Source organism: Falco punctatus, assembly GCF_963210335.1.
Source record: "Falco punctatus genome assembly, chromosome: Z".
In the NCBI taxonomy this organism is placed as follows: Eukaryota; Metazoa; Chordata; class Aves; order Falconiformes; family Falconidae; genus Falco; species Falco punctatus.
The window spans coordinates 39,682,412-39,746,588 of NC_137586.1; the positions used below are offsets into that span (position 1 = coordinate 39,682,412).

Genomic DNA, 64,177 nt, shown 5'->3' on the forward strand with positions numbered 1-64,177 from the left:
ACGCTGGTAGTAACAAAGTCACAAATTTGTAATGCATACTTACATATGTTAAATATGCATTAACTGTTCCTGGTGATGGCATTTAGACCCTTTTTTTTTGCACAAAAAAGAAACAACAGGCATAAGGGTAATAACTGCTGGGTACTTTGACCCCATGTGGAAACTCACTGACAGAAGTCACAAGTTCTTGTTTCAGCAAACTACTACAGCTGGTTTACCTCTTCCCTTTTATGACAAGACTGTATTTATTCTAGACTTTCATGTAGGTTTCCAAGTGGCAATACAACAGTCACATAATATTGAATTTAGACCAATTACGCAAAGAGGCTTTATTCTAGAGAAACAGGAAGTTGTTATATGTATGCAAGAAATAACTATGCTCAAAGATTCAATTTCTGTATCTTTTCACAAGTAAATCTGCTCAATTAAAAAAAATATTTATTTGTACAATCTATACGCAACATCTATACGCAAGGACCTTAGATGTCAAATCAGGTCTTCCGAACAGTTGTTTACCACTTCTGACTGCGTAGTTTCTCATATAAACTCAACCTTTTAGATCTCTGTCCTTTCAAAATTCATACTTTTAAGTTGTTCTTCAAGCACATCAGAATCCTCATCACTGTCTGTACTACTGAAGTTTGTACCAAAATCCAGCTCATTGTCCAATCCACTGCTCTCCTGGCCACTTTTCATAGTCACACTCTCAGTTCTGTCTTTTCCTTTATCAATCCTGCAGAAAGCAAGAGGATGTTATCATCAACTGCTTCTAGAATTTATTTTTCTTTTAAACAAGAAAGAGATTGAGAGTAGAATATTCTATTAAGGATATATAAGAAAGATATAAAAGACAGTAAAGGAAAGAGTCTGTGAAGAAAAAGAAACATATATGACAGTTTGGCCAATGACACAACTGCTGGCCAGTTGTCATGAACTAGTAAATTAATACAGAATACCCAATAAAGAGAGAACTTTATTAAAATAATTAAAAAACCAAAAGCCTGCTAAATAGACAATGGCAACTGTGCTCAGTGTATCAGCCCTTTTTTTAGTTTTTCTGTTCATTAGTAACTGAATCATCAAATGACAGGCAAAATGCAAACAGTAACTTGGCTTATGCATATTTTATGGTGTTCTATGCTGAAAACTATTTTGAAGTGCTTTGTTCCTAAGGAAAATAGGCAATTTACCATTTAGTATTAAAATAAAGTGTCTTACACAAGTAAGACTTATTTTGGCCCAGCCCCAATAACATCAATAGGTATTTCACTCCCAGTTTTCAGCAGAAGAAAGTGAGGGTAATGACTCCAGCTGATTTCTATCAGGATTATTCAGAATATGGGATGAAGTATCACAGCCTCTTGGCAGTTTCCAAACAAGCTTTAATAAAGGGGAAGTGCAGTACTGAAACTATGTAACCTATGAGTTACTTACGGAATTACTATTTCTTCTTCTTTTCCACATTTAGCACAAATTTCTAGTTTACTCGCACACGGTCGACAAATAATATGGTAAGGATCTTTTACAGTCTTCTGGAGGCACTTCACACTGTGAACAAAAACAAAACATGATTAAAAAAGTATTTGTGGAAACTTATTAAACATTCTGTGTTCAAAGACAACAGACATACTCTTCAAAAGAGGAACAACATGTTATGGGCCAGTCTCACATGAAACAATCTGTGTTTTAACAAGCAGCACTATCAAAATCATTGCCTGCCTTCCCTCCCCTTTAACTTTTGAAGAATTATTAAAACAAGAACTTAAGAAGAAATATAAAATCAAGAATTCTTCTATTCACAGTGACAAAAGAAACCCTTCCACCCATTTCAGTAGGTAGTTTTAGTTTAAAAGCTACATAACTTCTTCTGGTTTAAGAATAAAAGAAAATAAGAATATAGTATAAAAAGGCACATGCATTTTACAAATTAAAAGCTTTCAATTCAAACACTATGTCGTCTTCCTCTAGAACTTCTCATGACTACAAACAGAGCCTTTGCTTTCTATGAACATAAGCCTGCATAGAAATGTATTCTGAACAAACCCAAGCTAATTACATAGAGGTTTTTGCCTGTTCTTTTTCAAAATATGACAAAACTCTGTAGATTAAGTCATTTCTAAAATGCTATGGCTTAACATTCAACTGACATTCTAAAGCCTTGTATTTTTGGAGAACAGAACCTGGAACTATATATCCCATGTAATGCAGCTGCCCTAAAAGTCACTCTTTCTCGGTTCCTCAGGCCCTAGAAGTCCTTGTCAGGAAAGATTTAGCATACAGTTCTGAGCGGTGGATTTGCAGACATGGCTAAAACAGGCTGAAGAAAATTATCCAGGTGATTTTGCATGCCTTATAAGGACAGATGCACTAACTAGCATCTAGTGAAACAGAATTTTTACTTGCTTTCTCAAATCCCGTTCCTAAGCACTAATGCCTTCTCCTTATTATCTTCATCTAGACTCTGCTGAGCTTTCATTAAGATGTGATTTTACAGCCCCTTAAGGAATCAGATAGGTACAAAAACTGCTGTAGGACACATTTGACAAAAGCAAAGTCTGAACTGCCTAGTGTTTCTGGTCTTCTCCCTCCCCCAGGAAAACCTACAGGTATATGTCAATGGAAATAGTTTGGGGTTTTGATTTTTTTTTTTTTCTTTCTTCTATGCTCAGTCGAATTAATATAAAAAAAAACATCTACAGCTCTTCCTACCAAACAGGGGCACTATCAAGGCAATGTGGATAGACTTTTTTTTAAATAGTTTAATTTTTAATAATTAAATGCTTGAAATAAAAGCAAAGTAAGGATAACTCGTGGTGGTACTTACAATCCTAGTTCTGAAGATGTTAAAAACCTAAAAATAAGCTGAGGTACAGAAAAGTTCTCCATTCTCACTGTCTGTGAAGAATTAATTTTTTTCCATGGAGTCACATTTTTAATGTCTATAATGTGTTTACTTCACCTAGAAGCTTCACCCACTGAAAATCTTTATAGTCCTGTCCTTTTAGAACAGCAGCCCACTCGGCCATTGTACTTCTGTAGGCTGAACTAGAAACCACCACTTGTAGAGCTACAATGGTCTGCAGCCCAATTTACTTGTTCAAAAATATGACAGAAAACATCACCTATTCTGTCATAAGCAGCTGCCCTACAATGCCACTTTCCCTATTTCCAGTGCTCCTCTGATTTACATGCTTTTTTCCTTTCAGATTAAGCAGAGAAGAGGCAAAAGAACCTGATCCACTACCACACGATTTGTTACAGATCATTACTTTTAAACAGGATGCTCACAGTCATTTGAAAAGAAGTTAAAAAAGACAAATCCCAACTTTATCTGTGGTGAACAGAACCCAGAATGTTTACGCGCAGAACCAGTAAGACTTATATGTAATCAAAAAAAAATTTTTTACATGAAAGGGTCAAGTTGTTTACTCAAACCAAAATACTTGTTGCGTATCATTTTACCTATGAAAAAGTAAAACTTCTCACAAGTAGGGGATAATATCAAGAAATATTCCTTCCCTTTTAACCTACTGAAAATCAAAATATAATACACTATCATTCAGGGAACTGCACACATACAACCTCTTCAAGCAGTTTGTAGAGTATTTCAGAAGTATCTAAGTGAGAAGACACAAACACAGAGCAAACTACTCTGACAAAGCTGGCTGAATTATACACAGCAGCCCAGTTACAGTTTCAAAGTTTCACTGTTGAAACACTGGCTGCCTCTGCTGCCACAGAGGTAAGGAACTCCACAGCTGAGCAAGTAAGGAGGAAGTAAGACAGTATCCACTTCAAAACATTAACCCATCACAAACCTATATATTATTTTAAGATATTTATCACCTTTGTTATGTACTTATCAAAAAATACCTAATACAGAACTGTATGCAAATAATGCTAAACATTTAATACTCAGGATTACAGTTTAATACACAAAATGAGAGAACATGCCAAGAGGTAATGAAATGCATGTACTGTAAACTTTTTTTATTAATTGAACCCTCAGTAATGCTGAGAACAGTGTTGCTGATGAATTTTGATATGACACAAAACTAAAGCCTTCCTCTCCTCATTTCTCTACTAGATAGCCTTTGTGAACTACAAAAGTTAAGAAATGTGCACATTCCTCTAATATTGACTTGCAACAAGGCCTTAGAAAATAGTGTCACAACTGGTTTGGGTTTGACTTTTTGTTCAGGAGAACACACTGCTGGTTTGGAAACAGATGTCCACAGTTCAAGCATTTTAACAGCAAAGAGGGAAGCAGTTGCTTTTCCATTGTATTTTTTTTTTAAAGTTTAAAAGACTAATGAATTAGAAAAATAACACTACAAATATATTGTCATTGCCAACTCCAAATTTTAAAATGTCATATACTAGCAGCTACCGCTCATGAATTTCCAAAACTAAAATATTTTCCAAAGTTCACAAATGACACTATCAGTGATTAAGACAAAATACCTTGACTCACCATTTTTTAGGCTTTGACAGTAATTTGTACTTGCTGAATTTTACTCGCCACTCCAAGACACCTTTGCAATGCTGGCACACTCCATCATGAAGCTTAGCATTTATTTTCTGAATAAATAAATAAAAAAATAAAATAAGAATACTTTAATGATTTCCTACTTTTATGAGTATTACCTTGGTAGAAAGCATTTCCACCCATCATGTGATTAATACAGTATTTAGCACGATGTTTGTTTGATAGAACATTAGCATTTCATATACATTTATTAACGATTTTCTTCAGCGGAAATAGTGCTGAGGTAGTCTTCTGCCTCAAGGTGGTCTTCATGATTACTATTATTATCATAATCATCATAATTTAACATTGTTAATAGTACTACTTATTTACGTTATTATATTGTTGATAATAGATTATATACTATAGACATTTCATTATTATTTTTTCATCTCTAGAGATTTTACAAAACAGATTTAAGTAGAAATAAGCCCTGAAATACGCAGTTTTCATCGAAAGAAGACATTGCAAAACAACATTTAACTCATTATTGCTCAGGCTACTATTACACTACATACTTTAAGTAGTCTCAGGATTTTTTCTCAGGTCACAAAGAAGTAGAATCCACACATTATTTGCAGTCACATCATTCAATGTCTCTTTTATCATAAACTTCCTTTATGAAAAAGTAACACATTTCTGCTCTCAATTATCTAAGATAAAATCCTTAAAATAGTCTTTGAAACTATAGTATATTTTCAAGAAATGCAAAGTTTCCCTTACGATCTTCTACAACATTTTGTGTTTAGTTTGCTTAGAAATACAAAATCTCAACAGGCCAGTACTATCTGCACAAGAGAAGTTATTCTGAGATGGGAAGCAGTAACAAACCACACTGTTGCCTAAAATAATCAACAACATATACTTGTACATTCAGCTTACTTCTCTTTTCTTCTCTTTATAAAAAACGCCAGCAGTAACTTTATCAATCACACAATTGTGCATATTCATCCGGAACGTCAAAAACAGAAATTTCATTATTAAAGAAAATACATACAGCCAAAAAAATTCTATTGTGCCTTTTTTTAAAGACAGCTTAAAAATGGCTCCTGTACCAAAAGACACATATATTTCCTAGAATACCTACAAGTTCATTGGAATAGGTTCTGCATTAATTGGAATTAGAGTTTATGTTATTTTTTTACAAATAAACTGAAAAGTTATTCTATGCATGCAGGAGCTTCTGAGACAATTTCCTGTTTGTATAACCCAGAAGAGCTTCTTACTACTCCACAAAGTTTTACTTCAATACATTAGATAAAAGAACAAGCCTAGCTTTAAAAATGCATTATCTTACTCTGTTTATTTATTCTGAAAAATGTATGCGGCAGAGCAAATGCTGCTTATAAGTTACACTATATTATAGGACTTGGTTTCCATTGTTTTCATTTCTACTGAACTTCAACCATTCAGTATTTTTCCCATGATGAGGTTAACTGAAGGTGTGGTGCAATAAGACAGTAAACTTCTTTCCAAACGAAACAAGGTTTTGCAGAATGCTTGAATACTGAAAGCTGTGGTTCTGATGTCAGCCATGCATTATGAATTAAATTTTCCAGGAAACACAGACATTTGGCTAATGTGGAAACTTTCTGAGAGAAGAAAACAATTGGTAAGTTCTCAGCAGGTATCTGCTAAAGGGCTGGTAATTCAAACTACTGGCAGCACTGACTGTTCATTCTTTCAAAATTCATGCTATTTGAAGATAAGCCTGCTTTTCAGTGCTTGACTAGCACAAAGTAAGGCTCCAAGCATATAGTCTGAATAGGCTTCTAATCACCAGCAGATTAGCCTAAACTTCCCAGTTCTTCCTCTCACTCTCCTGATGTACATTAATTAGTAATGCAGGAGGGGAGAAAGACACAAACACTGTAATTTGTATTCCCGGGTATTCTTTCCTGTTATCAACCATTTCTAGTACCCCTAAGGTAGAACCCAATAAATGTCAAAAGACTGCAACAGTTCAAGCTGAAAACAGCTGGTTTTCTTTCTAAAGGGAGTCAGCTTGCTTGCTGAAAACTACCTTGTTCCCCATAATATGTCCTGACATGATAGCTGGGGACAGGCTCAGCAATGCGTAATGCACTTGGAATGCAAGAGGCCACATTCAGGGCTGCATGTGGCATAAACAGTGCAGAAGAACAAAATAGGAACTACATTCGCCCCTCACCTGAGGGAAATCCAGAGTTTGTCAAACAGGCAGCCTATTACAAATTCTGCTAAATATTTGCCATGGAACAAGGAAATATGCATAATCATTATTAATGGAGCTTCTTCCCCATCCCAATATGCTTATCACCTGGCTCCAGAATAGACAACAATCATATGGTGATGAATTTCTTTTTTTATTTATTTCTGTCAGACAAACTAAAATGAAGGCCATTCCAAATGCCAAAGATGCCTTTTCATGTTACTCATAGTATAGGTCTTTGCATGAAAACAATCTCACAGCAAGGCCAAGGGACTAGTCATGTGGCATAAATTACTGGGACTTCCTTCACCTCTGCTTCAAATAACAAAGCCCTGCCATCTTATCTGATGCCCTCAACCTAAAGATTAGTCCTCCTCGATACTAAAACATTGTTTCACCACTGAACAAGGTCTTTAGAAGACAAGTAACACCCAAGAATCTCTAAAGTAAGGGAAAAGAAAGTTACTGTAATTCAGTTGTGTAGCAACAATCACATTATCCACATAAAGGTAACAAATCTCTATTAGAGCTCGTCTTTGTATTTGATTACTTCTTGAACTGTTCTGTTTTCTTGGTATGATCAGCAACACTTCAAATATCCAGTGCAAAGATAGAGAACATCAACCAAAATGCCGCCTAAGAGTCTTTTCACACCAAATTACATTGTAGCTATTAACATCACATTTACACCTAACTGAAGTTACTGATCCAGGCATAAAGAAGCCTGGACTTTTCAACTTTGTCACCTGCAGGACAACAAATCTTACCCAGCAACTCAAAGAAACCTCATGGTATCTGCTCAGAAGGTAACAACTGGAAGAGGACAGCTTTTAAGATCTAATTTTCTCCTTCTAACAGGCACACATACAGCACAGTCTCTTCCTCCCCTTCAGCAATTTCCTGATGTTGGCACTTCAGGTATGGGGTGGTGTAGTTAATCATTGGCTCAGCACACTGAATATGAGACAGACTATGACTCTACAATCCATTTACCAGGCTGTTGATTTAGAACATCAATAGAGAATGATGGATTGATGTAAAGCAGGCAAGCAGGGAGATTTACAAGTTTAACCTTGCCTTGTGTTCGCCTTCTAAGTTTATCCTGCTCAAAAAAAGAAATGCCTGCTATTTAAATGTTTCTATTACTAAACCAAGTTGATAATTTACTGTGGTTTTCTACACTGATTTCAACATTTCCTCTGTCAAAAAAAAGTTTCATATCATTCTCAAAAGCAGCGCACACTTGAAGAAGCAAAGAAAGCTGTCCCTAATTAAAGATCTGGATAAGCTTTTTTATTATTATTATTATTATTTTATTATTATTATTTTTGAAATCACCAAAGAACACAAGAGAGTAAGTTGTCCTAACAGACTGGAAGAGAAGAAACTTTCCCAGTGTTCCTATTCCCAGTCAGAATGGGGAAGTTACTAGTTAAATCAAAGAAATCACTCTGTTGCTTACTTTTCCAATTAATATTCACTTCTTTGTAAGTTTTGTATATTGTTTAAACTCTCATATATTTCTATTTTCTTCCTTTTGCCCATTTAATAGCTTGTTTTCCTTTAAGGGTACACAAAAACTCCAACAACCCCCACAAAGACAAGAACAAAGCTTGTCAACTTCATTATTCCTTTCCAACTTTTCTACCCAGTTTTTACGCAGTTAGTTAGCTCTCATATGCAAAGAGGTAACAGTGCTTACGGTTTGAAATGGATTTCTTGGTGCAAGAAGTACTACAGCCTGTTCCTGTCACAGCAGTTTTCTCTGTGTTTTTTTTTTTTTTAAGCATACTTCCCTGTTTCAGTCAATAGCTCTTTCCTCTTTTCTTTTGCCATACTTCCCTCTAAGAATAAGTGCAACTCATTCTTACAGTATGTCTATATATTCTCCAGAGAAATTGCAGTTATGCAATACAGACATACACAGTCTTAAAGTATACAGTCAGGAAATATTCCATGTGCATATTATATACACACTGTCAGGTCAACTGCATTAATGAAACAGCATTTGCTGTATGCTCACATAACCCAATATTTAATCATTTAACAACCCGCCAAAAACAGTTCAGAACGTATTAAAGTAAACAAATGCACCTACACCTACTAGCTTGGCACACAGAATAATCCCTGGCTTAAGTTAGTATTAAAGCACTCACAAGCAAGATGTAATGATGGGGTTTCAAAGAAGCTTCACTGTTTGGAAGTTTCTAATTATGTGTGAACCTATGGGCATTTTGATTTACTCTATTGAAATCAGACTCCTACTACTGAGCACACATCAGCAGTCTGTTCTGCTGTAAACGAATGCAATGTCAATGCCATCCATGAACTTCCTTGTTAGAAGCACAGTTGGTACTGCTTCAGTCAACAAGGCTGAATGCAGCATTTCTGAGTAACTACATTTCATAGCCTTAAATCAAAGAGCTAAACTTGCTCACATATTATTAGCAGTATCACTTTAAGTTCCATTTCCTACACAGATATTTTCTCATCTCTTTTTAGAAACAAGTACATTTAACATTTTAATCAAAGCCTTGAAGTCATCCTTTCATCCATACCAGTCACTTAAGGCCCTTTCATGTTTTATTGCTGTGGACTTTAAAACACATGAAATCTAAAGTTTTCTCTAAGCCAAATTCCAAATGGCCATCTTGGAGATTAAGATGTTTGGCCTTTTTCAGATCAGTCACATGGATCTGAAAACATGCAAGTAACCAGCAAGAGAATGTACACACTTGGAAGAACCAACAGCCAACTCCCATCTGCTTCCCCACAAAGAACTGAAAACACACATACACCCTCGGTCTCCCTCCCCACCACCCTGTCCCCGCCAAGCTAGGTTAGAGTCCAGAACGTGGACTTATGCCTGCTCTTCTCCATACATGAAGGGCTACAGCCCAGACCTGAATGCACATCTGAACCCAGAGTAAGAAGTGTGGCTGGAGAATGGAGTTAAGCCTACCAAGGTACTCTCAGCAAGGACAGAAACCAAACTCCACTACTGTTATCTGTTTTATTCCCCTCTGAGCTTCAAATCATTATCACAGACTCTTAAACTCTGTATTCACCTGTTCTGTTCCTACTGCCTTCCCATAGTCTTGACCAGCATCTCCACCAAAACAAGTTATTTATCCATACAGCCAGCTGAATAAGTAGCTGACATCAACACTATGGTAAAGCTGAGGTTCAGAGTTAATAACCTCTGAAATTTATGGAAATGTGGATTATCATCTGGGGTGTACTTAATGAGAGGAAAGAAATGGAGAAACAGATCAGTAATTTGGGTGCAAATATGAATCACTCTGTGGTTTACCATCTTATTACAATGAAGTTCTACATGTTCTCACTGAATAGTATTTGCTTTCATCTCTAGAAATACTCCAGCTTCCATGCTGACTTACGTAATGTACTTTACTTAAAATGCATATTCATATAACATAATGTATATTCCTCAGTTCAGTGCTGCAAACAGCTGTTCTGGAATATGCTATGTAAAGCAAGCACTCATAAACAAATTCTAAGATTCAATAACTAACACCACAGCGTGTCTTGCCCTGTCCTGGCTCTTCCTTCTTCCATTCATTCTAGTATGCAAGCTCTTCCAGCACTGTTGTAGGCAGTTACCCAAATACAGAACAGAGGCAGTGTACTCTGCTGAAAGGGTGTTTCGCTTCAACTAGCTTAACCCAGAAAATGTTGTAGTAAAGACCAATCATCTGAGGAAAGACAGATGGATCTTTCAGCATGTTCTGTAAGTAATCAGCTCCATGGTCTTTAAGATTAGAAAATGGATACCAAGGTCACTGTCAGACAGAAAGCATGATACCTTTTAAAAAAATGCAAAAACAACTGGATAATGACTGCGGCAGAGAAAAGTCAAAACACTGTTAGATCAATTTCCTCTGCAGATACTGTTTCACTGAGACAAGCAGAAATAACACTGAAAATAACCACCTCAATGCCAGCCACAGTACAACAGGAAGCTACTGTAGTTAATATTCAGCATTGTTAATTCAGCACACAAATGCAGCAGGATACCAAATTTAAGCTGAAAGGCATTCTGCAGCCTTTCAAGATAGTATTGCATCGGACAGTGTATAACAGTAGTCAAATATAGGCCAAATACCTTACAAAAAAAAAAATTTAGCAGTGATTTCGAGGACATCAACCCCCTTTCAGCAGCTCTGAGCATTCTTCTGGTCTAATGAGCTAGTGAAAGGTGGAAAGAAAGAATGCCCTACTCCCTGTGATCAAATTGCTACTATTTCTTCTTTCCCTCAACACACCTCAAACGTGGTGCGTCTGATCACAAGACAGAGATGCAAAACTGTCAGCATTCAGCATAGTCTGAATCTAAACTATGACATTAATCACCACTTAATCTTTGTTAGTTTAACTTTTCTAAATTTCCCAAATAGCAAAATTAGGCCTAGTCATCATTATAAAGACCCCTGTGTATCCCTTAGCACTTGAATTCATACATGATGGCACACCAAAATAAAAATGCATCCTTTCCCTTTACCACACACTGTCTAACCCCGTAGTAAGAAGCACCTTCTTCAAGAACCTTTTAACTTGTGTTCAGCCATCTCCATGAACTGGCAGGCACAGAGAGAAGAGAAAACAGAAAGAAAAATGACACAGTCCCATATCTCAGCTAATACCCACAGTGAATCCTGGCAACATTCAAAAGCTTTTAAAAAAATATTTGAGTGTATCATACTGTTTAGCCAGTTCTATATGATATAAAATATTAAAAAGGGAAGAAAAACAGACGTGGGTATTAAAGTGATTACTTCAGTTACAAAACTGATGTCAGAATTCAGTTTCTCTTTGAAGACTTTTCAGATAGATCAACTCTCTAGGATATTTTTGTGTATATATGTGTGTAGAAGTCAGACAGGAAAATACTCTCCTATCAGTGATCATGCAGTGACTCACACAATAACAGTGGCATGGCTTAGAGCCCTGGGAAAGCAGCCTATTCAACTTGCAGAACCAGTCCTACATCATCTTAAAAAAAAGGAAACAAGCAAACAAACAAAAACACACAACATCCCCCCAGTTCTCCCCCTCCTCTCAGTTCCTTCTGACAACACAGTCAGGTTCAATTAAAGGGAAACTGACACAACAGCAATAGCACCAGACAAGCCTCTTCTGGAACGCCTACCTTGTGTTTTGTTTTATTCACCTCTCTCAGTTTAGCTTGTAAGAGAAAACATCCCACTTCCGTGTTGTTACTGCTGAGGCACACTGCTTGGTCTTCATCCTCTTCTGCACTGCTATTATGTTTTCTGCACTGCTATTATGTTATCACAACTACAAGCATAGAGCATCTTCCAAGAATATGTTGTAAACCATTTCCTTCTTGCTTAGAAACAAAAGAACCCCACCCCAAAAATGGTCTTTTGTAACAATACTGCAAAAATATGATAATGTGTGTAGCAAAAGCACTGATAAAATGGGTGAAGACACTGTTCTGTGCAACTACTCAGAAATGCCTGTATGATCTCTTCAAAGCCTTAAAGCAAACATCTCTTTTTAAAGTTGTCTCAAAAGCTGCAAAGTGAAATTTGCTATTTCCATAGATGATGGGGGGAGTTGTTCAAATTAAATTCTCAGAACGTTAAGGTGCCTGAAGCAAGGCCACGCAGTCACCGACTTTGAGAAGACCCAATGCCTCCCAGCAAGTCGCATGGGCAACACCGCAGGGAACGTTTATTTATTGCACTAACTCCACAAAAGTGAATGCTTTGTTTCAGTCTTCCTCTTAATAATTCTCTGGCTTAACAAGGGCCTTTCACACTATAGATGATTCAAGTATCACACAACATATTTCCTCACACAACAGCCTCGGACGCGGGGCCAGGTGACTACTGCCTGAAACGGCGAATCACGCCCTTAATACCCCAGTGCACCCTTTGGACAGAGCTGGGCCAAAGGCTTCTCCGCCGCCAAAATGAAGTTCTCCCGGCTTCCACTGCGGAATGACTCCGTTCGCGGTCCCCAAGCTCTTCCAGACCTTCTAGCTGACGGCTGCGCAGGGACAGCCCATCGCTTCAGCAGCACCCGCGCAGCCAGCAGAGGCACCTGTCTACACGCTCGGCACCCGTGGGCGCCAAAGGCCTTCGGCCGCCTCACGGGGGCTCGCCCCTGCCGCCGCCACTCGCCAGGCGGGCCAGGCCCGGCGCTCTGCCGGCGGCGGGGGGGAGGGGGCGGGGCCGCCCCACCGCCTACCTTGCGTCGCGCGCTCTTGTCGTACTTGTCGTTCCTGAAGGCGCGCGCGTTCTGGTAGCGCTGGGGCCGCGTGCGCGACACGTTCCCCCTCTCCGAGCTCATCCCGCGGGAGGCCGCCGCCGCCGGCGACACCTGCCCCGGAACCGCTCCGCGCCCTTCCGCGGCCCCGCCGCCGGCCCCGGGCCAATGACGAGCGGCGGGGTAACGTCCCCGCCCGTGGCGGTTCGCTGCCTCTCCGCTGCCTCCCGCCCACCCGCCTCCAGGCGGAGCCTCAATGGTCGGAGCCGCGCCGCGGGGTGCGCCCCCATTGGCGCTCTGCGGCCGGCGGCCGGTCCCGCCCCGCCCGCCGCCCCCTCGGCCGCCGAGGCAGCCGCTGGCTCCGATGCAGTCGCTCAGCGAGGTGAGGCTGGCGCCGCACCCCTAGGCCGCGCGGGGAGCCGCTCTGCGGGGGCCGTGCGTTCTCCGCCGCGGAGCGCGGCTGCGGAGCTGCGGCCGCCGGCCGGGGCGCTGACGGCCGCCCGCCGCCGCGCCGTTACTCAGCACAACCGGCACCCCTCCCCCCCGCCGGCCCGGCGTCCGGGCGGCGGCGGTCAGGAGAGCGGGGGCCGCCGCCGCCGAGCGGGGTGCCGGGTGCAGGTACGGGCGCTCCTTGCCCTGGCAGCGGGGGGGCCGGGCCGGACGGGTCGCGACGAGGGGGCGGGGTGCAGCCGGCGCGGCACCGGCTCGGCGCTGGCGGCGGGGCTGCGGCTCGAGGATCCGCTTCCGAGGTGTGGCGGCGCGCTGGCCCCTCCGCGGGTCCGGCCGCCCCGCTGCCCCCCTCACCTGCCCGCGGTCCTGCTCCTCCGGCCGGGGCGCGGGTGTGGCGGCCCCTCTGCCGCGGCTGTGCCGCGGGGCAGGAGGAAGGGCCGCGGCGGGCACCGGCTTTTTCTCGGTGAGGGAGGCGGCGGTTCGGCTCTTCGACCCGAGCCGGGCAGGGGGATGTCGGCCTCGGCGACCCCCCTCCCCGCCCGCGTCCCGGCCGTGGGCTCGGGGCCTCTGCCCTGCCGCCCCCGGCGCCCCCGGGTGCCCGCCTGCCTGAGAGGCGCGGGGTGCTGGCGGCGGTCTGTCCCGGGGCTCCATCTCCGGGGCCTCGCGGCGGACGGCTTTGTTCGGGGAACGGGCACGCTGGCTGTTTAAACGCCTGTGGAGTTCAGGATTTTCGCGGCTCCGAGTAGCGCCGCCGTGTCAGCGGTGCTGGCTTCTGCGAGGTCCTTTTCAGATACAGACGCCTGAAGAGTTCCTGTAGTTGTCCCGAGCCTGGTTTAACGTATTCCTTCAGCTTCTGCTGTTGATGGTGGGACGACGCTGCCCTCGGTTATTATTGATTTGTAAGTTTAAAATATTTGACCAGAAGGTAGCTAGAAAATACATGACTGCAAGAACACAAAACAGTACCATCTTAAAAAAAAGCATAGCTGTTTGTTAGCGATTGACCGGCTGGTGCAGTGAAGCACTAGACGGGTGTGGCAGGAGTGCGATGGGGGCTTCGGCACCTGTCGGCTTGCGGGTGATTTTAACAGAGCAGTTCCCGGGCGCAGTCTTCCTTGGAGTATGCAAAACATTATGTAACCCGACTTAATCCCACAGCTGTCAGGTATACCTGAGATCTGTGGAGGGTTGGTTTGTGCTTTAGGGCAGGAGGAATGGCTAGATTTTTCACCTGGTGTTTCTTGCATTCCCTTTCTTTTTTCAACTGTGTCATTAGGTTTTGAAGTATACAAAGTAACCAGAAGTATGTCTCCATATACCAGTTAAGCTTTACAATATTGCTAGGATTTGTGGGAATAGTAAGGTGTTTGTTTAAAATCAAACCAACCAAATGAAGTTTTGGCCCTGTCCAGCTTTTCTGTTTTTACGTAGGTTGCTTTGCTCTTTGGAAGCTACCTTAGAGTTACTTAACAGTATTTCTTGGTTTGGCTTTTTCATTACAGAACAGACTTCCTCTGGTTTTTTTCTGGACCTACTGTGTATTCTTCTGTAATAATTCTATTAGTTTAATCCTTTTAGATAATACTTAATTGGACACTGAGTATTTTTTTTTAAATATTTTGCTGCTCTAGTTGTTGAAGTACTGGGAGGGTGTCCATACCCTTCTGTTCCATTTTTAATGTAATGCAAATGCTGAAATAAATATGGGTGCTTCAGCAGAGGCTTGAATTCAAGTTTTCATTGCATTGCATTCAATGAAAGGGTGAGGGAAACTACTTCAGTTTCTTATTTCAGCAGTGTGTAAAGAAAAATGATGAGTTAAAACAAACAAAACCACACCCAAACAAACAAAAAACCCAATAATTTTAATACCTTGCCTGTTACAGTTAGAACAGCACTAAAATTTACAAACCAGCAGCTATATTTAAGTTTGACTTTGTTCTTGTGAATAGCTGCTATGAAATGGGTAATTTAACTTAAATATACAATTAGAATAATTTAGTGTAAATAAAAGCTTTCTAGATAAGTGTTTGCAAGGGTTGGGCTTTTGAGGCTAAAATGTAGTGAAGTAATCAAAGATGTGAATAAAGGAGCCACTTTCTTGTTAAGATTTGCAGAGAGAGGAGGACAGGAATAATTGCTTATATGAAAGCACTACTTTTGTGTTATCATAGGAATCACAAGGGAAATAGTTGGGGTGTGCTTTAAGTTTAGATAGACTTCCCCCCCTCCCATGTCAGCCTTAATGAAAATGTTAATTGCCAAAGAATGGATTGAAATTACAACCTGTGGACAGTTTTACATCTGTCATTTTCTGTCACTTTTTTATTCACCAGAAAGTTAGAGATAGATTTGATAAAATGATCTGGCTTTTCTTTTAAAAGCTATCCCAAAAGCGGTAAATGACACCACTTGGGTCTGTTTTTATTTCTTATTCTTTCTTGGTGCAGTAGTAGAAGTTAATCAGTTTTACCCAGGGTTTTTTCCACAGATTTTTCCTACTTAATTTGTATGAAAAATGCAGTATAATTTTAAAGGATATATATATTTCTCTTACTATATTCTTTTTGTTGTTAGTAATTTTACCAGCATTAGGAACTGTGTTTGCAGAACAGCACTGGCTTCTTTATTAATACTGAAATGACAAATAGGTGACATAGTTATGTTATTGGGTTGTGTTGATCTCTGCATCTGATGCTACTGTAATGAGCACAGAGATTTACATCATACATGCTCAGAAGGTGTTAGACTATAGCTTTGTTGTTCACAACATATTTTAGGCAAATGAGTCCTGTTGAAGTTATTAATCTGTACTTGTGGTACTGTATGCTTAAGGTAATTTGTGTTGGTTTTGTTCAGGTTTCAGTAAGACTCCAGATAACGCATACATCAAGCCCATTTGTTATTAGAGTGATAATGCAACTATCCCTTGTGATACCATGGTCACTTTCTGTAAATTGTATTTTAGACTTAACACTGTTAAGAGACCAGTTATTGATCTCCAAAGCTTTTACCAAGTCTGAGTGATGCTAAATGAAGGAGATTTTGTAACTTTTCTTGTAATTTTTACTGTAATAATTTCTGGCCGAAACCATTAGGAAACCAGATGACATGTTTTTGAACGTTAAAAAAAACCACTAGTGTAGGGGGTAACGTTAAGTTTTTCATCATTGAAGTATCTGAGCAGTATACCTTTTGAGGAAAGATAATGCCTGTTTAGCTGAAGTTAAATTATGACATCTGGTGGGTAACTACTAAGCTGAAATGCTGATTCAGTTGAACTTATAAACAGTGATATGAGAATTACTCTATACACCCTGGGGACTCTCTTACATCCTGGTTCCATTCCAGATCCGGAGGTTAAGAACATACTCATGAATACAATGAATGACAAACCGGTTTCAGTATAATGGAAACATTGTTTGCATTTAGTTGAAGGTATCCTCCTGAGGAAGTTCAGTAGGTATTTTGTGTCAGATTTGTTCAGTTAGTGGTGCTGGCGATCTGCTGTTTTTCTTGGGTCTTCTGAGTGAAGAAAGTATCAATTATTTATTTTAAAGAAAACAGTTGTTGCTACCCATGATTTAGATGGAGAACAGCCCTGGAATCAGAATCTTTAGTTTCGGTAGGCAGTGTTTCCATTGGATTAAATGCACATTATATAAAGTCAACATTACAGTGTAGTATAGGGCAGAGATAATACTTTAGCCGTGGTCTTCAGCATAATTTGACATATGTGGCAACAGCCCATTTTTAGCACATTTAAGCTGTCTTGGGGCACAGTACCACCTCAGCTGATTAACTGTGGTTACTGCAGTACTACCCAGTGTGTGAATTCTACAGGCCAGCTTCCAGTCTTCTGGAAAGCTTCTAACTTTGAAAAATAGCAAATATCTTCTGAGTGAGATCATATTATAGTGTTGCTGTGCTGTTTATAGTTATAAATAATGTAAAATCCTGTTTTAATTTTTTCTGACAAGTTGATTGGGAAGCAAGTAAGAAATTCTATAGCTATCATATGCTGGAATAGAGTGCAGTCTGCTGTTCCTGGGCGGAACAGGCTATTTATACCTTGATCTTGGAGGTGTGTATTCTTCTAAATTTTACACATAAAATAGTATTATTTCCACCCCCATCCCTAGAATAAGTTGTAGTATCTAGCTTTGGCTTTCAGCTTCTCTGAAAAGGTGAGAAAACTTACTCAGAACAGATCAGTTTAATAGTTTCTGCTATAAATAGAAGTGCAGTTGAATACTGGGTCATAAGCACTTTTTGCAAAAAAAGGACTATTAAGGCATCACAACAGTTTCTCTGGGCTGTGAACATGAATTTTCTAAGTAGAGGTGAAAGAGGTGGCTCCTTTGACACTCACAGCTATAACAGAAGTAAAGAATAAAAAAAAAAAAGTTTTGAGTCTTTTCTGTGCCTAAGAGATCCCAAGCCTTTTGCCAATCCCTAGAGCTCTTCCACAGAGCTCTTCTACTTCTTCTGGCTTGCAGATTAAAATTAAATTTAATGTCCAGATAATCTTGCCTGACAGGGAATGGATGAGCTATTCCAAATTTGAGTGACTACTTGTGCTGATTACATAAAACATGTCGTTGTTGTTTCTTTAGCTGGCAGACATACTGTTTATTCAGGACCTTCATTTAAGAGACACCCTGCCTTTTTGTGGGAGGTGATCAGTACACCCTTCCTGCCATCTCCTCTAAATTGGTAGTGTTGGTCACCCATATCTAAGACTTACTTCCCTCTGTTTTGAAGAAAACATTGGGCTGTAGCAGCCTTGGCAAAAAATTTTTTGCAGGGCACAAAACCCCTGGAGTAGTATTCTAAGAATGCTCATGCTGTTACCAGACTGTCTTGCTTATGCCTGTGTTTACTAGTCTACAGGTACACTATGTAACATTGTATGCTGTGTCCGTTCAGACTCTACAGGGAAGAGACCATTCACATGTCTGAAATATGGATAGCTGATCTGTGATCTATATTCAGCAGTTCTTACAGCAATGTCCTTGAAGCTTTTCTAGGGAGAAATTTATACAGGCATGAAAACTATACAAGTTAGAGGACACACGTTGAAATATGATCTAAATATTGCCAAGTATTGCAGTTAGCAGTAAGATTTTATTGTTGGATTACCCAAGTATTTCTGAAATGACATGGGACTGTGGTCATCAGAAATCAACTTGTTTTCTTCCCATTTGTAAACTTGGATCTAGCAGTCAAAGCTGGTACATGAAACTGTGGTTCTGTTTGCAGTGACTTGGTAGGAACTGTGCTTGAGACCTGTAGATAGATTTGGGATGGAAAAGTTGTTTAAGTTGACATGAAACATCAGATGCCTTAACACAAGTAAAGTAGTGTAAATGCTTATCTTAGCTGTGCTGGTTTTCAGCATGGCTCTTGGCAGATTTCATCGCTTTTTCTACCTCTGAGAAAAAGTATTGTCACAACAAAGGAATTTTTTTTTCCCCCTCACTTCTCCCAGCTGTAAATTGAGGACACAATGCCTGCTTTTCAGGGCATCTATGTCTTTGCCTAGCTTACTTTGGGTGTATGTGCATTTACTTTTTTCCTGCCCCCATTCTATTAACCAGTGCTTTGAATTGGTGGTTTTGATTATTGATTTGCCAAATACTTGTGATAAAGCATATGGTGTGAGATGGTTTTGTTAAAGCATGGAGTAGAAATAGACATATCATTAATACAAACCCAACTCCTATGTGCAGTGCAGGAAACCTTAGGTAATAATTTCTTTGAAGGGTTTGGAAACATTTGTCAGCCAGTATGTGGAGCAAGAAAGCATTTATGGATGGATTTTAGTGTGCTGAAGGACTATAGTGTTTGCTAAGCTAGCAGAAACATCTTGTTCTGCCTTCTAAGTTTTGTTCTTCAGGAACCTTTCATACTGCTGATACTGCTTGCAGGAACCCATAACTCATGATTGTAATACATATTCTCTGTATTTAGGAAAAATTGTAGTGATTTTTGACTGCAAAGATTTGCATAGCCTTAGTATGCTGCAAACACTTCAATATATTTTAATTGTTCTTTATAACATGTATTTGTCAACAGGTGAACACTTCTCATAATTGCTTAAGATAAGGAAATTCATTTCCTCCAAAGAAACTCCAAAACTCATGCTTGTTCTTTCCCTGGGTAATCATATGTTAGTTTTAATATCTGGCAGGACTATAGAGTTACCACTCATCCTTAATGTGCTTATTATAAAGTAGCTAATAATATAAAGTAAGCTATTATATGGAAATTTACATACATATTTACAACTGTTTTGTTCAATATTTCCACTAACATTATGTATTATTTTCTGGAGAGGATACATTTACATTTTCCAGGAGTTGTATTTTTAATATAGGATTGTAACTAGAAACTGATACCATTTTCTCTTTCTGTTTCAGACTAGAAGATGAATAATCTTTCCTTTAGTGAACTGTGTTGCCTGTTCTGTTGTCCACCATGCCCAGGGAAAATTGCCTCCAAATTGGCATTCTTACCTCCTGATCCCACATATACGCTGATGTGTGATGAGAGTGGTAGTCGCTGGACTTTACATCTCTCAGAGCGAGCAGACTGGCAGTATTCTTCTAGAGAAAAAGATGCCATTGAATGCTTCATGACTAGAACAAGTAAAGGTAACAGGATTGCCTGTATGTTTGTGCGTTGCTCACCTAACGCCAAGTATACTTTGCTCTTCTCACATGGAAATGCCGTTGACCTAGGTCAGATGAGCAGCTTTTACGTAGGGCTGGGTTCACGGATTAATTGCAACATATTCTCATATGATTATTCTGGATATGGTGCAAGTTCTGGGAAGCCAACAGAGAAGAATTTGTATGCTGACATTGATGCTGCTTGGGTGGCTCTTAGGACAAGGTAAGACATTAGCTGCCATTTTTCTTTTACAGTGTGCTTTTCAAATAGTTATAGTTAATTTTTAAACAGAAATGCTGTATTTTAGGATTAATGGATTCATATCCAAGGTGATTGATTGTGTCTTATGCTGAAGGCGTTGTCAGTATTGAGCAGAATCGGTATATAGTACTGATATACTAGAGAAATTGAAATGGGACGAAATATAAGGTATGATTCAGTCTTGAATGATTAGAACATAATCCTTATTGTCACAGTTTGGGATCTCAGCTGGAAATCTCAGAAGGTAGGAAAAGCCTATAATAATTGATTGTCCAGTAACAGAGTGACTGGTGTGATGTGGGTGAGAGAAAATGTGGGTTGTTTTTTCAGGTAATTCCATTACCTGCTTTTTTAGTAGGGAGGGGCAGTGGAAAAGCTGTTACAAGAGAACCTGGTGAGACTGTTTGGATTTCTGTATGGTGTTCAGACCACCTTTGTTTTGGAGTTCAGACTAGCAGCTACAGCATTTCCAAAGATACCTTTCTGTATAAAGAAAAAAAGATGATTTTATATCTTGGGAAAATAATATATGTCAGAGAGGTTATAATTGATCTGTGTAAATGTATCATGGTGGGAATAAAAAACAGGAATTTGAGTCAGTGGTGTTAGCTCAAGTAGATTAAAACTGGACAAGGAAAAATGCAAATTGGAAAGATGTTTCAGTAGTTTCTGTGTTCTAAACCTCTGATTTTAGGAAAATAAAATAGTGAAATGAAAGACTTTGCAAGCATTTTATGATACATGCAAGAATCCTAGGCACCAAATAAATGCAGCATTGAATACCCACTTCTTAAGTCTGAGAGCATTTTTCACCATGATTTCTTCCATTTAAAGCAATATTCTTTTTGTGTTGCAAGTATTCAAACTACAAAAAGATTATGTTTTAAAATATTATGTGATCATAAGAATAGACATTCACCAAAAAAACTCCCATCATATTATGTATTTAGCACCAAAAACTGTGAAAAACTGAATTTAATCTAGAGCAGCATGTTACAATTTGATCATTGCAATTTGGGCATCCTGTTTAATAATATATCAGGGATGTGACTTAGTGTAAGAGTATGTGTAAAGACTTTTAAAATCCTGGAGCCTTGTAGCAGTGACAGTAAATTTAGAACTTGATCAATGTAATATTAATTATCTTCCTGTTACTTTGGAGCAGATTATCCCTTTTCAGTTTTGTAAGTACAAATATTGTCTTGCATTTCTTTTACCTTATAACAGAGGTGTGATACTTCTTTTGAAAAGAAGCCTATTTTATTTGTATATTGAAGTGGGGGGAACACTTATTATCATAAACCTCTTACAACCACAGGGGACAGGTATTCAGCTTCATATATTTAACAACAGGCACACTGTGTTGTTAGATTAGGTTTTGTCATTTCTTTTGATTACAGTGGAAAGTTGAGATATAACCAGATCTGTTCTGTAAAGCCAAGAGCTGCAACAGGTACACTGGTGACTATGGTTTGTAGTTAAATGCTCTGGAATATAGCCACTTGGTAAAATACCCAGTAACATTGATAAAAAACATAATATGGTTTGTGAACTATGTGGAAAACTGTCTGAATTGTTTCAGTGCACCAGAAAATGGAAGAGAACTAGATGGTGAAACCTTAAATTGTTTGTTTGTGTCAGTTTACAGGCTCTGGTTTATGAACTAATTTGTAATCACTATCTATTCCTCCTCTTGAAGAATTTCTGATTGAAAACCTAGAAGAAAATGTAATTGCAACTTGAATTCTCACCTCCATTCTTGGATGTCACATAGCATACCTTTCCTAATCAAATAAGAATGTTCATTATACTATCCCATCTGAACATGCCATTTGTTGAACAGACATTCTCAGGGGGAACTCTGAATACACACTACATCAATGTGTTTTTCCCTCTTCAATTCAGGAATGACCTGCCTCAATCCTTTTTGCTGTCTGTGTTTATTTTTTGCGTCAAAACCTCCTTTAGAAATACGTAATTCTGTAGAGTGTATAAAGCTTGAATTGGTCTGCCTTTCTTGTGTATTTCACAAACATGAACTGAATTTTTTCTGTTGCTTAAAGAATTACTAGTGGTGTAGTAACACTGTGGTACTTGCAACAACCTTCTGGTTGGCGGACCTGTCTTGCCCTTGTATCTGAATGCTGAATGTAGCAGGGAGAAGTTCAGCAAATTACTCTGGACACACTGGCTCATGCAGTTTGGTTACCAGTCCACGGTGTTCTTTGAGCCCTAAAACAGTGCTCAGCTGTGTTTAAATACTTCATGAATATCTGGACCAGAATGGATGGAGCCTTTGAGCGTTTGCTACAGCATTGATTCACTTTTCTAGCATAGCCTGTTCTGTCAGTGCTACACTAGCACCATCTTTAACGTTTTATAATGTAAGTATTCTGCAAAACAAAACAAATTTAGCGGACTGTTTGCAGGATAGATGTACGTATAGGTGTTACTCCTTTGAAATTCTTGTTGACGGGATGAGAGAAGAAAGGCATCATAGACTTTTAAACTATGCCTCATATCTTGATCCCACTGTAATGGGATCAAGAATCGAGAAATTGTCTTTGTTGGAGATCGATCACAGTCACCCACAGCTTCCTGCATTCCCTGTTCTGAGAAATGGGATCATAGAACACAGCGTTAAAAGGTGTTTCTAGGGTAATTGAAATGCTGATGTGGACTTCATTGTACAGTCAACTCAGATGGTTGTGGTGGAGCCGTGTTAGTGTGTTAAGTTTTGTGTCTTGGAAGGGCAATCCAGGTGGCCATCTGTAAATGGACACAACTGCCCAGTGGGGACTGGACATCTAGGGTGAGGTAGTCTGGAACTAGTATTGAGAGTGATGGTGAGGTTGGTCCAACACGACTTTCTTAGAAGTGGTTGCTGTAAGGGTATGTGAATATTATTATTCATGTAAATGAATACAGAAGGCTAATTTGGCAGCAGGTTAGAAGAGATAAACAGCAGATGCAGATTCTGAATTGTGTCCCTATTGTCTACCTGCTTTGAATATTTTAATAGGAAGCCATAGCTATCCGTGAGGATGCTGACTGTAGAAGAAGGCAAGGTGATTCACTGCCGTCAGGTTTGGGAAGGTTGCACATTATTGGATATTCATGTGCATCATATACATGGGACTACATAAAAGCAAGTGAGGACATTCTTTTTCTGACTGTCATAGCTACAAAGTGTTGAAATGCCAGGAGTCATTTTGGGATACGCCTATTTTCCACTCTCCTTGTCTCTGAAGGCCTTTGATGACACACTAGAAAGGGTGGAAAGGTTTAACCAGTCCCAGGCAAAAGCAGGGCAAATGGCGCTCATTCAGAAACCAGAAGACATGCTGGAGTTGCCTTATGACCAGATTTACCTTTAGAGAAGCCGGACAGCCTTTTCATAGGAGAAGCCAAATATAGGAATAATATAAAATCTATTTGGTTGTGGACTGAAAGTGTTCTTTTGAGAATTCACAAATTACGGTGGTGTGTTTTGTTTTGGTTTTTTTTTTAATCAAAAGTAGAGGATGTTTTGCTGGAAGAGGAGGTGCCTTGACTTTGAATATTTGGAGAGAAATTGAGCTTTCACTTAAATTGATAGGGAAAAATAGCTCAATTTATCATAGAGAGAAATCTTGCAAATAAAACAAATGCGTCAGTAGGATTGTGAGATTTATAAAAGCCAAACCATGAGGCAGAGGAGATGTTTGATTACTACATGCATGGTCAATGGGCTTGCCTCTCATAAAACACGGTTCCCTTCTTCTTCTAGCAATGTTACATGTTGCATACAAAAGAAAGGCAATGTGCATCTGAGTTAAGGAAGAGCTGTATGCTCATGGATTTTATTTGTGGCATGGAATTGTTTATTCATGGCATGGAATGTTGATAGTTAAAGGTGTGAAGGATGTTCATGCCCTACACGTTCTGCAATTTGCAGCTGTAATTTCATGTGTTATGTGCATGATGACAAAAGGTTCTGAAAAGTGCATTGAAAATTACCCCGGGATGTTCCCTTTTCTTCCGTGTGCCCCAAGCACTGCTGTCAGCTGGTTAGATGCATGTGTTGCAATAGCTTCACGAACAGTAGCCTCTCTAGAGCATCTGTTGCACCTCGTCATTAGTGTGAGCCTGAGAGGTACTGTCAAAAGCGTACACTTCTAAGTTTGATTTTACTAATACTTTATTTTATTGTTGTAAAGCGAGCATGTCTTCTAGATTAACACCAGTAGTTTAGAAGTAAAAAAATAAATTGCTTTTTGTCTCCCTTATGTATATCAAGGGCAAAATGGTGTGTACTCCAAAGAGCCTGGAAGTATAATATTGTAATTTCAGCTGGTATTTGGTTGATAAAGATAACTGAAGTTTAAAACAACAAAAATGGCCCAAACCAAAAACGACTCATTGCAGCCAGACATGCATTTTGTAGTTTACATATTGCATATCATGGTGATGTGATGTATATCCAATGAAAGTATGTAATACAATGAATATCCAATGTAAGTGATGTATGATGTATAATCCAATTAAAGCTTTCAAGGTAAGGTTGGATGGGGCTTTCAGCAACCTGTGAAAGATGAAGCTGCCTGTGACAAGGAGGCTGGACTAGATCATCCTCGAACCCAAACTGTTCTATGAAAAGGAGGAGGGAGGGGCAGAAGAGGGGTGGACTGCCACTAAGGTGGGTGTTCAGTGAAGTGCAGAAAAGGTCGTCTTAGAAAGATAGGAATATAAAGGAAATGGTGAAAGCATTTCTTCTACAGCATGTTGTGAAGTTTGCACAAAGGGAGGAAAAAAGAATATTTCATTGCTGTTTAGCAGTTCTTCTTTCCCTCCCAGAAGCTGAGAAGATCAGACAGGCATGTTCATGTTGCCTCTTTTACGAGAGACCATCTATATCTGATCAGCATATGTAGTCTTGCAGAAGACTATACTGGCGTCGTTAGTCACCCTGTGTTAGCTTGGGCCCTGATTCTAGGCAGTGGTCTGATGGCACAGTTACAGCGATGTATTAGTTTGCTCCTTCCTTTAACCCACCAGCAGCATGTCATTTCTTGCCTTGCCCTGAAGACAACCAGCACAAAGGAGCAGAAAAGTAGTTGCTCCACTATTCCCAGACGAGGTTAATTTACTTTCCTACACTAGCTGGTGAAGCTGAATGAGGTGCAACATGTGGCTGAAGATGCAAAGGAAAGTGGTTCTCTACAGTTTTGTGAGAGCTTAGTTTCGTAGTGACATTAACGTGTACTTTTAGGGTGATGATAAGGCAGAAATTTGTGAGTGCTCAGACACTGTATGGGTGCTAGCAAGTTTATGGCACAGAAGTACATTTATTCTATGTTAAAACTCCTCCTCAAGTTCCATGTGCTTTTCAGACAGGTAACCCTTAGGTGCGTGAACATAAAGGATGAGTACATTGTTGAAAGGAATTGGAATGTCAGTTGCTGCGGGAAAAAGAAAAGTGTTGGGGGCAGCCTTTAAACTGCAGAAAGTATCTGTCGAAATTTTATGCCAGGTTCAGTCCAGAGGAAGAGTGCTTTCTCTGAGAAGGTACATCTGTGCACAGCTATTTTAAAGATTTTGTTGCGAATTCCTTTCTGGTGGTTATGGCTTTAAAAAAACCCAAATATAAAAACCTGCACCACTGCCATCAAGCTGAAGGCCTGTCTATTCTGACACAAGTTATCTAAGATTACTTGAGCAGGCAGTACTGTTTACATTACTCCTATGATCAGTATAATGAGCTTGCAAAGATATTAATAGTTTTTACAGCATGTCTTTGAGCTCTTCTCACAAGATCACTACTTAGAGCATATGGCTCTGTAACTGTCACATTCCCCTTCCTCAGGATGGCCTGTAACTCTAAAACACTGATTAAAAGGAGAATATTACTGCCATTTTTCTCTTGATCTCGCACTTCCTCATTTCGGCAACCAGATGTGTAGTCAACTAGTAATTTTCTAACAAACTTCTTGAAGTTTACAGAACTGTCAAAAGAATAAGTAGATGAACTTTCTTACTAGGGAACATACCAACAGTTATCTTTACAATCTAAAATGTAATAATTCTTGAAAAGTGATAGTTTTGGGAAAAAAGAACTGAGGGACAGTTGGGCTGCTTTTTTCCCTGAACTTTGCAGAAGCCTGTTCAAGAGAAGAGGAAAGACTGGCAACAGACACAGCAGATGTTCTCTGTTTCAAATATTTGTCTTTTGTTGAGTTTTGTTTTGTTGTTTGCTGTTTTTTTCCCCCAAGCCAGAATATTCAAGAGTCTGCTTTGAACCACCACTTGTGGTGATTGGCCTCACTATTTTAGTTTCCAGACTAATAGGTTCTGGTGGATGTTGTGAAGGCAATCTGCCTGGCTGTGATGGAGAAAGGATTACTTTAATCCAAATATAGTAAATGCTTTTCTTGGATTATTTTTTGTAGCTAATATTTATCTATCTGTAGGCTGAAGAATATGGATCCAAAAATAAGGGGAAGAATAATGAAAAAGAGGAGAACATACACTCCAAAATATACTTTTAAATTTTGATTTAAACTTCTATGCAGTGGCCTGCATCTTGTAAAACTCAATACTTGAGTTTTGATTTTGAGGAAATCAAAGTGTTAAAATTTGCAAGGTTTTTTATTTGAGAACTGTTTTATGTCATAATGTGCTGGGCAGACTCCATGCCGTACTAATGATGCAAAGTGTCAGGTATTGATGTGAGTTTTGTTCAGATAATATGAAAGGAATAGAAGGCGATGCTGCACTTACAGAATGGACAAATGTGATTAGAAATATTTTGAACTGGGAGATTAATTGTAAAAGGATGGCTGCTAGGCTGTTCTCAGGTGTTTCAGAAAACAGACAGAAGTAGTGAAGACTTTATGTTTGTTTCCGTTTTGGAGCTTTAATTTTTTTGTATTTTTTGTGTATTGGAATTTTGAGAAAATTTTTGTTAATCAGAATGTTTTAATTTTTTTATTGTCTGAGGACTATTTTGAGGTGGGGGGCTTGCCTGTTGTTCCAGGCTGAGGGATGAGTCTTGGTGTGTTAGAACTCTTAATTTGATTATGATCCTAGAAACACTTTCTAGGAAATTCTGATAGTAATTAAGCAGTCATGATAGATTCTATGAATGTATCTGTGCTAATACTTGTACAGCTTTTGTGTTTCAATCTAGCAGAATACAATCTAAATAAATAGATGAACAGTTAAATAGACAAAGTTAGCTATGAACTAGTGAATTTTAGCCTCAATTTAAAAAGCTTATTGGGATGCCTAATGAGTTCTGGTAGTGATAATTACATGTGGGTAATACTGAAATGTGCTTGTGTTTTTTCCTGAAGTCGTCCTAGTTGTTGGGTTTTGGTGGTTTTTTGGGGTTTTTTTGGTTCTTTAATTGTTTATTATATACTGATGTAACACAGAGATGTTTTCTGGCTTATTGAAAAGTACTTGCGGATTTTGGGGTTTTATCAGTTGGTAATTTGAATGTTTTAGTACATGTGAAACATCTTTTTTCCTAAAGTTTCTGATTTTGAGGCTTTTAGACTGTACTGATTAGTGTTTGGTGACTTAAACAGGTATATAGCCATACTTATAAGATACTGTACAATACTTCATTACCTCTGTTTCCCTGGCTTTGCTGAAGGTATGCAAAATGTACTAATTTGATAACTCCTCTGTGGGTATGGGTGTTGTTATATGGCTTTGACAGAAAAGATGCATGCATTTATTGTAGAAGAGGTAATGATGGTTGTACTTTCCTTCACTTCAGCCGAACACAGTTGATTGTTAGTCCTTTTAAGATTGTAGTCAGTTGGCAAACATTAAAGTCACCCCATGTTGTTCCACAGTGGTGTTAGGTTAGTCTCCTTTAACTCAAAAAGGCAAACAAAATTCTGGTAATATGTGAGGACAATGTTTGATTTATTTTTTGTTTTATTTTTTATTTGGTAATGCAGTGCAGTTCCTGTTTAAGGTACTTCCTTTCCCAAGTAAGTTTAGCAAAGGTACCTGGATAGATACACTTCTGCATTCTGAACCTGTACTGAGTACTTTGTTAGTACAGATCATCCTTCTCCTGTGGGCACTGTTCTTGCCAGCATAATATTCTGCTTGGAGCCTTTCCTGGTGTTACTTGGGAACCAACTGCTCTTTGTAGCCACGCTAATGCAGAAAAATGTTACATCTGACTGTTAAGTGTTACTCCGTGTTCAACAATTCTTTTGTTTACCTCAGGTAATTGCAGAAAAAAATGAGCGTGTTTATCTTACTCAGAGGGAGGCTTAGACTTTAATTTTGTACTGCTCATTGGGCTGTCTGAATTGTGGGTTAGGTTGAGTATTCCTCTTGCTAGCTTGCATGTTGAATCAGCTGTGATAAGAAAGAAACATCTCAGTTGTTACACAGGATTCATAATATTCTAACCATTGTCTGTACAAGCATGCTTTAGATTCCACTAAATTGCTGAGCAATGTAACTGGCTTGCAGTTTTAGTCAGATATTAGAAAAGTAAGCCCAACCAAACTTTTGCAGATTTGACTATGCTCCACTTAATGATAACCATAGAGCTAGTAAGGCTTTAATCAGTTTGCTGCTGTAGATTCACCAGAGTTACCAGTAAAGACTTTCAACTAGTAAAGAAGTCACAACTGCATTCACAAGTTCATATTAAAAAAATAAAACCATATTTCAGTATCATTCAGGCATAAGGTAAAAATAACTTACTGGAAATAGAGAGTAAATAATTGTCCCGTTAAGTCAGGAATATTATAGAATATACTTGCTTATTCTACCAGCTGTTGTTTCATAGTTTAACGTCTTCAGGGAATTTTGGTTTTCAGAAATGCTTTTTTTGCCTTGCTGCAGTTTTGTCTGTTTCAATTTATATGCCACTTTGTTAACATTTTGGATTTTCTAGGTACGGAATCCGCCCTGAAAATGTGATTATATATGGCCAGAGTATAGGAACAGTACCATCTGTGGATCTTGCTGCTAGGTATGAAAGTGCTGCTGTAATTCTTCATTCTCCCCTGACCTCAGGAATGCGAGTAGCTTTTCCTGATACGAAGAAGACGTATTGCTTTGATGCATTCCCGAAGTAAGTTGCAGGATTTTTTATTCTGCATGTATTTTTCTCTGTTACAGAAATTTTAGGCTAGGGAAACAAGTAATATGGCAAATTCTCTGAAATTTCTTTCGAAGGTTTAACAAAAAGTTGGAGAAAAATCAGAGTGAATAACAACAATGGGAAAACATTTTTGTTTTGTTTTGAAGGAATTTACAGAACTCTATACATCTAGGGTTTTCACATCTCTAATCATGTTTTTGCGTATCTGTTAAAGTAGTGATTAGTTTTCCTATATGTAACCCCTAAAATCACCAATTCTAACAAGCAGTTCCAATCCAGTGAGTTGTTAACCTGCGTAACTGTGAACAGTCTTTTGCACATGTTTCTCTAAGGAGCAAAGACTGGAAAACTCGGTGGACCTTAGCCAAAGCAAATTCCTGTCATGTATTTCAGCTCTGTGCCACTAGTTGGCCATTGCAAACGGTACACCTGTCTCAAGGAATTATTTGTATTTTGAGCATCTAACTTCAAAGACTTTCTTCCCCCGAGATGGTCAAACTCTTAAGTGCTAAAATTCTTTCACTTCTGACAAGCACTTTTTTACTGCAAAACTCTGAAGTAATATTTTCATCAGTCCAATGTGTTTTTTTTAAGTGAACATAATGATATACCAGTTTTTAGATGGATTGCTCTGTTGTTCAATCCTAATAGTTTCCAGTACTGTTTTTTCCCTTCTGTGTGGCTTTACATGTGCTACTGTAAGGACATCCAGAGTGTTGATAAGATGTAATTTTCTAATGTTTTAAACAACTTCAGAATTAAATTGTCAAAACTAAATGTGTGATTAAAACCTGAAATTAACAGTCCGGTCCTTCAAAAAGATACAATAAAGCTTACTGTTTTCATACATATAATCTTTTTCTTACAGCATTGACAAAATTTCTAAAATAACATCTCCTGTGTTAATCATCCATGGGACTGAAGATGAAGTAATTGACTTTTCACATGGCCTAGCATTATTCGAGCGTTGCCAGAGACCTGTAGAACCACTGTGGGTAGAAGGAGCAGGCCATAATGATGTGGAACTCTATGGACAGTACCTTGAAAGATTAAAACAGTTTGTGTCACAGGAACTGGTGAACTTGTAATTTTCTTTGTATATTTACATGCTTTTTCATTTCACTGCAGAACTGCACACCTTGATAAACACATAACATGAAACCTGAAGGTTGTGTTTTCAAATCATCTTAGTTGCCTTCATTAAATGTACAGGTAATGATTTGTCAACATAATTAATGAAGGTTTTAATGCCAGTATTATAAACTGGAATTACATGATCATGCAGTCAAGCTTGGCAGTTCATATTACTTTGTGTGAAGTTTTTTCCTTCTTAGATGTAAAAAAGAAAATCACAAGGAGTACTGTACAAAATTTCAATTATGTAAAATCAAATGCTGTAAGAGTGTGGCCAAATGCTTTAGCATATCAAAAACAAGTTTATAAATATTTTTTAAACATCTCAAAATGTACTGTGACTTACTGTGTTGCACAGATGTAAATTAAAAACCAGACTTCTAAGCAGTTGTTCTGTAAAATGTAATAGCCATGAAATTTGATCAAATACTAATGTATGTAATAAGAATAGGCAGTCACTGGAAATGGCCCATGCCCTGTTATAGGGGGAGAGGGTCAAAATAGATCTCTTTTTTTTCCCATATTTTTCTATCTTTTGTGCTTAGTTTCACTTTTGGTGTTCTGTTCTTGTGTTAACCCTTACCTCTCAGGTTAAACAAATTACCCGCTCATCAGCAGTCCTAATCTTGCCAAAGTAATGCTGCAAGTTATCATTGTTGTAATGCAGATATTCACTTGATTGCTACTGAGGCCACCAAATACTACTTTGAAACCAGTAAGACTTTTAGAACCTAGAAGGCTTTGTGGACAATGTAGTTTTAAACATTGATTGCATAGAGATGCAATATTCATTAGGAAAAACCCTGGAAGTTTATCCAATTTTGTAATAAACAATTTGCAAGTTTGCAGTTGTCTGATGAGGCTGGCTTTTGGATGTTTTGTGTAAATGATTATTGTTTTTTGAGTATTGTATGGAAATTTTACTAATCACACCTGGATGGGGTGGGGGGAGGGGCAAGAAGAGAATGTTGACATTTTTCTATTAACTCATGGTAAAATAAACTTTGTAAGTTGCCTTTCCCTTGAATGCATTTTACATGAATAAAAATATGAAAAGTAAACTTAATTATATGTAGCCTATTTGTAAAAAAAGTAATATTCCAACAATACACACTGTGCTTCTGATTTAAGGCCTTATGTAGTTTAATTGTTCTGCCTGTTTTTTGTGATTGAGACTATTGTATACTTAAATGTAGCTTCAATTATTGTGAAAATTTCAGTTAAAATGTGTTGATTAACAGTAAACAATATTCCACATACTTGCTGTTCTTTTCTTTTCTTCAAAAGAAGTAGCAACAGTTGCTTGCAATACCAAAACAATAAGCAGCTCCTCATTTACTCTAGGAAATCTGGGAACTAAAGCAGTAACCATCGTTACATTTCTCTATCAGCAGCTACTGTTCTGATCACGCTCCCACCCTCATGCCTCATTTTACTTCTTTCTGCAATTCAGCATACGGGTTTGCTGCTGCAGAGCTACTTACAAACATTATTCCATAATTAATTCAAATTTAGCTTTCTTTGAAATCATCAGTGACTTCTTGTATTGTGCTCTTTGGTTTGTTAATTGAATAGGAAGAAAATTGTATTTCCTCTCAGGCAACTGGGTTCTTGTTTGTATTTTTGACCCAAGTGTGCTTCAGTATGTTCTAAACTTCAGAGTAGTATTCAGGCATGACAATATTAAACTTGAAGATTTTCATCCTAATCCAAGAATTTGCAATTGCAAGTGTGTTTAAATAGATATGTAACTCACTTTGTTACATCAGACTGTATACACTGTTGGATTACATTTTCTTACTACCTTCTAGCCACTATCTCTGATTTAGGTGGAAATTGTTACCATTAAGTATTTAAGTACTTTTTGTGGTGAAGTCCATTTTGAGAGTCCTCTTCAGAAATTCACAATTGAATGTGGAACTGCAACGATAAGTGATGCAGTTTAGCTGATAGTGCTGCAAATTACAGGCAAATCATCAAGTGTCATCACAAGAGCTATGTGATTGTGCTAGGGAGTATTATGGCACCCTGTAATTAAAAAGGTGGCATAGCACTTACTCTGCTTTTGTTTCTGTGTTTTGTTGAAGCAGAACAAATAGCTAACAGTGTTCTGTCTTCAGTAGATTCAGCAGTGCTGGATTACACTGCTGAGTAAAGGTTCTGGTCTCTTTGAGACCACTTGTGCATGATTAATTATTGCCAGTTTGTTCTGATTTGTATTTTGTACCTAGAAATTTTAGCCAAGTTGTTTACTGAAGGAATTAAAATTGGTTTCAGGCACTGCCTAGCTTGTATTGAGAATTGTATTATGGCAACAAACTTGTTAACGATATAAAGCAACTCTGAGCTATTACAGCTAGAAGGAAAACATTTGACACGGTGGTTGTCTTGTCCTCAAACCATCATTTTGGTGAAATTGACAATTGGCTGTTGTTTTATCTTATAAATGCAATTGTCTCGTGATAAATGAGAGTTGATTCAGCATTCATTAACAAAACAATGTCTGTATTTCAGGGGAAAACAAAGGAGCATTTTGTGAACCAAGTGGTATCATTCCTTTTTTATTTTTTCTTTGAGACAAATATTAGATAGTAAACTGGGTTTCAGTTCTGGAAACCTTGGTAAATCAACTTTAAAAACAATTTCATCTATGTAAAATATGAGATTGCCTTCTAAAGGTGAGGTCTTGTATTCCCAGCTACACATTTAAAAAACAATTAAAAATGCTCCCTTCTCTTTACTGTCTGCTTGTGGCAGCAAAGAATTCTAGTGTATGTTCAGTTAGCTACTCATCTTGGCTGATTTCAAACTTACTTTCCTTTTCAAGCTCTTTTTTTAGTGGTGAAAAAAAATTGAATGTTTACTTCTGAGCTTTTTTAATTGGATGACATTGTGCAGCAGGGCGGGCTACATGGTACTTCTCACTATGGAATATTCCAGGTCCCACGCATACAAATTTTTCTTATTAGAATAGGCATTGTTAATATCTTAAAGACAAAAATAAGGAAAATAGTGTTTGAGAAGCACAACATGCTTTTTCCTTGAAGTGGAGGGCTGATGCCTTGAAAGCAGCTTTTCAGAGAAGGAGTTGGGGACCCTGGCTGACAAGCTGTCCATGGCCAGCAATGCACCCTTACAGCAAAGAACACCAACAGCATCCTGGGCTGCATTAGGCAGAGACTTGCCAGCAGGTTGAGGGAGGTGGTCTTTCCTCTCCACTCCATACTGGAGTGGAGAGACATCTGAAGGGCGGGGTCCGGTTCTGGGTACCAGTGTAAGGAAGATAATGGATGTGCTGGAGCAACTCAAGTGCAGGACCACAGCTATGATTGAAGGACTAGAGCATATGTCATAGGAGGAGAGGCTGAAAGAGCTGGGGGCTCTTCAGCTAGAGAAGAAAAGGTCTGGGAGGATCTTGTGGAGCGAAGGAATGAGGAGAACTGGACTTTCCCCTAGACTGCCCACTGAGAGGACAAGAGGTAATGAGCATACACTGAAAAACAGGAAATCCAACCTGAATCCAGAAAACTTTTTTTTTTTTCTTTTTTTTTTTTTTTTCTGTGAGTGTTGTCAAACACTGGAACTAACTGTGGAGGTCCCATCTTTATAGATAGTTGGAACACAGCTGAGCACATCCCTGGGGAACCTGCTGTAGTTGGCCCTGCCCTGGCACAAGAGTTGGCCTAGACCAGGGGTCCTCAAACTTTTTAACCAGGGGGCTGGGGGGCGGGCGCGCGGATGCAGTGGCAGGCAGCCATCTGCGGCTGCTTGGTTTCCCCCCCCCAACCCCCGGCGGGGGGCGGGGCAGGGGGGTCTGTAAATACTGGGGGCCGGATTGAGGACCCTGGGGAGCCGTATCCAGCCCGTGGGCCGTAGTTTGAGGACCCCTGGTCTAGATGATCTCAAGGGCCCGGTTTCAACCTCAGCCATTGTTTGGTTTTGTGAAGTATGGCATGCGAATGTTTTAGAGGCTTGGCACTGCACATATTTGTGTGCCATCACTGTACACCAGCTCAGGAGTAGAGACTGTTGAGTTACAAGAATTGTCTTCGTTTAGTGCTCCCTACTTTTGATGGTTTATTTCTCAGCAGCAGAAAGCCACAAAAAGACTGCTGCAGAAAAAACTCTTTATCTCTTAATCCTGAGACCACAATTTGATGTGCTGTTGCTGAGACTGACTGGTACCAAAACTTGTACCACAGGCAGTGTCATCAGAGATCATGCTGCAGGAAAACTGAAAAGCTAGATGTGAAGTATAGGCATGCTGTCTTGGAAGGAGAAAAAGTGCTCGAGAGATGTCTTATACATTCTCAAAGGTGGGAGTGCTGCATTCACAACTACTATTACCCTATGTGCTTGGCAAGCAGCAGAGGAGACTGAATGGATGTAGGGTTGTTGTAATAAAATTAGTTAATAAAGCTTGTTCTAATTCCCTTGAATAGTGTTTTCAAACAATAATGAAAACTTGTTTATATTCTTATTGGGGGGAAAAAAAGATTTTCCATGAGCTTCTAACTGTGCATCAGGCTTGCTCCCCTTCCCTTAAACGGTTCAGATAACATTTGACTCTTTCTGATCTTTAAAAGTTACGGAGAAAACCCAGTGAGCATTAAGTAGCACCAGACTGAATTTTCTGCATGAAATAGCTTTAGAACACTTAATATATGGAACTTCTTAACCAATTTGCACTGAGAGAATATTAATTGTAAGACAGCCATAGAAAGAAGCAAAGTTTCCCTGTGAAGAAATTCCATTGTATGATGACAAAAATAATTTATACTTTTTTATTATTATCATTATTTCTCAGGTAGGACCTCTTGCACCTTCTTTTTAGGAAAGAAAGTAAAATTCTCACGTATTTCTGGTAAAATGGCAAGGAAAATGTTTTGAAAAAGAGGATATTGTAAAAGAAATATTCTTAAAAACTGATTAATTTACCAATGAGAAGGGGCTGACCTTAAAAAAAATCTCAGCATCAACTTTTCCCTAGAGTTATTAGTCAGGTATCTTGGTCTAATAATATATTTCAAAATAATTGGAAAACCTCAAAAGCATTTTGTTGCCTAGAAGAGTTTTTGTGGTTGGTAAATGAGGCATCATACAAATGGTTGTAATTTTAATGTTTTGTTTTCAGGGTTTTTTTGCTTACAGAGGGCAAGTAGTTTTATAACCTTCAGCACTGAAGAGAAGGCATGGAAGAGAGATTTTTGAAGATGAGATTGTTGATTTACTTTCTTCTTGTGCTAGAAGCTGTGCACATCTCAAGTAGATTGCTGTGCCCTGCCTCCTCCTAGAGCCTGGGGTATATCCATATGAATGGAATCAGACTTTCATATTGGGACATTTTTTCCTTCCATAACCACAAAGCCAGAGATGATTTGGCCTGAAGTTTTCTTCTGGAGTTAGGTAAATAGTGGATTTACTATATTGTTCTAAAACAGAGTTATAACCAAAGATCCACAGAAGGCTTAAGCTAGAATAGCGTTTTAAGTCATTTGATCAGTAACTGATCTAGTACCTGGAAGATATATAACAGCAGCACACATCTTTTGCAAGCATCTCGAAACATTGCAAAGGTCCTTGGTTGGGCAAGTCATCTGCTTTTAAAGATCATACAGTCTGAGTACATTTTAAATGTAAAAGGATTGCAAGCCATGCTAATGAGAGCAAGGAGAGCGTGGACTCAAAATACCAGCAGCTTTGTCAGAGCATTACTGATTTGGAGGCACATATGATGCATTGTGATTTTGCCCCAAATCTTCATTAAAATAAGTTTGCTAGGTGCAGTTGGTAGATGCTGCACACTATTCAGAACAAGAGCAGGACTCTTCTGGTAACTGGTTTGAAATGTCCTCCCAGGATGTTCTGTTTTGTTGTGTTAACAGTGCTGGCAAGAGGCATTATGCTCTTCAGACCTTTCTGCTACCCAAGACAGCATGTGATGGTACTGTGTATATAGTTTACTTCTTTATTTAGTATTTGGCCAACTCTTTTGTAACCTGCTGTACACAGAAGGACAAAGTATTCATGATTTACTTACCAGAATTTGGTTTGTGTTGTAATATCACTTGTAGTTGGCAACAAGCTTGAATAAAAGCCGTTACCTGTCAGAGGTTTTGTGGCCACTCAAGTAGTGTAACACAGACCATATGCTTGGAGCCAGAACAGGAGGATAGAGGAGGAATACATTCTTGGAAAAGTGTATGAGTTCCTGTTCTTCTATAGTTGTTGAACCCGTCACTCTCTCAGTTTGCCCATCATAGCAGGTGTGTAATAGATAACCTGTCATTCTGTCATTTACGATTCCTAAACAAAGAGAATTGGAGCATTCTAAAAGTTAGCATGATTCATAGGCTGTATTTTATGTGTTCCTCTGTAGTTACAAAGGGTAGAAGGTTCTGTTTTAAGGAAAAGTTGAGATTCACTTGCCAGTAGCTAGAGCTCTTCAGAGACAAAAGGTATCATAAGGCATGGTAAACCCATGAGGACTGACAAATCTGAATGTGCAGTCCTGGAGGCACTTCCAGAATAATGCAGATATGGTAAATGTTAAATCTATTTATAGATTTATTTATGGATCATTTCCAACTGTGCTCTTACAATGTGTTATTGTCATGCTAGATTTTTCACGTACTAACAGTAAGGAGATGATGCATTTTATGTAAGGCATTGTTCATGAATAACAACGTCGCATTGTGTTTGCCCATGACTCTCTCAGCTCTGACATTTATGCTTCCTTTCTACAGAAATTTGCCTAAACAAGTTTGTTTACAGGGATGTTTGGGTAATAGTTACTCTAAAAAACAATCATACATGAACAAGAGTGTTGACATGTGAACCAAGTATTATGACTCATTTCTGTTTATTGCTTCATCAGTGTTCAGCAGCTCTTCTGGGCCAAGTTGTCTCTTTTTCTGTGTGGTATGTGAGGACTTGGCCTCCCATAAGAATGTGTGTTTTTAATAGTAGTTGGGTTGTTCCTTTATTTAAATTTGAATTGTAATTAGTACTGTATGACTTTGGTGAAAATTGGATTTTACAAGTGACTAGGAATCCCTAAGGTGTATGTGTGTGTTTAAGTATTTGACTATTTTTAAAGACACAATTCCATACATCACTGTACAAAAGACTGTTAAATACATAGCTGTTGTATAATTGTATAGTTTCATCAGAGTCAATCATGATCATTTACGATAGCCAAGGATTTGATTCTTACTCATAGTGAATGATTTAACTGGCTGCAGTGCTTTTCTGTGCTTCCCTTTCATGGTTGATAGGGGTTTTTTTCCCTATTACATAGGCCTAATTAAAAAGGCAATTTGATTATGATGATGGAAGCTGATCCACTCCATTAGGCTTCCATGAAACATACAGGAAACTGTTCCCACATCTCAGTTTTGTATTATTGGAGCTTTCTGCACTATGTAGACTGCATCTAGAGCAACAGGATATGCGTACACAATATTTTACTTAAGCAAATGTATTAATGTCTTAAATATCAGATTTTCTGCAATAACCCTGTGACCGTACCCACAATAAATGCAGGACTACTTATGCTTCTTAAATTGTATCACATTTACACATTGGTCAGAACATGCAAACAGATTAGCAACTAATGCACAGTAAATGCTTCTCTTGCCATAGATTTTCTTTAAAAGTGCCTTAGTGTGTCAAGTAAGTTGTCCATCTGTCCCAGTATCCTGCAGGAGTGATAGCTGGAGATGCTATTTAGGAGGAGCTTGCAGACCTGTGTACTCTCTGTTGTCAGATCTTCTCATAGTCCACTGGCATACAGAATTACAGAACTAGAAATGTCAAAGCGTACATCCAAACCTATGCCCTTTAATATCTTTTTTAATGTTGTTTATCCCCTTTTTGAACTTCTTGATACTGTTGTTCTGTGTCTACAAATCCAAGAACTCATTACTCACTCTAAAAGAAGTACTTTCTTTTCTTTATTTTAAATCAATCTAAAAATTACATTCCTAATGCTGAACAGTTCTGCACAGTTCTGCCATCATCTTACCCCTAGCAGGTTTCACTGCATTTTCTTTTTAAAGGGAGTGCTCCTTCTCCTTAATCACTTTAGTTGTCCTCTGATATATCCTGTTTGAGAAGCAGTAATTAGAGTGCACAAAGAAACTGAAAACAGGTGCACATGCTTTTGAGTAATCTGATAAAGAGAGAAGACCCAAAGTGTACAAATACAGAATTTAGCATTTGTTGTGTGTTATGGATCAATACTTGTACAGACATATTTTTATTGATTTTTGAGACTGTTAGCGTAGAAAATAAGAATACCTTCATGGCATATAGGTGCTGATATTGTTTGTGCAATAGAATAATTCAGAAAAAACATTGTTAGAAGGAAGTATGTCAAAAAAGGAAAAGATTCTGTTCAAAGCACTGAAGATATTTTTTAACACCGTTAAAGCGGTAAAACCATGTATCAGCATATATTTTGAGGACCAATTTAAATAACAATCTTTAACTTGTTGATAAAGTTATCTGATATATACTATAATACTTTGACATGATATTTTTGACCAAAGGTGTGCATATACATTGGTAATTCCTGTAGTGACCCTTTCTTCGAACTCTAGGAATTTTTCTAAGGAAAAAATATCATCATTAATATATTTTGGTTTACATTTCACTGTAACTGATAATTTCTTATGCCATTGTGTATGTTGAAACACCTAGGGTAATGACTTTTTGACAATTACAGCAGCAGGAAAACAACAAATAATCTCAGACTTCAAAGGCTTTTCACCCTTAAGTCACATGTTGTCACACTGCTTATTGTAATGATTGCTGCTGTAACAATAGTCAAATTAATGTGCAAATATAGGAAGCCTTTCCTTGAATTTAGATTGTCTTGTTCTTTAGCTACAGCTCTCAGATGTGCATATGCCCATTTCTTACTGAAGATTCTTACAGGCTCCCTTTTTTTACCCTTGCACTCTATCTAGCTGTCACTATCCTAGTCTTGATGCTTCACAAGCCTGTGCATCCTCCCAGAAATCTTCCAACCTGCTGCCAAAAATTGATGAGGTTCCACTGGCTGCATGCCGTGTTCTCCATTTCAGTGGCGTAGAGGACCTCAGACAGGAAGGGACTTGTTGCAGCAAATGGTCAGCTATTCCTGCTTTCATAAGGGGAGAGTTGTTGCCAAGGGAAAGGGTAGCCGGAAGGCTAGAGGAAACAGAACACTACAATGGCATGTCTCTACTCCCAAGTATGTCTCTTCTATCTTGTTATGGGAAAAGAAAATAACAGGAAAGAGGATGTGGAAAATAAAAAGTCCCACTGGGGAAAAAGAAAAAAGGTTAAGGTTGAGGGGAGCGGGAGGAAGTAGGTGATGGAAGGCCCAAAGATGGGTCTGCAAATCAGGTACAAAGGGCTTGTGGTTATGTAGAGGAGGACAAAAAAAAATAATAGGATGAGAACGAGAAAGGGAGGATGGTGGGAGTATGGAGAAATTATGACAGAACTAGGCAAAATCAGATAAAGAAAAATAAGAAGAAAAAGACAACAGGAGCTAAGAGCTTTTGGCTTTATAAAATAAAACATTTTTGAAAGAAAAATGTAACTAATCCAAATGGGAGTGGACAAAATAATAGATGGAGAAGTGCCAAATCTAATGAAAAACAGAGGGTAAGAAGGAAAATGGAAAAATGGAGTGGAAAGGAGAGGAGGAGGGGAAAACACCCTACAATTGTACTTCTTTTTTCCAGTTCCTGTGTTTTGTGATATGTCTTTGGGAAAACAGTTTATTTTGATAAAAGAATTTAAGTGTAATGATGGCACATCCTCTGCTTTTCTTCATTGATCCTGTTACTGTGCTAGGGCTACACCAGTGGTCTTTAAAAATGGTCTTTGATCATGCACCTCTATCAGTAGAACATTTTTGAGCATACACTCCTAATAAATGTATATTTATTTATTTATAAATTGTGTACATGCACTATTGCACAAATATATAATATACATTATAAAACATACACAAAAATAGAAATTTAAAAAATGAGATAAAGATGAAACAAACACTTTTTAAAAAATATTTTATTTTATTTATTAATGGTAAAATACATATATACATGCATCCCAGTGGATTTCTTGCATATACCCTAGGGTGTACTCCATTCCCTGCCACACACACACACTTTGCAGACCATGGGCTAAACTCTAACGCAATCTCTAAAGCTTTGTGATGAGCTCTGTCCAAAGTTATTGCTAACATTTCAGATGGCCTTGGTGGTATCACAAGGTGCAGAGCTGTCTCAGCACTTTGTGGCAGTGGAATCCGAGTGTTTCCAGTACTGCACAGGAACAGATCCTGATATACCTAGTTAGGACAGTCAAAATCAAAAATATGATCATTTAGTCTGACTACAGTTGAATTTACTATGTCCTGGTCATCTTATTTTTACCAGCTACAGGGATTAAAATCACAGTTTTCAAAAAATATGCATGTTACTGAAGGCAGTGGCCATGACTTTAGAAGTTTCTGGTCCTGGTACAACAAATTAGACCTGAAACTGGTTGCTAAAGATATTGAAAATTTTATTCTATTTAAAGTCTATTATATTTTTCTAAGATTCTCCTCGAAGTAGGATCAGTAAAGTGAATTGTGTAAGTCCTTTGAATCAGACCTGCAATCATGCTTTTAGTTGCACAGATAAGATTAATTAACTGCTTTAGGAATAACTTTATGTATATGTGTTGACTCTAAATTTTTGAATGTATTTAATGTAACACATTAATGTGACATTTAAAACATCAGTAATGAATCATACTGGGCTTTCTTGAGAAGGGTAAGATCTCCAAACACCTCCTTTCATTTTGTCATCTTCCCATGTGCTTTCCTGTGGAAATTCATATAACAAAGGTTATTGGAAAGTAACAGCTGGAAGAAGATAAGCATAGACTTATATTTGAAAGAATATTTCTTTATTTCTGTTCAACAACATCTACATTTAATGTTTATAAAATTCATTTTCTTATGCCTAGAAGAAGCAATTTCAAGGAGCAACAAAAGGCAAATGTTGATAGTGAAACAAAAGCATGCTAAACCAGTTGTTATTTAAAGGTATTTTTAGATTAGATTACAACTGAACGGTTTCTAACTTTATGCCATCTGCTGACATATGCCTAAATTACCAAACATTAATATACATTTCACATGTTAGTCTGAAGAATCTTTTTAACAGGCAGATTAGCTGATAAAGTCTTCACTTCAGTGGAAAGGTTTGAGTGCTGTAGGAACGTAGGAATTTAGGCTAGCACAAAACCTGGCATGTGGTATTAGCCTCTTTGGATGAAATTATACTTGTATTTCAAACAGGTACTTGCAGTTTAGTGGGGGTTTTTTCTGATTTCCTTGTCATTTTACATACTTTTTTGAGAGAGTCTATCAATGTTATTGACTGTCCTTGTTAATGACTTAAGGACTAGAATGGGTAGATCCCAAAAAGATGTGTTTAATCTTCCTGGGCTTGACTTTCTGCTGAGAATATCAAGTAAGACAATAATTGTTACAAAACAGACACTGAGTTGCGTAGAATTGGACTGAGAAGATTGCTTGTCTTCAGTGTGCTTCCCCACAGTGGCATGAGGCAATTCCTCTACACTTTGTTTTAAACTCACTTTATAAATTCAAATCCATCATTCTTTTCATCTGCTGGAGTACTGGCTGAAGCTGACTCAAAGATAAAAGAGTCTGTATCCTGTTAGCTGTCTGCTACCCTTTAAGTAGTATTTAATGACTGTACTGTTTGTGAGACAATACTGGCAGAATGATAGGTAGACAATACTGCATTGTGAAATAGAAATGATATTATCAATGAGATAATTAAAAAAATAATCCTATAGAACTGTGTCTAGATAGTGTGCCTGGAATTTAGTTCCAAATAGAATGCATTCTGTAAAGTTTTATAAGAGTTCTGTCTCCCTGAGGATGTTTATGAGTCTTTTCAAGAAGGGAGAACTAGTGAACTCAAGCCCATCCCAATCCGGTATATTAAAAGCATATGTTGGGCCACAAAAAGTCCTGAGTTTATCCTTCTCCCTCAAGACAAACTAACTCAGGCCTGGTACTTTCGATTTAGTTCCTGTGTTTTGAACCTGCAAAGGACACACAAGTTATATTACCAAGCTCCAGCTTCAAAACAGAGGCTAAAAGTTCTTCATTTTTAAAAGAAAGCTTAGATTCTGAAGTAAACATAGCATTCTAGAGATAATAGAGTCTAAAGACTGTAAGACACACATTTAATTAAACTTCAAGCTAATGAAAGAAGTATGGTAGCTGACACACCACACGTGCTTGAGTTTGCCCTTTTCCTTATCTGTTGCTACCTGCAGGACCTATTCTGAGATTCTGCATGCTGAGGCTTGAAGGGTCAAACACAGGTGCCTAAGGTCGTAACTTTAGTTCCATGCTTTGGAGTATGTGACAGGGGAGATCACAGCTTTGGCTTCTGTAATTCCATAACTTCTCTGAGTTTAGGCCATTTGTAATCCATAAGAGATCTCAGTGTTGCCACTGGAAGATTAAGTATGTTGCTAAGTGCAAGCCAGAAATCAAATGTACTGGTCTCATGCTCTATATTTGCCTGGTCCATAGTAAGGCAAAGCTTTTCCATTGCTAGTATTATCTAAGTTACAGAGTGGTCGGGGTTGGAGGGGACCTCTGGAGATCATCTAGGCCAACCCCCTGCTAAAGCAGCTTCACCCACAGCAGGTTGCACAGAGTCATGTCCAGGTGGGTTTTGAATGTCTCCCTCTCTGGGCAGCCTGTCCCAGGGCTCTGTCACCCTCGAGGTGAAGAAGTTCTTCCTCACGTTCACATGGAAATTCCTGTGTTGCAGTTTGTGCCCGCTGCCCCTTGTCCTGTCACTGGGCACCAGGAAAAGAGCCTGGCCCCGTCCTCCTGACACTCGGCCTGAAGATACCTGTATGCACTGATGAGATCCCCTCTCAGCCTTCTCCAGGCTGCACAGGCCCATCTCTCTCGGCCTTCCCTCATGAGGGAGATGCTCCAGCCCCCTCACCCCCTCGGCAGCCCCCCGCTGGCCCCTCTCCAGTCGCTCCCTGTCTCTCCTGAACTGGGGAGCCCAGCGCTGGGCACAGCACTCCAGGTGCGGCCTCACCAGGGCAGAGCAGAGGGGCAGGACACCCCCCTCCACCCGCTGGCCACGCTCCTCCTGATGCAGCCCACGCTGGCAGCGGCCTCCTTGCCCACCGGGGCACACTGCCGGCCCACGGGCCACTCGGTGTCCTCCAGGCCTCCCAGGTCCTTCCCCGCAGAGCTGCCTGCCAGCAGGTCAGCCCCAGCCTGTGCTGGTGCGTGGGGTCGCTGCCCCCCGGCGCAGGACCCTACCCCCGCCTTTGCTGAGCTTCATGACGCCCCCCCCGCCCCACTGCCCAGCCTGCCCGGGCCCCGCTGAACGGCAGCGCAGCCTCCGGGGTATCAGCCGCCCTCCCAGCGCTGCACCACCAGCAAACTGGCTGCGGGCACGCTCTGCCCCTTCACCCAGGGCGCTGGTGGGTGGGCTGAGCAGGACGGGACCCGGTGCTGAGCCCCGGGGCACAGCGCTGGCTGCGGGCCCCCAGCTGGGCTGCGCCGCTGGTCACAGCCCTCTGGGCTCTGCCATCAGCCAGGTCTCAGCCCACCGCCCTGCCCACGCGCCCAGCCCACCCGGCCTGCGCTCACCTGGGGCGGCTGTGGGAGACAACAGTCCCTGTCACTAGCCAAATTTTCAAATGTTTCCTCAATGACAAAGGCAGACAGCTAAAAGCTTTCTCTTTCTTACTTTGTCAATAAAGTGCTGACCTTTTCATAGGTATTTGACAACACCAGAAATTTCACAGGAGGCCTGTTCCTTTCTTTGAACTACTCTTGAGCTAGATCTTAAGTTAGAGAATTATTTAAGATCTAAACAGACTCGTCAGGTGAATGCCATTTTTGTTTCACTTGGACTTCAACATGGTCAAGGAGTAAGAATGCATTGGAGAAGATGACAATTCCTAGACTTTGCTCAGGAACTGGAACAAACGGAAACTTAGGCTGAAGGCCTAAGGCTCCTGTAAACATTCATTTACTGTGCCCAGCACTGGGCTCCCCAGTTCAGGAGAGACAGGGAGCGACTGGAGAGGGGCCAGCGGGGGGCTGCCGAGGGGGTGAGGGGGCTGGAGCATCTCCCTCATGAGGGAAGGCCGAGAGAGATGGGCCTGTGCAGCCTGGAGAAGGCTGAGAGGGGATCTCATCAGTGCATACAGGTATCTTCAGGCCGAGTGTCAGGGGGACGGGGCCAGGCTCTTTTCCTGGTGCCCAGTGACAGGACAAGGGGCAACGGGCACAAACTGCAACCCAGGAATTTCCATGTGAACGTGAGGAAGAACTTCACCTCGAGGGTGACAGAGCCCTGGGACAGGCTGCCCAGAGGGGCTGTGCAGTCTCCTTCTCTGGAGACATTCAAAACCCACCTGCAGGCAACTCTGTGCAACCTGCTGTGGGTGAAGCTGCTTTAGCAGGGGGTTGGCCTAGATGATCTCCAGAGGTCCCCTCCAACCCCGACCACTCTGTGATTCTGTAACATTGGGTATACCAGGATGGAAATTAAATTCTTTTAAAGGGAGGAAGAAACCACATTCTCCAGGCAAGCAATTCCAAATAAGCAAGTACCTCTTCCATTCCAGGTTTGGATTGGAATATGGCAGTAACCAACAGTAATGGGGAGTTATTAGCCATACTAACTTTTTTTTTTTTTTTCAGTCAGGACTATAGTAATTACTAATATTTAGTTTAAAATGTGATTACTAAGCTTCAGGATTAGCATCCATGAGACATATGGACCATTCACTTCTCAGGTCTTTTGTTGTGCAGCGACCTCTGTCATTAAGAAGTTGATATACAATGCCTATTTTGAAAGCTAATTCTATAGCTGCAGGCTTACCAAGGCAGATAACTAAGATTGCTTGAATATATTTGTATAGCATCTCACAAGAAACTTAAGGACACTGAATTTCAAATAATCAAATAAAACAGAATCCCTTTTTTGGGGGATGAGAGAGGAGTGATAAACTGAAGCTTAAACTTTGGAGACCAAGGGAACCCATAAATTTCAAAAAAAGAGGTCACTACTAGCAAATAATCCTTTAGACTTATATCTAGCAACGTCACTGAGTATTTGCTATACAGGATAGATAGATAGATCAGGTAGTACTGCTTTAAATTTAATGATTAAGAGGTCTGAAATAACAGTATGCAAAGACATTTGTCTCTATTACCTCATTTTAATTCATTATCTCTACATCAAGTAAATGTTTTGCATTGAGGAAGATGTTTTAGAAGTGAAAGTTGTTTGTGTACTGACTGGCTTTCAGAAAAAAAAAAAGTGTTTTCTTTCCCTGATTACTTGTGACACAATACAATTTGTGAAGCTGACTAGAAGTAAGCTGTTTTCAAAAGTGCAAAATAAACAGGGAAAAACCTTCTAAAAATTCTTTCAATTAAAATGACACACCACAAAGATGAAACTACTATATAATTGTGGGGGTTGACCTTGGCTGGCAACCAGATGCCTACCCAGCCACTCTCACTCCCCCTACTTAACAGGACAGGGGGAGAAAATACAGCGAAATGCTTGTTCATCAAGATAAGGACAAGGAGAGGACTTAGCAGTTACCATCATGGGCAAAACTCAGCTTGGGGAAATTTATTGCCAATCAAAGTAGTGTAATGAGAAATAAAACCAAATCTTAAACAACCTTCCCCCCACTCCTCCCTTCTTCCTTCCTGGGTTCAACTTCACTCCAAAATTCTCCACCTCCTCCCCTCAAGCAGCACAGGGGGACAGGGAACGGGGGTTGCAGTCAGTTCATTGTATGACTCTGCTACTCCTTCCTCTTCATACTGTTCCCCTACCCCAGCGTGGGGTTCCTCCCATGGGAGACAACCCTCCATGAACTTCTAAAGTGTGGGTTCTTCCCACAGGCTGCAGTTCTTCATGAACTGCTTCAGTGTGGATCTTTTCCACAGGGTGCAGTCCTTCAGGAACAGACTGCTCCAGTGTGGGTCCACGACAGGCTGATGGGTCCTGCCAGAAAACCTGCTCCAGTGCAGGCTTCTCTCCATAAGGCCACAGGCCCTGCCAGGAGCCTGCTCCAGCACAGGCTTCCCACGGGGTCACAGCTTCCTTTGGGCATCCACCTGCTCCAGCTTGGTGTCCTCCATGGGCTGCAGGTGGGGATCTGCTCCACCGTGGACCTCCACGTGCTGCAGGGGCACAACCTGCCTCACCGTGGGCTGCACCGCAGGCTGCAGGGGGATCTGCTCTGGTGCCTGGAGCCCCTCCTGCCCCTCCGTCTGCACTGACCTCGGTGTCTGCACAGTTGCCTCTCTCACATGGTCTCACTCCTCTTGTCCAGCTGCTGTTGTACAGCAGTTTTTTCCTCTTCTTAAGCACTTAATCGCAGAGGCAGTACCACTTGCCAATGGGCTCAGCCTTGGCCAGTGGCTGATCTGTCTTGGAGCTGGCTGGCACTGGCTGTGTCAGATATGGGGGAAGTTTCTGGCATCTTCACACAGAAGCCACTCCTGTAGCCCCCCTGCTACCAAAACCTCGCTACACAAACTCAATACAATAGTAGACATGTAGAATTTGGTTTTCATCTCCTGAAAGGTATATGCATTGAAACAGTCATGTCAAAAGTGTTAGACATTAGATAATTGAAATGAAGTAAAATAACAAACGTCCTGATAATCTCTAATAAATGATCCTTCATGCATAGCAAGAGATTTGAGCTAAAATCATCCATAGCTGTGGGAAACAACAGTATCCCACTTCTTTGCCTTTTTGGTTAGCAGGACTGTGAACATCTAAGGTTTTACATTCCAATTGCTGAGTGCTTCAAGGGAAGGACACAAATTTTCCCAGTCTCAGACAGGTTCTTGTTCTGATCAGTCCTGCTCATGAGCACCTCCTTTTCTGAAAGTATAAGTAGCTCACATCATACACAGTTAATATATATTTACTCAGCTCAACTCCTTTGTTCTTAATTCCCCGGGATTAGAGTGTGAATCTGGTTCATGTACAGGTGGAGATTTAGTCCAAAGCCTGCATGAAGCCCATCCCAGCAGCAGAGGCCAATGAGAAACTGCTTTATTACTTAGGCTTCGCCTGAATTTTAGTCTGAACCCATGGAAAGTTCTAATTATTGTAGCAGCTCTGCACCATTGGTGATACCTTATGCCTGTAAACAATGTCATGTATGGAAGGAAACACCATGCTTAGTGGAAAAAGTTGGCCAAACGAGCCTTGTAGACAGGCTGTAAATGTAAATGTAAATGTAAATGTAAATGTAAATGTAGATGTAAATGTAAATGTAAATGTAAATGTAAACATAAAGCCAGCAGGACCTTTTTCTGTTCAATGTTAGTTCCTGCGCAGTCATTACCTCTGATTTTCTAAAGGTTTGGTTGTGTGGGTTTTTTTGTAGAACCCCAATTGTAGCATCATTCTTCCCAGGGCTTGACTTCAGTTACAGCTGTTTTCCATCTCCATGAAGTCTGTGCTCTGCCTAATTCAGACATGGAGAAAATTACTTTGACAGACATTATGCTATCTGTATGCTCAGCTTGAAGTTTCAATTGAGCAATCATTGTCTAAGAAACCCTTTCTGACTGAATTTTGGACGCATTATGTACAAACATGAAGTATGTTCCCAGCTGTAGTCTTTTGTGTTTTGTGTTTGGTTTTTTTTTTTTTTTTCTCTTGCTCCATGGAATTTTGTGGAGGTAAGACTTGACTATCAAATGTTGGTGTCCGTCCAACTTGTACATCTGGCTTGCTTTGTAAATGTGTTTCTACTGCAGTAAAATAGGCAATAGGGGAAGGGAGTGGAACTAAAAAGCAAGAGAGAAACAATAGGTTGGTAGCAAGAGGACTTGAAGGAAAACTAAGGGGTCAGCAGAAAAGAACTTTCCTGATCTAGTGGTATCTAACCTTAAGTGTATGAAGAATGGCAAACTTGCACTGAGAACACTGTCTTGCCAAGCATGTTATATGCTTTATTAGGTATTTTCTCCCTCAGTAGTTATCTAAAATCAAATAACAATGTTTGAGGAGACAACAGGGAAATGGTGTTCTATTTTCTTAAAAGAGATGGTGTGTTGCAAAGTTTCATCATTTTTGCATTGTTCCTATTTTGTAACTGACAAAGAATAGGAACATGGAATTAATCTGAAGGGCAGTTCCTTCTTAACGTACCGATCTGATTGTAGTACCATATGGTACTTAGAAGCTGTTAGGAAATCTTAAGTAAAGTTTATGCACACAATTACAGGGTCTAAACAGTTACTGTTCAGAAATAAGGTCTTGGCATTACAACAAATACTATTAAGCAAACCAGCTCAATATTCAGTGGTAACCAACAAAGCGAGAAGACTTTAGAGATGATTTGGAGAAAGAAGAGAATAAAAAGAAAGCAGTTTTTTTAATCCAAGTTGCTCATATTCTGGAGCCTGCTGCAATTCTGGTTCTGTAACCTTTAAAAAAAAAGTGCAGCAAAATTGGCAAAAGAACAGTAAGGATGGTGAGATATGAAACAGCTTCCGTGTAAGGGACAAATAAATATATTATGTTAATATGTTTAGGTTGGAAAAGAGATGAGTATGGGAGAATGTGATGGAGTGGCATGGAGAAGGTGAATAAGGAATGACTGTTTCTCTCAACAGAAGAACAATGGAGTATCATATGAAATGAGTAAGTGGAAGCTCCAAACCCAACAGAAAGAGGTATTTCTTCTTAAAAGAAGCAGTTTTGCTGCAGAACTCCTTGTGACAGAATATCATGCATGCTAGGAATTTAGGTGAGTTCAGAATACAAGAGATTATTTCAACAGAAGCTGGTGAAAATAAGTATTATCAACAGTGACACAGAGCCTGCAAATCATTGGATGACAGGGAAATAGTCCACCAAGTGTTAATGTATGTTTACTTAACATTTCTTTTTATGCTTTTGTAATCTCTTGCCATCAGCTACTGTTGGAAACAGGCTAATTTGCTATATGAACCTCTGCTCTGGTAGGAAGTTCTATTTTAAGATTACTTTACATTTAAGAAATGGATCTGCAAAGCCAGTAATGGTCATTGTGCTTTTACCTCAAGCTCCTGTTTTAAGACCTGACTTTAAAAAAGTGGTGTGAGTTTTAGGATTATTGAATATCTCAACCTGAAATTCCAGTTGTTTAAGGTGATACATGTTCTGCAGCACTGCAAATGTACTCTGAGAATCAAAGGATTCATTTCTGATAGGCAAACAAAGACTTCTTCTCACATTTGGCTGTCATTCATATGAGACACTTCAATTCCTGTTTTTTCTTTTTTGTGAAAAACGAAAGGTCAGGATGATATCCTATGCAGGGAACCCAACAGATAACTTTTCCTGTAACAGTGATTAGCCTTTGTATTTGTTCTTTCCCAAAAGGAAAAAGGTTCAGTCAGCCATTTGGTGACACACTGTGCTGACAGAAAACTGAAAATTTACTGGAAACAACCCCCTTCAGTTTAACATATGCATATGACTGCTTTGGTACAAAAAAAGGTAAGCAAAATTACTACCTTATTCTACAATATTATTTAAAATTGTGTCAAATGTATTTTCACTGAATTTTAGAGAAGTTTTTATAAGAGTATAATTTTAGAGGCTTTGGTCTGACTGTATGTCAGAGTTGAGAGCCCAAAGCTTTATATAGAGATTTGCATTAGCAAATCATCTTGTGCAAGAAATGTGTGTTGCAGTGCTTGATGGAAAGTTCTTTTTCAAACTTGGATGTAATGCCACAGAAATGAACCTTACCTTAGAGTTCTAAGGTTGCAATTTATCTCTTACCTTTTCAAGGTAAGAAATTTATTCCTACCTGCGTGTTTCTTCTCAGAGGTTAGTGAGTTACCAGCAAATACAGGCTTTCAGCATGTTCCCCATCTGGTTTTGGCAACAATTTAGAAGCATTATAGCTTTGTTCTTTTTCCAGATGTATTTATTGATGCTTTTTAATTATGTAATATTCCTGAGCATTTCTACTTGTGGAAATATTTATAGTGTCTCTTTAATCACTATGTAATAAACAACCAAAAAAGAGCACTTTAAAATGCATTTATCTACAGTGGAAGTAAGACTCTCTATCTTTCTGCAAGATTAAAATGACACAATTTTGTCATGTATCTGGTTTACTTGTATAGATCTTCTAATATGAATGCAGATCAGAAATCTGTGGGTTTATCTCTGCTTTTCTTGTACATTTCAGAGTCTTAACCAGAACCATTCTCTGTTAAGATAAAAGTAAAGAGCAAAAGCTTCAGGACTTAAATTTATTGCATAGAAATATTATGTGCATAATTTAAAAGTAATTACACCAAGCACATGAGATGAAGGACAAATGGTCATAGTATTCCAAATAGTCTCAACTAAAGACTGGCAAGCAATTTGTAGGAAATGATATATTTAACAATTTTCAGTCTGCTTTATGGATTGTGGAATGTCTCATATCTGTTGTATATCAAAAATTTCTCACAGATATGTAAAGTCTGTAGACTGTGGCTTTTAACTTATGAGTATATCGCTGCAAACCCAACTCTCATGAGACTGACTAGCCTAACAATTTATATGGTTAGGTATTGTTTATGTTTCTTGACTAAACAAGCAGGTAGAACCAATAGTTGTTATGGTTATATTTCTAGTAGCTCATCTAGCAATCAGTTTCCATCAATATTTCCCTTAAATGCAAGGCAAATTTACTATTACAGTTTGCTAGTAAAATTGTCATAAATGTAAACCCAATTCAAATTAAAATAAATATAGAAGTGACTTGGAAGGTTGATACCTTTCAAGGGAAGGCTTTCCAAGGAAAAAGTGTTTAAATACAGAAGACAATCACAATCACGTTTTAAATAACATTGAACTAAAATATAAACAGAATGAGAAAATATTATTTGTGTTTCTTTATGTGAGTGGATGGATTTTTTTGGTAGGGAATTGTGACTTTTATTTAGATTATATTAAAAATTAATGCAGTATGAATTTGTTACATTTTGTCTTTCATCAAACTGCACTTTAGGAGAAGTATAAAAGGCAAAATAGAGCTTCCTTGTACCCATGTTTGCATTGCGGTTTGTTTTATTTTATTTTTTTCTTTTTATTTTTATCTGTTTTCTGCTCCCCTTCATGTTTTCCATCTATGTATATCCTGTTCCTCAGAGTTATCCCATGATACTTGCTCTTCATGTTTATTTTCAACTACCCTTTTAAAAACCCAGTTACAACCTTTAGTGCACTCTATACTCGCTTCATTAAGAGGAATATTGAAATTATTTTGCTGATTCACTGTCAGTGTCTGATTACAAAGAAGAAAATCTAAAAGACACACACAAATAAATTTATTTCTGTTGTTGAGTTTCAACAGTATCTCATTTTTATATGACCCAGAATCTTGAAATTCTGACATGTTTCTCCACTGTAAAATTTTTGGTAACAAAGTGAAGGGTGAGAATAAATGTAGGACTTAGGCAGAACTCAGTAAGGGGTCATTAGGGGAAGCTTGAGGGAAGTTGGTGAAATCCTTGAAGCAGTCAGAGCAGATACTGGAGTGTTGAGGCCACATGTCTCCTGTCAGCAATCGCTGCTGTAGGGGACAGTCATTGTCACTAATTTAAAAGACTATTTGTATACAACAGGTAAGGACTGAACCCAGACTTCCGAACTCCTGTATCAATGCATTTGCCACACAACACAGTTGTGTTTTTTTTAAGATGAATTCTCTAATAATTTTCTTCACACTTTTTTATAGACCTGCAATAACAAAATCAAGTGTATATGGGTTTGTTTCGACACACATAAAGAAAAATGACATGATCCTTCAATGGGCAAGGGAAAACAGTACACCGAAACTGTTCTCTGCTAAAACTTGCTTACAAATTATTTCTACATTCCCTCAGGATGCATTTTAAACTCTTGCCTTCTCCTTTAAACTGTTGCTATATTTTGTTAACTGCTGTTAACTTTGGTTGAAGCACATTACGTGCTGTTACCAAAAGCAAACCTTCCCTCAGCCTAGGCAGCCTTTGTATTACTTCAGGAATTTAACTTTTTTTTGTTACTCAATGCATTAGACTCCCAGAAAGATAATTAAAAATCCATGTGTTTAGTATGATAATTTTAAACACAGCTACTATATGGAAAAGATATTACCACCGAGTACCTGGGACATACGCCAGAACGGCTGAAATAAGGAAAGAAATATGTATGATTGCTCTCTTACCTCATTTGACCAACAGTAAGATTTTCTAAATCACAAGGATCTGGATGGAAATTCAGAGAATAGAACTTAATTTTAAGTAGTAACTGGATATACATGTCAATGTTGCTCACCCCCTCCATCTCCTAGTACCTCTTTTTGTTCAGGACAAAGTTGTCTTACTTCTCGCTCACTTTGAAATCACCAGACCGTAATGACTGCATCAATGACCACTTTCAAGTCTATCTTTTGCTATTTTTAAGTTTTGGGTTATACACTTGGCCAAGGTTTTTTCTACCGAAACCCAAAGCATTGTGATAAAAGAAACCATACCAGATGGAAATGTAATTCTCTAGAGTGGCATTTGAACTTGATACAGACAACGCAAATACTCAGGTAATCTTGAAGCCCAATCTTGCACATGGTTACAGGGTTTAGGGATTGTTTTATTCAAATTTATCCATCACACTACAAAATTATAGTTGTTGGGTGATAATTCCATTCTATAAGAGATTCAGTGTTTTTACAGCTGATAGGCATTTGTGGTTTGCCTAAGACTAAAAAGTCTGTGTTGTGCACATTGTCTAAATGTCATGGTTTAACCCCAGCCAGCGACTGAGCCCCACATAGCTGCTCACACACACACGCACGCGCACATGCACACACACACACAATGGCATGGAGGAGAGGATTGGAAGAGAAATGTGAGAAAACTCGTGGCTTGAGTTAAAGACAGTTTAATAGGGTAAGCAAAAGCCATGTACGCAAGCAAAGCAAAGCAAAGAATTCATTCACCACTTCCCACCAGCAGGCAGGTGCTCAGCCATCTCCAGGACAGCAGGCTCCATCACATGAAACAGTTACTTGGGAAGACAAATGCCTCCTTCTTCTTCCCCCAGCTTACACGTACTCAGCATGCTCTCCCGTGGTATGGAGTATCTCTCTGGCCAGTTTGGGTCAGCTGTTCTGGCTGTGTTGCCTCCCAATTTCTTGGGCCACTCCAGCCCGCTCACTGGCAGGGCCCAAGAAACTGGGAAGTCCTTGACTCGGTAGAAACATCACCCAGCAACAACCAAAACCATCCCTGTGCCATCAACATGGTTCGCACATGAGATCCGGAACACAGCACAGCACCAACCACCAAGAAGAAAATTGAACTCTGTCCCAGCTGAAACCAGGACACTAAAATACACAGGTGCACACACATACACACATGCATACATATATAATACAATATATTTAGCTTCAAAATACTTGATGTAGAAGTGTTTCTACTTTATGCTCCCATATAGTAGTACTAGCAAACATCTACCCAGGTATCACTGAAATGTGCTCTTTGCAGGCTTACGACTGAGAATGTTGATCAGCAGTCTGTGTTTCTCAATTCTGCATACAAGTATATAAAAAGTAAATACTTTCTGCTCCTGGACTCTGTCTTTCCAGTGGATAAGCAGTGCTTTGCATTACTGAAAAACAGAAGTATTTGAAGAGTAACATATTTGAAGAGTTTAGTTCTCCTATTTAATGAGATCAGAAAACATATCCATCTGGCAAAATCACCTTTACAGATATTTTTTGTGGAAGTACTGCATGAAGTGAAAATGATCTCTCAAAGGAGAGGAAAGGCTTGACCCCAAATAATTTATGGAATACAGGGATCTTCACAAATTAAATTACATGAACATTTTGTTACAATTAGCATTCCTGAGTAATAATTCAGCATTATTTTTTGTACAGGATTATACAATGAAGGATAATTGAGTGTTTGATATTAAAAAAACAACTTTTGGAAGTTCAGACATATTAAATACAGTGCATGCAGTAAAAACAGGACACCTACTACATATTTGCTAGATTTTCACTGTAGACTAACACAATTTACCTATCCAAATAGACAATGAATTAATAATTGGACATGTGCATTTCATGGACAAACATAATATTACGTGTGTAAAATGGATGTCCAGTGCCATGCTGGCTTTTTATTTGGTTTTGGGTTTGGGTTGTTTTTGAACCGGGCATTTTTTTCTATGGAAGTGTTTGAATTTCACATTAAACAAAGGCAAGCTACTTTCAATTTCATTTTTGCTGAAGTCGTTGGCAAATGTTAAATATTCAGTTTGCATGTGCATATGTTGAAATGAGGCAGATTTACAATCACACGTGTTAGAGGGATTGCACTCCTGGGGATTAAAAAAAAAATCAAGCTGAAGAAGAAGGCATAAAATCAAGGAGACATGATCAAAGTGAAGATCAAACTGCCTTATTCATACACCTAAGGGCTTCCTTCCCTGTGGTTTAGTGAGAAGGGCAAGTCAGAAACTGTCTTTTGGTGTTTATGCAGACAATTCTCTGTTTTGAGTAAAAGTATCACTCTAAATCTCAGTCCAGAAAGCCATGACCTGAAGCTCAAGCTGTGCCGTGGAGCTGCAGCCACTGTCACCGCTTGAACTAGTGCAGCTGCTCGTTCCATCACTGTCCCGGCACACAGCAAGTGCTGCTCAGCGGTGCAGCGGTTTGCAGCTGTACCGCCCTGAATGCTGCAATCCTCCTGAAACACGGCGAGCGAAGGATCCCAGCGCATGACCGCCAAGATTTCAGACCAATCGAAGTTGATTTGCAGTTTATTACTTAGTCACTAGGTGTCTCCATACGCTGTAAGCAAACACAGACTATGCTCACTGGTAAACAAAGAAGAAATCGCTAGAACCAATACTAAAGTTCCGCGGGGCAATGCCTATAGGAATTTAAATGAGTTATCACTTCATTTCCAGCCTGGAATTTTCCCAAGGAAATAATAATGTTGGAAAACATTGGCTGTATTTCCCGAACCATGTCATTGAATGCTTCTCGAATCTGATCAGGGTGCTTTTTTTTTGCCTTTTAAAAAAAATTTATTTATTTTATTTATTTTTTTTAAATTTGTAATTACTTTGGCCCAACCTCGACGCACTGGAAACGGTGGGAGGTCCCAAACTTAAAAGTAGCCCGATGTCAGATCTACATCAAAGCTGACAGACAGCCTGGGAGGCTGAGGTGCCCTGGAGCTCCGGGTCCCCAGCAAGGTAAGTCCTAGAGTTTCACAGTGCCTCTGAGTTTCTAAACCAGATTGATCTTTGCTGTGCAACAGCTGCCGGCAGTAGTTCCTTGAAATTCAGAACATTTTTTGGCTTAGTTTGATTTTACTCCAAATCAGACTTAAAAAAAAATAAATAATTTCCAGAAAGCAGAATCTGATGATTTTCCTGCCAGCTCTTTTCCCAGGTCGGAGACTGCCCGGGCTACGGCTTTTGTCAGTGACTTTATTCCCTTTCAGCCCGGCAAGCCTGCACGTGACGGCAGCCGCAAGGTACCTTTCTGTCTTTCACTCGTGTCGCCTCTCACGCTCGCGCCGTGTCGCTTCCCGGCGGCAGCGCCCCGCGCCCCTGTCCCTGCTCCCCCACAGCGTGCCCCTTCTGCATTGGCAGCACCTGTGCGCTCGTATTGCGGCATTTTCTTCATTTTTTGTTTTGTTTTGTTTTGTCGGACATGGGCATCGAACACTGCGCTCGGCACTTTAGCTGTAATTTAGTTATTTCCACGCCGCCCGCAGGACAGCCGTGGGCCAGGGCAGGCGCGCAACGCGACTCCGTGCCTCCTCCCGGCCCCCAGCCCCGGCTGCTACCGGTGTGAGGCCCGGGGCCGCCGCCGCCCCCCGGGCCGGAGCCGCCCCAGCACCCCCACGGCCGTGCCGGGCCGGGCTGCGCGGCGCCAGGCGGAGCGCGGAGCGGGGCGGCCTCGCTCCTCCCCCGACGCGGGGCGGGAGCGGCGGGAGGCGGGGCCGCGGCGCGGGGCGCAGGCGACTCCTTTCGGGGCCGGGGATCGTCGCCCCGGGGGGGTTGCGGCCGCTGCCAATTGCGTAAGGGCGGCAGCCGGGGCGGGGAGCGGCGGGAGGTGGCGAGCAGCCGGGCGGCCTCCCGCCGTGTCCGGGGCGGGGAGCGCCATGCCGCCGCCCTGAGCGCGCCGCCGCGCCGGGCCCAGGTGAGTGCGCGCCCGGCCGGGGCCGGCGTCGGGGCCGGGGAGCGGCGGGCGCCGCGGCGGGGCGGGAGCGGCTGCCAGTGTGGGCGAGCCGCCGGGGCGCGGGCCGGCCTGCTGCGGCTGCCCGGCCGGCCGCTGCGGTACCGGCCTCTTTTGTTCCCGGGGCCGACGGGAGGGGGAAGGTGGGGGGGGAGGGGAAGGGAGGAGAGGGGAGGGGAGGGGAAGGGAAGGGAGGGGAGGGGAGGGGAAGGGAAGGGAGGGGAGGGAGCGGCGGTAGCCGGCAGCCCGTCGGGGAGGGCCGGCGACGGGCCCAGCCGCGGCTGCCCGGAGGAGCTGTCTGCCCCACCCGGGGCCGTGCGCCCCCGCCGGCAGGTGCGGGCTCCGCGCCGCTCCGCGGGGCCTGGCGGCAGGTGCCGTGGGGCGCGTTGGCCGCGCTCCATCGCCTTTGTGAGCGGCCCGAAATGGCGCTGGGAAGCCGGGCTGTGCTCGGGCCATTTCCACGGCCGTAACTCCGCTGGGACCTGCCCTGACAAGCATCCCGGAGTGCCCGGGTTATTATGGTCTGCTTGTACTGTGCCTGCTTTACTTGCCCGAAGGCATGGAGGAAACAGGGTGGGAGCTGTGCGGCTCAGCCCTTCTCATACAGGAGGGTGTGCGGTGATGAATGGCCAACAGTTGTGCTACGTTACAGCTTAGGGAGGTGTGTGTGCTGAAGAAGATAGTACCCTTGTTTATATTTTAAACGTGAACTAGTGGCATGGGTTCCTTAAAAGGGAAGAGATTTTATATTCCTGAATAGTTATAAAAACAAGATAGTGCCTGGGGCTTGACAAAGGGAATGCACTAAGGAAGATAAAGCAGTACTTCAGATCTGTGGGTGGTGGCATCAGTCAAGTTCTGATGAATCACAGCAGAAGCTTTCCAACAGTTCATCGACATTACTGATGTGAAATGGCCCACGGGTAGCAGTGGGGAGGAGGGGAGGTTCATCTTTGTTCTTAGGAGTCTGGCTCTCGGATGTCTTTGTCTGCACGGGTCCTGCGTGCCGCCTGTGCGGGTGTGCAATCTGCCAGATCAAGTTTGTTGGGCCTTGCGCCCTCTCCCTGCTATTGAGCATCCAGCAGAGTGTGTGCTGGGGGCTGCCCCTGAGCAAAGTGTCCAGAAGAATTAACGGTTCTGTGTAAATCACAGGTAATGCCCCCAGCTACAAAGGAATTCAAGGGATTCGGGCAGAAAAAAGAAAGGGGGGATGAAGGTTGGAGACTGGTGCTGTGAGGTCCTTGCTAAAGTGAGATCAGAACCGTCTTCTGAAATTTAGCACCTGATCTGAACAGTATCTGTGGCATGCATCTGTTTGGAGACATGGATAGATGTTTTTTTCCGTGTTGGACCCTTGGTTTTTTTAATCATGAACGTTAACACTTTAGCCGCCACAGTATTTTCTGGGGAAAGTGGTGGTGAAGGTTGGGTGGAAGCTTTTAACCTGTTCATCAGATGTGTTGCTAACTGGTGGAGACACTAAGCAGTAGAGGATGGTGACCCCTGTGTGGAAAACCTGTTGTTTCCAGCAGGCCCTGTAAAATCCACTAAAGGTTTCCCAGCTGTAACTGGTCCCATGACTGGAAGAAGTTACCATTTGGTGGCACAGTTCACTTTTCTTCCAAGTTGACAAACCAGGGGATGGGCTAAGGGGATAAAAAGGTGGTGTTTCCTCTTACAGTGTGAATTTACAAATAGGTACAGCACAAGGAGATCTAGGAACTCTCGGAGCCTGAAGAACAAACTGGGACTTTACAGCTTAATTTTTTAAAATTTTTATTTAAAACTCAGTTGATACATATCTAAATAGCTGGTATTTGAAAGGAGGTTAGGAGCTTTTGTTTCCTTGAGTAGTGAATGATAGGGTGCAGTGGGACACATGCTTTTCAGTCTGATTTAAATACGTCAAAACAACATTCTTATCGAAGATGGAAATAGATGCCTGTGTACCTTGCACATTCTGGATTAGAAACATTCTTTATTTACAGATAAGTTATCAATTTCCTTTCAATACCAAGTACAGTGATTAACTTCCTTTACCATGTGTCCACCACGTTGCAGAAAAATCTTGAAAAAACTGTTAGCATACTATTTTTGTGCGGTTTGAAATCAGTCAGTTCAGCTTCTTAATGTAGAAGTTGTCTTCATAGAAAATGAGCAGTATTCTGCAGGACTTATTTTCTTCCACTTGAGGAAAGAAAGATGAATATTAGAAATATCAAGGACGTTATGCAGTGTTTCAGTTGCGTATATCTTACCTGTTGAGTATGAAGTAGCCCTTTGCTTCTTTACCCTTGGGAAGGCACTGACCACCCTCTCTGCTGGGATCAGAGCTCCACCTCCTCTTTGTTCTGCCTTGAACTGGAGATGGGGGGGAGTGGGGGAGGAGGGGGAACCTGTTCCCCAGTGTTTGCTGGGAGCTGACGCTACAGTCTCCGCAGCTGTAGAGGTACCCCTCCTACCGCTGCCCTGCAGCTAGAGGAGCTCCTTGGCTGATGGGCCACATTATGCGTCTCTGCAAGGAAGCTTGTCCCACAGTGCTTGCAGGGACTCTGCTCTTCACCTTCTGCATGCTTGCTTGCCCCAATGATTTTAAAACTTCAGACACAAATTAGGGGGGAGATTATAATCTGGTAAATCTCACTTTCCTTATATTAAAATACATTGTACAATAGGAGCACAGTCCGAAGTGTATCTGTAACATTCATTTTTTGCCTTAGCAAGGGAGTTCTGTAAAATCATCTGACATATACATGAAAATGTGGTTAAAATCTGTACTGTAAATTACAGTTCCTTGTTTGGAATCTAATCATGATTGTGCTTAGATCCCTTTTCAGTTTATTTTTACTAAAAAGGATTTCACTACTGATTTAATGGAGATGTTTTTGGCAGGACAAAGAGGAATGAATTGTTTGTAGATGTGGGTGTAAAAATCCACAAAAATGTTTTCTTGGAATAGTAATACTGAGAAAGGAAATGGAGCGTGAGTAGAAAACTATATACCTTGAAGAAAGATGTGAGGGAGAAAAGTGGTGTATTTGCCAATATGGAAAGGAAATACTGAAGACATTAAAGAATGCATACTTTAGAACTTGTAGCTGATTCTGTTCCTTTGTTGTGAAGTAGGTTAAAAGGCAGTGTAGAAAGGAATGTACTGGTAGCTCTTCTTTTTGGGACATGGGATTAAGAAGGGGGAAAAAAAAAAGATAAAAAGTAGTGCAGTCATGCAAAATTACTGGCTATACCTGGCAGGATATAGCAGGGCTTGGCTGTTGGGTGCAAAGTTCTTGGGAGTTTCCTAGAAAGGAATTTACCACACTAATCCAAAAGTAAGAATGCAGCTACCAGCTCAGCAGAATGAATGCTTAAAGGTGAATTAGAAGGCTTTGTTTTGCTTTTTGAAGACTTGCTTCTGTTATAAGATATCCAAAATATGCTGTTTGTGATTATTTTTTTTTTTTTTTACAAAAGGGAAATGATGGAAAACGCTTTTTCTTTTCTAAAATTGTACAAGTATTTTATGTTGTGTAAGCTAAATCAGTGTATGTTATTCACCAGGCTCCTGGCATCGGTTGATATCTTAGAGCCACAGAGGATGTGGGCATTCAGACAGTTGAGTTATCCTGCATTAGGTTAGCTGTAGAGATTTGTTTCACAAGACTGTTACTTTTAAGGCTTTGTGCTTTCATGGGTTTAGCTAATATGTGCCCTGTCCTTTCTCTCCAGGCCACGATTCCTACAGCAAAATGAAAACTGTGTTTCAGCTACTGTGTGTCAGTCTGGCATGGTAATTTAAGCTGTCAGGTGAAGGTGTAATTTGTGCTGGTAATGTCAACAGATGATTGCAGTGGCTCTCCTGAGAAGGTACTTGGCCCTTACAGACGGAGGCGATTTTCAAAAAGTCGAGGCAGAAGACAACAATTAAATGAGATCGTAAAGCATAGTGGAAGAATAGCCACATCGTATCAGTTAGAGTGTCCATCCAGACAATTAGCCAGTGTCTGACAGTGATGAGTAACAGATGTATGGTTGTGTAGTATCTTTACTGCACTACTGCTTCCAGCCTCCCAACAGTTCATGGTTCAAGGACTTCCAAAACCCAAGGCAGTATAATTTACGCAACAATTCTTAATGACATCTCTTCTGCAGCCTTGTTGCTCTTTGATCCTATGTAAATTCTTGAAGTCTGTAACATCCAGTACTGAATCAGGTTCAGAAACCTCTTTTTCCCCCCCTCTTTTCCCCCCCCTCTTTTCCCCCCCCTCTTTTCCCCCCCCCTCTTTTCCCCCCCCCTCTTTTCCCCCCCCCTCTTTTCCCCCCCCCTCTTTTCCCCCCCCCTCTTTTCCCCCCCCCTCTTTTCCCCCCCCCTCTTTTCCCCCCCCCTCTTTTCCCCCCCCTCTTTTCCCCCCCCCTCTTTTCCCCCCCCTCTTTTCCCCCCCCCTCTTTTCCCCCCCCCTCTTTTCCCCCCCCCTCTTTTCCCCCCCCCTCTTTTCCCCCCCCCTCTTTTCCCCCCCCTCTTTTCCCCCCCCTCTTTTCCCCCCCCCTCTTTTCCCCCCCCCTCTTTTCCCCCCCCCTCTTTTCCCCCCCCCTCTTTTCCCCCCCCCTCTTTTCCCCCCCCTCTTTTCCCCCCCCCTCTTTTCCCCCCCCTCTTTCCCCCCCCCTCTTTTCCCCCCCCTCTTTTCCCCCCCCCTCTTTTCCCCCCCCTCTTTTCCCCCCCCCTCTTTTCCCCCCCCCTCTTTTCCCCCCCCTCTTTTCCCCCCCCCTCTTTTCCCCCCCCTCTTTTCCCCCCCCCTCTTTTCCCCCCCCTCTTTTCCCCCCCCCTCTTTTCCCCCCCCTCTTTTCCCCCCCCCTCTTTTCCCCCCCCCTCTTTTCCCCCCCCCTCTTTTCCCCCCCCTCTTTTCCCCCCCCCTCTTTTCCCCCCCCCTCTTTTCCCCCCCCCTCTTTTCCCCCCCCTCTTTTCCCCCCCCTCTTTTCCCCCCCCTCTTTTCCCCCCCCTCTTTTCCCCCCCCTCTTTTCCCCCCCCCTCTTTTCCCCCCCACCTCTTTTCCCCCCCCTCTTTTCCCCCCCCCTCTTTTCCCCCCCCCTCTTTTCCCCCCCCTCTTTCCCCCCCCCTCTTTCCCCCCCCTCTTTTCCCCCCCCTCTTTTCCCCCCCCTCTTTCCCCCCCCTCTTTTCCCCCCCCCTCTTTTCCCCCCCCTCTTTCCCCCCCCCTCTTTCCCCCCCCTCTTTTCCCCCCCCTCTTTTCCCCCCCCTCTTTCCCCCCCCTCTTTTCCCCCCCCTCTTTTCCCCCCCCTCTTTTCCCCCCCCCTCTTTTCCCCCCCCTCTTTTCCCCCCCCTCTTTTCCCCCCCCCTCTTTTCCCCCCCCTCTTTTCCCCCCCCCTCTTTTCCCCCCCCCTCTTTTCCCCCCCCCTCTTTTCCCCCCCCTCTTTTCCCCCCCCCTCTTTTCCCCCCCCCTCTTTTCCCCCCCCCTCTTTTCCCCCCCCCTCTTTTCCCCCCCCCTCTTTCCCCCCCCCCTCTTTTCCCCCCCCCTCTTTTCCCCCCCCTCTTTTCCCCCCCCCTCTTTTCCCCCCCCCTCTTTTCCCCCCCCCTCTTTTCCCCCCCCCTCTTTTCCCCCCCCCTCTTTTCCCCCCCCCTCTTTTCCCCCCCCCTCTTTTCCCCCCCCTCTTTTCCCCCCCCCTCTTTTCCCCCCCCTCTTTTCCCCCCCCCTCTTTTCCCCTTCCCCCCCTCTTTTCCCCCCCCCTCTTTTCCCCCCCCTCTTTTCCCCCCCCCTCTTTTCCCCCCCCTCTTTTCCCCCCCCCTCTTTTCCCCCCCCCTCTTTCCCCCCCCCTCTTTTCCCCCCCCCTCTTTTCCCCCCCCCTCTTTTCCCCCCCCCTCTTTTCCCCCCCCCTCTTTTCCCCCCCCCTCTTTCCCCCCCCCTCTTTTCCCCCCCCCTCTTTTCCCCCCCCCTCTTTCCCCCCCCCTCTTTTCCCCCCCCCTCTTTTCCCCCCCCCTCTTTTCCCCCCCCCTCTTTTCCCCCCCCTCTTTTCCCCCCCCCTCTTTTCCCCCCCCCTCTTTTCCCCCCCCCTCTTTTCCCCCCCCCTCTTTTCCCCCCCCCTCTTTTCCCCCCCCCTCTTTTCCCCCCCCCTCTTTTCCCCCCCCTCTTTTCCCCCCCCTCTTTTCCCCCCCCCTCTTTTCCCCCCCCCTCTTTTCCCCCCCCCTCTTTTCCCCCCCCTCTTTTCCCCCCCCCTCTTTTCCCCCCCCTCTTTTCCCCCCCCCTCTTTTCCCCCCCCCTCTTTTCCCCCCCCCTCTTTTCCCCCCCCTCTTTTCCCCCCCCTCTTTTCCCCCCCCTCTTTTCCCCCCCCCTCTTTTCCCCCCCCCTCTTTTCCCCCCCCTCTTTTCCCCCCCCCTCTTTTCCCCCCCCTCTTTTCCCCCCCCCTCTTTTCCCCCCCCTCTTTTCCCCCCCCTCTTTTCCCCCCCCCTCTTTTCCCCCCCCCTCTTTTCCCCCCCCCTCTTTTCCCCCCCCTCTTTTCCCCCCCCTCTTTTCCCCCCCCTCTTTTCCCCCCCCCTCTTTTCCCCCCCCTCTTTCCCCCCCCTCTTTTCCCCCCCCCTCTTTTCCCCCCCCCTCTTTTCCCCCCCCTCTTTTCCCCCCCCCTCTTTTCCCCCCCCCTCTTTTCCCCCCCCTCTTTTCCCCCCCCCTCTTTCCCCCCCCTCTTTTCCCCCCCCTCTTTTCCCCCCCCCTCTTTTCCCCCCCCCTCTTTTCCCCCCCCCTCTTTCCCCCCCCCTCTTTTCCCCCCCCCTCTTTTCCCCCCCCTCTTTTCCCCCCCCTCTTTTCCCCCCCCCTCTTTTCCCCCCCCCTCTTTTCCCCCCCCCTCTTTTCCCCCCCCCTCTTTTCCCCCCCCCTCTTTTCCCCCCCCCTCTTTTCCCCCCCCCTCTTTCCCCCCCTCTTTTCCCCCCCCCTCTTTTCCCCCCCCCTCTTTTCCCCCCCCCTCTTTTCCCCCCCCCTCTTTTCCCCCCCCTCTTTTCCCCCCCCCTCTTTTCCCCCCCCCTCTTTTCCCCCCCCTCTTTTCCCCCCCCCTCTTTTCCCCCCCCCTCTTTTCCCCCCCCCTCTTTTCCCTCCCCCCCCTCTTTTCCCCCCCCTCTTTTCCCCCCCCCTCTTTTCCCCCCCCCCTCTTTTCCCCCCCCCTCTTTTCCCCCCCCTCTTTTCCCCCCCCTCTTTTCCCCCCCCCTCTTTTC

General features: G+C 41.4%; 3 protein-coding genes across 10 annotated transcripts in view; 2 read left to right on the forward strand and 1 right to left on the reverse strand.

Annotated features, from left to right (window-relative positions):
* Positions 1-213: 213 nt before the first annotated feature.
* LOC308057129 (uncharacterized protein C9orf85 homolog) lies at positions 214-13,189 on the reverse strand. The gene is made up of 4 exons (XM_080373370.1): positions 12,957-13,189; positions 4,475-4,581; positions 1,435-1,548; positions 214-733 (listed from the first exon to the last, which is right to left on the reverse strand). The coding sequence occupies exons 1-4, from the start codon at positions 13,056-13,058 to the stop codon at positions 556-558; spliced, it is 501 nt and encodes a 166-aa protein (XP_080229496.1). The 5' UTR covers positions 13,059-13,189; the 3' UTR covers positions 214-555.
* Positions 13,190-13,225: 36 nt separating this feature from the next.
* Positions 13,226-31,874, forward strand: ABHD17B (abhydrolase domain containing 17B, depalmitoylase). 4 transcript variants are annotated; one of them, XM_080373363.1, is made up of 5 exons: positions 13,233-13,356; positions 19,847-20,080; positions 20,168-20,321; positions 29,272-29,451; positions 30,350-31,874. In XM_080373363.1, exons 2-5 carry the CDS (start codon positions 19,855-19,857, stop codon positions 30,567-30,569), a joined length of 780 nt encoding a protein of 259 aa, XP_080229489.1. In that variant the 5' UTR covers positions 13,233-13,356; positions 19,847-19,854; the 3' UTR covers positions 30,570-31,874. The 4 variants fall into 4 exon arrangements, with proteins under 4 accessions (XP_080229490.1, XP_080229489.1, XP_080229487.1 ...); XM_080373364.1 differs by having other exon boundaries at positions 13,226-13,356; positions 19,847-20,321; positions 29,272-29,349; XM_080373361.1 differs by having other exon boundaries at positions 13,234-13,356; positions 19,847-20,321.
* An 11,534-nt stretch (positions 31,875-43,408) lies between these two features.
* CEMIP2 (cell migration inducing hyaluronidase 2) overlaps positions 43,409-64,177 on the forward strand; it is a 69,746-nt gene continuing 48,977 nt past the window's right edge. Inside the window, exon 1 of one of the 5 annotated variants that reach the window (XM_080373346.1) lies at positions 43,409-50,222. The gene's annotated coding sequence lies outside the window, so the exon portion shown is untranslated. The other 4 variants (XM_080373348.1, XM_080373347.1, XM_080373349.1 and 1 more) reach the window with 4 other exon arrangements.

Bases quoted from the DNA above. Each gene is read 5' to 3' on its own strand.
- LOC308057129 (XM_080373370.1), bottom strand. From the start codon at position 13,058: ATGAGCTCGGAGAGGGGGAACGTGTCGCGCACGCGGCCCCAGCGCTAC. The intron at 4,582-12,956 runs GTAGGCGGTGGG...TTATTTATTCAG, and splicing joins ACAAGAGCGCGCGACGCAAG to AAAATAAATGCTAAGCTTCA. The intron at 734-1,434 runs GTAAGTAACTCA...TGCTTTCTGCAG, and splicing joins GAAGAAGAAATAGTAATTCC to GATTGATAAAGGAAAAGACA.
- ABHD17B (XM_080373361.1), top strand. From the start codon at position 19,855: ATGAATAATCTTTCCTTTAGTGAACTGTGTTGCCTGTTCTGTTGTCCA. The intron at 20,322-29,271 runs GTAAGACATTAG...TGGATTTTCTAG, and splicing joins TGGGTGGCTCTTAGGACAAG to GTACGGAATCCGCCCTGAAA. The intron at 29,452-30,349 runs GTAAGTTGCAGG...TTTTTCTTACAG, and splicing joins TGCTTTGATGCATTCCCGAA to CATTGACAAAATTTCTAAAA.